The sequence below is a fragment of the Lolium perenne genome, chromosome 1 (assembly GCF_019359855.2).
Source record: "Lolium perenne isolate Kyuss_39 chromosome 1, Kyuss_2.0, whole genome shotgun sequence".
NCBI classification, from domain to species: Eukaryota; Viridiplantae; Streptophyta; class Magnoliopsida; order Poales; family Poaceae; genus Lolium; species Lolium perenne.
The window spans coordinates 26,369,683-26,441,771 of record NC_067244.2 but is presented as its reverse complement, the minus strand read 5'-3'; the positions used below and the strand labels follow the sequence as shown (position 1 = coordinate 26,441,771).

At 45.0% G+C, this 72,089-nt stretch overlaps 2 protein-coding genes across 5 annotated transcripts; one reads left to right on the top strand and one right to left on the bottom strand.

The window, feature by feature from the left end:
• The first annotated feature begins 39,680 nt into the window (after positions 1-39,680).
• LOC127325767 (uncharacterized) lies at positions 39,681-41,190 on the top strand. Its single transcript, XM_051352590.2, has one exon. It carries the CDS (start codon positions 39,775-39,777, stop codon positions 40,948-40,950), a length of 1,176 nt encoding a protein of 391 aa, XP_051208550.1. The 5' UTR covers positions 39,681-39,774; the 3' UTR covers positions 40,951-41,190.
• Positions 41,191-42,633: 1,443 nt separating this feature from the next.
• Positions 42,634-57,719, bottom strand: LOC127325765 (E3 SUMO-protein ligase SIZ1). Of its 4 annotated transcripts, none has more exons than XM_051352586.2 (17): positions 57,382-57,719; positions 55,737-55,817; positions 55,158-55,200; positions 54,751-54,829; positions 54,481-54,646; positions 54,187-54,320; positions 53,230-53,298; positions 52,548-52,635; positions 51,451-51,526; positions 51,176-51,249; positions 49,950-50,057; positions 48,654-48,815; positions 48,111-48,215; positions 47,807-47,887; positions 46,546-47,728; positions 43,804-44,142; positions 42,634-43,000 (listed from the first exon to the last, which is right to left on the bottom strand). In XM_051352586.2, exons 1-16 carry the CDS (start codon positions 57,406-57,408, stop codon positions 43,991-43,993), a joined length of 2,628 nt encoding a protein of 875 aa, XP_051208546.1. In that variant the 5' UTR covers positions 57,409-57,719; the 3' UTR covers positions 42,634-43,000; positions 43,804-43,990. The 4 variants fall into 4 exon arrangements, with proteins under 4 accessions (XP_051208546.1, XP_051208547.1, XP_051208548.1 ...); XM_051352587.2 differs by having other exon boundaries at positions 42,634-42,990; XM_051352588.2 differs by having other exon boundaries at positions 42,634-42,945.
• Positions 57,720-72,089: the final 14,370 nt, after the last annotated feature.

The following is a 72,089-nucleotide window of genomic DNA, read 5'->3' as shown; positions in this document are numbered from 1 at the left end:
ATGATTAAATAAGTAAAGTAAATGCAAGTAACTGATTTTTTTGTGTTTTTGATATGGCAAACAAGATAGCAAATAAAGTAAAACTAGCAACTAATTTTTTTGTGTTTTGATTTAGTGCAGCAAACAAAGTAGTAAATAAAAGTAAAGCAAGACAAAAACAAAGTAAAGAGATTGGAGGTGGAGACTCCCCTTGCAGCGTGTCTTGATCTACCCGGCAACGGCGCCAGAAAAAGAGCTTGATACGCGTACAGCACGGGTCCGTTGGGAACTCCAAGAGGAAGGTGTGATGCGTACAGCGGCAAGTTTTCCCTCAGTAAGAAACCAAGGTTTATCGAACCAGTAGGAGCCAAGAAGCACGTTGAAGGTTGATGGCGGCGGAGTGTAGTGCGGCGCAACACCAGGGATTCTGGCGCCAACGTGGAACATGCACAACGCAACCAAATTACTTTGCCCCAACGTGACAGTGAGGTTGTCAATCTCATCGGCTTGCTGTAACAAAGGATTAGATGTATAGTGTGGATGATGATTGTTTGCAGAAAACAGTAGAACAAGTATTGCAGTAGATTGTATTCGATTAAAAGAATGGACCGGGGTCCACAGTTCACTAGTGGTGTCTCTCCCATAAGAATAAGCATGTTGGGTGAACAAATTACAGTTGGGCAATTGACAAATAAAGAGGGCATGACAATGCACATACATGATATGATGAGTATTGTGAGATTTAATTGGGCATTACGACAAAGTACATAGACCGCTATCCAGCATGCATCTATGCCTAAAAAGTCCACCTTCAGGTTATCATCCGAACCCCTTCCGGTATTAAGTTGCAAACAACAGACAATTGCATTAAGTATGGTGCGTAATGTAATCAACAACTTGTTGCGGTCAGAAACCCACCGGTGAGTAGCGACGGGCAACACAGGAGAGCCGGGAGCAACTTAGGGCTGCGGCTGGCCCTGGTCCCTCCGAGCGACGGCCCGCAAAGACTCCGGCACGCACGTCCGATGCTGGTGCAAGGGCGTGCCACTTGACCTATACCTGGTCAGGAAGGTGATGGAGATGCCTCGCTTAGTTTCCTGCATGGCATACACGTAAACATTAAATACGAGCCTCGATCGGCTCTCAGGTTGTCCTGTGAATCGGCTCAAAGAGCCGATCCACCCATGATTCGCACGAGGTGTACGAATATATGGTGGTCCTGCTTGATCAAGATAAAGCTAAAACGATCTACGACGATTTAGGGTTTTCACCGCATAATCGGAACGTCCTACTCGTGATTGAGCCTCGCGGCCGCGCACGGTGATCGTAAGCCGATCCTAGACAAGGCCTAAAAACCAACACGAAGTTGATCCCCGGAACATCCTGTCTAGGGCTAGCAAACTACACCCTACGCGCCGCTGGATCCTTCAACCCTTTGTAAGGCCTAACTATGCAGATATTAAACTAATCCTTGAAGAACAAGGAGCAACCATAACGGATCGGATCTACTAAATAATGATCAAGCGGGGTGCCGCCCCTACGCCTAAGATAGGCGTAAGGGCGGCTAGATGTCTAAGGGTGCACGACGATAGCATATGATACGAAGAACAATGCTAACCCTAACACATCTAAGATAACTACGTTGCTCGCCATCAAAAAGGCTTCAGTACGAGCAACGCATGAACAGTGAATAAACTTGTGCTGCCTAGATCGCAAGATGCGATCTAGGCAGCATGATGCTTACCCGGAAGAAACCCTCGAGACAAGGGAGTTGGCGATGCGCCTAGATTGGTTTGTGGTGAACGTGATTGTTGTTTATTTCATAAACCCTAGATACATATTTATAGTCCGTAGACTTTCTAACGTGGGAATAATCCCAACCGTGCACGAGCCAAACTCTATCTAATCGATACGTATCCTACTATATTACAGATACACGGGCTAACTAGCCCAAACTTCGCATATAAGGCCGATTCACGTATATTCTTCCATGTATATTCTTCAAGCCCATCTTGATCGTGGCCCACCTCTGACTCGGTCGAATTCTGGTGATAACACATGCCCCCCTGGTTTTGGAATTGATAATTCCAAAATCACTCTGCTTCTCTTCGTCGGGTCATGTCGTGGCAGAGCAGAACCGTCGCAGCATCCTTTATCATGATGCCCTGCCTTCTCAACCTTTCCGCGTGATTTGACCGTTGTTTTTTTGGGCACCGCCTCCTCGGAAACTGCTGTGGCATTGAATCTCTACTATATCCCCTTTATTTAACCGCTCTGAGCAGTTTGCCACTTCATCCCCTCGCTCTGTTCTGGCCATCGGCACCCAAAAATCCCCAATCTCCCGTAGCCATGTCCTCTTCTTCATCCTCCTCCGCCTCATCAGTCTTCTCCGACTCTTCCTCATCTCGCGAGCCGACGCCGGAGTGGGGCTCGTTGGCGGTGCACGACATTCTCGCCCCAACGACGTGGGACAAGGAGGAACACGATTCCTCCATCTGGTCCGAGGATGACAAATCCTTGACCGACGGAGAGGGCGACCTTCGATTCCTCGTCGAAGGGGAAGAGGAGGCGGAGAGCGAGGATGACCGCTTCTCCTGGGACGATTTTACCTCCTCCGAGGAAGAGGCGGAGGAGGACGACGACGACTCCCTCGAAGGTTACCCGCCGGCGAAGCGCCTCCGCACCTGGTGGGACGACGACAGCGATGACGACGACGAGGAAGATGAGGTTCCCGTAGAAAGCTACGGGAGCTCCGATGAGGAGCCTATCAGCAGCTGCGCCGGCGGCAGCGACGACGACGACGAGGGCAGCAACGGCCCTTAGATTAGGGACTAGTAGTAGTAGTCGGCTTTTGTTCTCTCTTCTCTGAGCAATCGGCTCTTTCTTTGTAAGAAATCCCTCTATTAATGAAGAAAATACTCCTCAATTAATTTTGCTTCCTTATCAACTTTGCCGATCGTTGCACGAAGTCGCCGTACAGAGAGCCGATGGCAGGGCATCGGCTTGCATTATAAACGCGATTTGAGGCCAAGCCGTTGCCTAATCACGCGGTCCAACAGGTCTAACTCACGTCCAAACCATCCTCCAACCTTAAACGCGCAGATTGAACTCCTCAGCAACTCACTAGGAGATTCATCCCAAATATCATGACTTCCGGTCTGAAACCGATCTGTTAACTCGCTTAATCGAGCTTATTTCTCTAGAGTCGATAGCAATGTATCGGCTTTTATTATTCTGAAGTCGATGCCCGTGCATCGGCTGTACTCGCATACTGTTGTCTCCGCATGTTTTCTCAAGTCGATGTCTGCGCATCGGCTATGATTTTTTTTTAACTGGCCGATTAAAATCGGCCTCCATACCTTACTGATTGTCGTCCCACATGCTTGGGAAATACTTCTTGAGGTGTTGACCATTGATGGCTACTGGGAATTTAACGCCGTCCAACTGCTCCAGCATGTATGCATTACCCTTCAAGGCCTGGACGACTTTGTATGGACCGTGCCAATTAGGAGACCATTTGCCATATGCTTTGTCCTTAGTTCCTAATGGCAACACAGCTTCCCATACTAGATCACCAACTTGAAACTCTTTGGTCTAACCTTCTTATTGTATGCACGAGCTACCCTGGCTTTGTTCTCTTTAATCTTCTCCAACGACCAAAGTCTAAGTTCTGTTGCGTCCTCATTAGTGTCACTCATCAAAGCTGCATATTCTTCAGCTGTTAGATCATTCTGAAATGTGACACGTCTTGATCCAGCCGCAATTTCCCAAGGTAATACGGCTTCCTGTCCATAGACGAGCTGGTACGGCGAAGTTTTTATAGCTCCGTGGCATGACATACGGTAGGCCCACAAAGCTTCTGACAATGTTTCATGCCAATCCCTAGGGTTCTCGTCGATTTTTCTCTTGATCAGCTTGATCAGGCTCTGATTGGACGCTTCAGCTTGCCCATTGGCTTGAGCATAGTATGGAGATGATCGGATCAGCTTAACCCCCATGTCATCGCAGAACTTTCTGAATTCTTTAGAAATAAAGACCGAACCTCCATCGGTCGTGATAGTTTGGGGAATCCCGAACCTATGAATGACGTGTTCTTTCACAAACTTGATCACATCTTCTGATTTCACCTTCTTCATAGGGACAGCCTCCACCCACTTGGTGAAGTAATCTGTAATAACCAAAATCCATTCATGTTTTTTACTCGACGCCGGATGGATTTTGCCGATCATATCCATGCCCCACCCTCGAAACGGCCAAGGCTTGATGATAGGGTTCATTGCTGATGCGGGTACCATCTGAATCTTCCCGAACATCTGGCACGCTTGGCACCCCTTGTAGTACTTGAAGCAATCTTCAAGCATGGTGGGCCAGTAAAACCCTGATCGCCTAATTAGCCATTTCATCTTATGAGCCGATCGATGAGTTCCACGGGCGCCTTCATGCACCTCATGTAAGAGCCGATTAGACTCGGTTGGTCCTGCACTTGAGTAGTAACCCTTCCAACGTCCTGTAGAACATGTCGTCTCCTATGAGGACATACTTCATGGCCTTGTATCTTATCCGTTTAGGTGCCCCCCGAGCCGAATCTTTTAAGTAATTGAAGATTTCGGCTCTCCAATCATCCTGTTCCAGGAACTGCACCTGAACTTCTGACCCGTCTGATATGTCCTTATAGCCTGACGCCATTTGTGCGAGATCGTTGGCCTCGGTGTTTTGGGATCTTGGGACCCAATTAAAGTTGATGTACCGAAACTGTGTCATCAACTCACGGCATTCCATCCAATATGGGAAAAGCGATTCACTCTCGCACTTATATTCATCCGTGAGCTGGTTAATCACCAACTTTGAGTCTCCAAAAAGCTCTACTGCTTCTGCCCCGGCTTCCAGTAGCAACTCCATTCCCTTACGCACTGCCTCATATTCAGCGACATTGTTGGTGCAAGGGGTAGATAGTCTGATGGAGAAGGAGTACATTGCCCCCTGAGGCGACACGAGCAGAATGCCGATGCCACAACCATCGTCACAAGCCGATCCATCGAAGAACATAGCCCATGCACGTATAGATAATGTTGCTATGTTGGTATTAATCCGTTCAGCTATAAGATCAGCCAATGCTTGTCCCTTGACTGCTTTCGCAGGCTGATACCGAAGATCGAACTCTGATAGCGCAAACATCCACTTGCATAGTCGGCCTTTCAAAACAGGGGCCGACAGCATGTGCTTGACAACGTCTGACTTGCATATGACAATGATTTCTGCCGTCAAAAGGATGTGATGAAGCTTGGTGCAGGTGAAGAACAGGCAAAGGCAAAGCTTCTGTTGACGTCCGAAACCCACCGGCGGGCAGCGACGGGCAACACCGTAGAGCCGGGAACAACCTAGGGCTGCGGCTGGCCGAGGTCCCTCCGAGCGACGGCCCGCAAAGCCTTCTGGTCACACGTCCGATGCTGATTGCAAGGGCGTGCCACCTGACCTATACCTGGCCAGGAAGGTGATGAAGATGCCTCGCTTAATTTCCTGCATGGCATACACGTAAACATTAAATACGAGCCTCGATCGGCTCTCAGGTTATCCTGTGAATCGGCTCAAGGAGCCGATCCACCCATGATTCGTACGGGGTGCACGAATATATGGTGGTCCTGCTTGATCAAGATAAAGCTAATGAGATCTACGACGATTTAGGGTTTTCACCGCATAATCGGATCATCCTACTCAGGATTGGGCCTCGCGGCCACGCACGGTGATCGTAAGCCGATCCTAGACAAGGCCTAAAAACCAACACGAGGTTGATCCCCGGAACATCCTGTCTAGGACTAGCAAACGACACCCTACGTGCCGCTGGATCCTCCCGCCCTTTGTAAGGCCTAACTATTGCAGATATTAAACTAATCCTTGATGAACAAGGAGCAACCGTAACGGATCGGATCTACTAAATAATGATCAAGCGGGGTGCCGCCCCTACACCTAAGATAGGTGTAAGGGCGGCTAGACATGCAAGGGTTGCACTACGATAGCATGTTACACGAAGAACTATGCTAACCCTAACACATCTATGATAACTACGTTGCTCGCCATCAAAAAGGCTTCAGTACGAGCAACGCATGAACAACGTGGAGCTTGTGCTGCCTAGATCGCGAGATGCGATCTAGGCAGCATGTTGCTTACCGGTAGAAACCCTCGAGATGAAGGAGTTGGCGATGCGCCGAGATTGATTTGGTTGGTTGAACGTTGGTTGTTGTTTATTCCATAAACCCTAGATACATATTTATAGTCCAGGGGACTTTCTAATTTAGGCGTGCACCTAACCGTGCACGGGTGAAATTCTAACTAACCGACACGTATCCTAATATGTTACAGATACAAAGGCAAACTAGCCCCAAACTCAGCATAACAGGCCGATTCACGTAATCCTTACATGTATATTCTTCAAGTCCATCTTGATCGCGGCCCACCTCTGGCTCGGTCAAATTCTGGTGATAACACATGCCCCCCTGGTTTTGGAATTGGTAATTCCAAAATCACTCTGCTTTTCCTTCGTCGGGTCATGTCGTGGCAGAACCGTTGCAGTATCCGTCATCATGATGCCTTGCCTTCTCAACTTCTCCGCGTGACCTGGCAGTTTTTTTTTTCTTTTAGGCACCACTTCCTCGGAAACTACTGTGGCATTGAATTTCCACTATATCCCCTTTTATTTAACCGCTCCGCACAGTTTATTTCTGCATCTTCTTCGCATTAGCACTCCAAAAGCCCTCCTGCGCCACCATGTCTTCTTCCTCCTCTGCTTCATCGGATCTTTCCACCCAGTCCTCTTCCTCTCGCGAGCCGACGCCGGAGCCGAACCCGGCGGAGGTCCACGCAGCCAACACCCGCCGCGCCATCGAGGCCGGGGAGGAGTCTAGCCATGACTTCTCCATCTGGTCGGAGGACGACCAGTCCCTGACCGACGGGGAGAGCGACATCTGCTTCCTCGCCAACGGGGAGACAGAGGAGGAGAGCGACGACGATCGCTTCTCCTGTGACTTCTCCTCCCTCGAGGAGGAGGAGGAAGAGGAGGAGGAGGAGGAGGACGACACCTCCTCCGACGAGCCGCCGGCCAAGCGGTTCTGTCCCTGGCCGGGCAACCTCAGCGACTTCGACAGCGACGACGACGACGCTGACGAAGAGGACGAGGACAATGAGGGCCCAGTCGGCGGCCATTGGAGCGACGACGAGCCCGCCGGGAGCAGCGCCGACAGCGGCGACGATGGCGACGACGAGGGCAGCGACGGCCCGTAGATAGGACCTCTAGTATAGGGTCAGTAGCAGTAGATGGGGCAATGTATCCCCTAGTACTTCCCTTTGAGAGCAATCAGCTCTTTATGTAAGAAATCTCGCCTATCAATGAAGAACTTTTCCCAATTTGACTTTGCCGATTTCCTCTGAGCTTAATTTAGCCGATTTCCTCTTCTACTGACCTTGCCGATTTGTCCCCTTTGCCAATGCGTAATGAGCCGATAGCAATGCATCAGTCCTTTAAAAATTCACCCTTCCATTCTTCAACTGATGATCTTGAAATCTGGTGGATAATGTAGAATCTTCAGGGAAGCCTTTGAATTCTTCCAACCAAACCTAATGGTCTTCTTTAACACTCATCATCTGTGAAGAAGGTTGCGACGAAAGATCAGCCGATGGTACCCCAATCGGCTCATGAACAGAGCGTCTACCAGGCCTGCTGCCCCCCGAGCCTTACTCGAGGCGAGAACGTCAGAGAGGATGCGCCAAAGCCGATCACCTTTCTCCTTTAGAAAGCCGATATATCCCTTCTGTCAACACGGCTGAACTAGTATCAAAGGTTGGAAATCCTCGACAGCTGAACTGGACTTGGTGGCGATCCGGTAATTCTAAAGTCGATGCCCTTGCATCGGCTGTCTGTTATAAAAAAAAAATTTACTGGCCGATTTTTCTCTAATCGGCCCCTAATGTTTCATTGTACACATGTTTACTGCACATGTTCATCTGACTATATGCCCCCCGAGCCGAATCTGCCAGGTGACTGCAGATATCGGCTCTTATGGTTAGCCAGGGCACTGCACTTGCACGTCGGCTCCGCAAGGATTCGTGCTGACTTTCATCTGCCGACGTGGCCGCTGCCCAGTAGATCGATGCTGAACACAAGCAGAACATGTGGTGAAGATAATTTTGGCCGATTGCTGGAATCGGCCTCCATATCCATTGAAGTGCTGACTGAAGGTTCTGCAATGCTCCATCATAATTTTTTGGGGGCCGATCACAAGGATCAGCCTCGCCCCGTTTGCTCATCGGTTTGTTCTTGCTACTCGGTCAGGCTGGTGGATAAAACCAGCCCAACCTCTGACTTGATGCGCCTGCTGTCGTCCACCTTGAGTGCATCGTAGAATCGTGGAGCACTAAGCTCCGTCGGAAGGACGAGCACCATGTTTGTACCAGCCGATGTTTCATCGTCGGCTTTCCTTTGCTTGGGACGCCACTCCATTTTCCGTGGATGACCCTCTTCATCCAGGGTTCGCTGAACTTTCACAGCCAGATCAGGTCGTGCCTTCCTTAGCGTATGCAAGTATAACCTTTCGGCTTCCTCCAGGCCGCGCAATCGCTGAACCCTGCGCTTTTGTGAACGCTTAAGTCCATCAGGGCACCACCTTGGACGGTGGTACCTGTCTTCTTCTTCTTGTCCCTCGTCTTCTGAATCCTCGAGATCCGCCCACCGAGGGGACTCAGCGCGTTTGCTTTGTGGTGGGAGAGGCCCTAAGCGCCTGAACACAGATACGTTGGCTACCTCCTTCTTCTTCTGGTTGCATTCTGGGCAATTGCCGATTGTGGGCAATCGGCTCATTCCTGAATCCCAGCAGTGTCTGAAGAAGGGGCAGTCCCAGTGCCTGTCGTTGTCATCTTGCTCCCTTGATTCTCCTTTGGCACGGCGCTCGTGCTCCTCCTCATCGTGATCATACCGATGATATCTTCTGGCTTCTCTAGCCAGACGATCTCCTTCATCATCATAGCTGGACCGTCGGCGTTGGTCATACTGACTTACATACTTGTTGAGGAGGTGATCAGAGAGGGGTCACTGATATCTTATGTTCTTCACTTCTCCCTCTGTGACGTAGCGCTTGCCATCATGATGGAGCCGATCGCGTGGAGCGGCCTCCTCTGTGTCCTTGCTACGAGAGCAGCTGCCCTCGTCTCCATCTTTGCCAGAGTGGTGCCCAGGTCCTACCATGTTGATGCTGAACGAGGATCCTGGCTGGCAACCTTCAGGGTAAGTGCATTCTACCATGTTAACGGCGGGGAAGGGCTGGGTGTCGACCTTCATGGCGTACTGGTTGAAAATCAGACGCCCTTTTTCTATCGCCGCTTGGATGTGCTGACGCCATACCCTGCAGTCGTTGGTGGCATGGGAGAGCGAGTTATGCCATTTGCAGTATGGCTTTCCGTTCAGCTCTTGCACCGTGGGGAATTTGAGACCTTCAGGAATCGTCAACTGCTTCTCCTTGAGCAGGAGGTCGAAGATTTGCTCAGTTTTGGTCACGTCAAAATCAAACCCCCGGGGCGGGCCTGGTGGCTTTACCCATTTACAGGACACGGGGGTTCCTCCCCGAGTCCATTCAGCCACTGCTACCTCTTGATCTCCCGCAGAAACTTCGTCTTCCTCTGCATCGACCAGGACTACTGCACGCTTGAATTTATCCTGGTACAGGTCCGGGTGGCGCTGTTCATATGCCGACAGTTTCTGAACCATGTGCGCCAGTGAGGGGTAGTCTGCTTGGGAGGCCATGTCCTTGAGCGGTGTTACAAGGCCCGCTACTGCCAACTCGACTGCTTCCTTTTCTGTTATACGAACCGAATAACATCGGTTCCTAAGATTCCTGAAGCGCTGGATGTATTCTGTCACTGTTTCTCCACGCTTCTGACGTAATTGTGCTAGATCGGCAATGCCAGACTCGGAAGCCTCTGAATGGTACTGCATATGGAACTGCTCTTCCAACTGCTTCCAAGTCTGGATGGAGTCTGGTGGTAGCGAGGTGTACCATCCGAAAGCCGATCCCGTGAGGGACTGTGAGAAGAGCCTCACGCGTAGTTGATCCGACACTGAAGCCGGTCCTAGTTGTGCCAAATATCGGCCTACGTGCTCGATGGAGCTGGACCCATCTGATCCACTGAATTTGGAGAAATCAGGGAGCCGATACTTAGGTGGCAGCGGGATCATCTCGTAGTCGTCGGGGTACGGCTTGGAATAGCCGATTGCCCTCCTTTTCGGCACCATGCCGAACTGGTCTCTCAGTATGGTACTGATTTGATCCGCTGTGCTGGCTGCAGGAGTTGAACTCTGAAGATTCGCCGGGGTGGCGTACTTAGCCAGCCATGTTTGCTTTTCCAGCTCTGAGCCAACTGCAGGAGCTGAGCTCTGGAGGTTCGTCGGGGTGGCATATTTAGTCAGCCACGTCTGCTTCTCAAGCTCTGTTGTTGACGTCCCTCCTGTTTTCCCAGAAGTCCCTAATGCTGTGGCCTGGTTGGTGAGTGCCCAGTTACCACAATCTGGCACATACGTGCACGTGTACCCGTGAGGGATCTCCTTAGGTGCCTCAGGCAAGAACTGGTAGTCACTAGGGTCACCACCGATCTTGTAGACGACGAATGCCGGTGAAGCCGGCACTTCTGGTGCTGCCAACGCATATGGCAGCGGTGGACGGGACTGGAGTGGCAACTCTCCTTGATGTGTCCCGAGAGCTGGTCCTGACGGCGAGTACTGGTGCCTCATGATCTCCTGGATTACGCGAAGAGCGACACGCTCCAACGTGTTGACCAGGTTCTCAGAGTGGCGGTGTAGCGAGTGAGCCACCAAGTAGTTGATCTCCTGCCGCAGGGACCTGGTGCGTTCTTCCGACGGGGCAGAGAGGTCTATCCCAGCTAGTGCACCATTAGGCGAGAACCCCTTCCACCTGATGCCATGTGAACGGGTTCTGTGGAAAGAGCCGATGAGGTCGGCTTCGAGGATGACTTTGATCTCGTCATATTTCTTCTTGAGCTCGTCGGTCAGATCCTCGTACGTGACTGGCGTGCCGTCCGCCATCTCAGATGTAGATGGCGAGGTGGTTGATGTAGAAGCTTGTCCCACCGGGCGTGCCAGAATGTGTTGACGTCCGAAACCCACCGGCGGGCAGCGACGGGCAACACCGTAGAGCCGGGAACAACCTAGGGCTGCGGCTGGCCGAGGTCCCTCCGAGCGACGGCCCGCAAAGCCTTCTGGTCACACGGCCGATGCTGATTGCAAGGGCGTGCCACCTGACCTATACCTGGCCAGGAAGGTGATGGAGATGCCTCGCTTAATTTCTTGCATGGCATACACGTAAACATTAAATACGAGCCTCGATCGGCTCTCAGGTTATCCTGTGAATCGGCTCAAGGAGCCGATCCACCCATGATTCGTACGGGGTGCACGAATATATGGTGGTCCTGCTTGATCAAGATAAAGCTAATGAGATCTACGACGATTTAGGGTTTTCACCGCATAATCGGATCATCCTACTCAGGATTGGGCCTCGCGGCCACGCACGGTGATCGTAAGCCGATCCTAGACAAGGCCTAAAAACCAACACGAGGTTGATCCCCGGAACATCCTGTCTAGGACTAGCAAACGACACCCTACGTGCCGCTGGATCCTCCCGCCCTTTGTAAGGCCTAACTATTGCAGATATTAAACTAATCCTTGATGAACAAGGAGCAACCGTAACGGATCGGATCTACTAAATAATGATCAAGCGGGGTGCCGCCCCTACACCTAAGATAGGTGTAAGGGCGGCTAGACATGCAAGGGTTGCACTACGATAGCATGTTACACGAAGAACTATGCTAACCCTAACACATCTATGATAACTACGTTGCTCGCCATCAAAAAGGCTTCAGTACGAGCAACGCATGAACAACGTGGAGCTTGTGCTGCCTAGATCGCAAGATGCGATCTAGGCAGCATGTTGCTTACCGGTAGAAACCCTCGAGACGAAGGAGTTGGCGATGCGCCGAGATTGATTTGGTTGGTTGAACGTTGGTTGTTGTTTATTCCATAAACCCTAGATACATATTTATAGTCCAGGGGACTTTCTAATTTAGGCGTGCACCTAACCGTGCACGGGTGAAATTCTAACTAACCGACACGTATCCTAATATGTTACAGATACAAAGGCAAACTAGCCCCAAACTCAGCATAACAGGCCGATTCACGTAATCCTTACATGTATATTCTTCAAGTCCATCTTGATCGCGGCCCACCTCTGGCTCGGTCAAATTCTGGTGATAACAGCTTCTCGATCTCAGGATACCTTGTCTCCGCGTCCAACATCCTTCTGCTGAGGTAGAAAACGACCTTTTCAACACCCTCATAGAGTTGCACCACCACCGAAGCAATGGACGTGTCAGCTACTGATAAGTAGATATAGAACGGCCTGTCTTGTTGGGGCGGAACTAACACGGGCGGCGTCGTCAGATACCGCTTAATCTCATCAAACGCCTGCTGCTGTTCTGCCCCCAGTGAAACTCGTCGTCAGATTTAATCTTCACCAGTGCTATGAACGGCTCGATTCGTCCTGACAGGTTAGAGATGAACCGTCGGACAAAATTGATCTTGCCGATGAGACGTTGGAGCTCCTTCTTCGTGGTGGGCGGCTGCATGGTACGCACTGCCTCTTGACTTTTCAGGCCGATCTCAATTCCCCGTTCATGAACTAGAAAACCTAGGAACTGACCAGCCGTCACACCAAAAGCACACTTCTTTGGATTCATTCTCAGTCCGAACTTCCGAGTTCGGTCTAGGACGCGTCGCAAATCATCCAAGTGTCCCTCCATGGAGACAGATTTGACTACCACGTCGTCGATGTAGATTTCCACCAACTTGCCGATCAGATCGTGAAATATATAATTCATGGCTCTTTGGTATGTCGCACCAGCATTCTTCAACCCAAAGGTCATGACTACATATTCAAACAAGCCTACTGCCCCTGGTACTCTGAATGCGGTCTTGTGTATATCTTCTGGAGCCATGAAGATTTGGTTATAGTCGGCGTTGCCGTCCATGAAGCTCAACACCTTGTGGCCAGCAGCTGCATTAATCAACATTTCTGCCACAGGCATCGGGTATTCATCCTTTGGAGTGGCTCTGTTGAGATCTCGGAAATCGATGGCCACGCGCCATCGGCCATCCTTCTTTTCTACAGGAACGATACTGGAGATCCATTCAGCATACCTGCATGGCCTGATGAACCCGGCGGCCAACATCTTCTCAATCTCTTTCTTAACCTCTTCCAGAATTTCGGCCTTCATCTGACGTGCTCGTTGTTGGAACGGCCGAAATCCCTTCTTAAGGGGGAGCCGATGCTCAATGATGCTCCTGTCTAGCCCAGGCATTTCTGTGTAATCCCATGCAAAGCAATCTGGGTATTCTTTTAACAGAGCTATCATCTGACCCCTAAGATGTGGATCTAGCTTCTTGCTGATAAAAGTTGGTCGCGGCTTATCTCCAGGTCCGATGTCGACTTCTTCCAGCTCATCAGCCGATGTGAACCCATACCCTAGCTTTCCGTCACCCGTTAGATCGACACTAAATTCGGGAAGAACGTGTGGTAAGGATAATATGGGCCGATTGCTGGAATCGGCCTTCATCTCGATTGTAACCGGGATTTTTTGGAATTGCCGGAGCCGATCGGGTGGAACGGCTTCATTCTTATCCTCGCTATAAGAGCAGCTGCCCTCGTCTCCTTCCTTATCAGGGTGGCGCCCAAGCTCCACCATGTTGATGTTGAACGAGAATCTTGGCTGGTACCTCCCGGGGTATGTGCATTCCACCATGTCGATGGTGTATGCCGGCGAATTCGGCACTTTTGGTGTTGTCCACGTGAATGGCAGCAGTGGACAAGATTGGAGTGGCATCTCTCCTTGGTAAGTCCCGAGAGCTGGTCCTGACGGAGAGTACTGATGCCTCATGATTTCCTGGATCATCCGAAGAGCGACACGCTCCAAAGTGTTCACCAGGCTCTCAGAATGGCGGTGTAGCGAATGAGCCACCATGAAGCTAATCTCCTGACGCAGGGACCTGGTGCGTTCTTCGGACGGGGCGGACAGGTCCACTCCATCGGGCGCGCCTTCAGGTGAGAACCCTTTCCACCTGATGCCATGTGAGCAGGTTCTGTGAAAGGAGCCGATGAGGTCGGCTTCGAGGATCGCTTTGACCTCGTCATACTTCTTCTTGAGCTCCTCGGTCAGATCCTCGTACGTGACTGGGGTGTCGTCCTCCATCTCAGATGTAGATGGCGATGCGGTTGATGTCGGAGATCGTCCCACCGGGCGTGCCAGAATGTGTTGCGGTCAGAAACCCACCGGCGAGTAGCGACGGGCAACACAGGAGAGCCGGGAGCAACTTAGGGCTGCGGCTGGCCCTGGTCCCTCCGAGCGACAGCCCACAAAGACTCCGGCACGCACGTCCGATGCTGGTGCAAGGGCGTGCCACCTGACCTATACCTGGTCAGGAAGGTGATGGAGATGCCTCGCTTAGTTTCCTGCATGGCATACACGTAAACATTAAATACGAGCCTCGATCGGCTCTCAGGTTGTCCTGTGAATCGGCTCAAAGAGCCGATCCACCCATGATTTGCACGAGGTGTATGAATATATGGTGGTCCTGCTTGATCAAGATAAAGCTAAAACGATCTACGACGATTTAGGGTTTTCACCGCATAATCGGAACGTCCTACTCGTGATTGAGCCTCGCGGCCGCGCACGGTGATCATAAGCCGATCCTAGACAAGGCCTAAAAACCAACACGAAGTTGATCCCCGGAACATCCTGTCTAGGGCTAGCAAACTACACCCTACGCGCCGCTGGATCCTTCAACCCTTTGTAAGGCCTAACTATGCAGATATTAAACTAATCCTTGAAGAACAAGGAGCAACCATAACGGATCGGATCTACTAAATAATGATCAAGCGGGGTGCCGCCCCTACGCCTAAGATAGGCGTAAGGGCGGCTAGATGTCTAAGGGTTGCACGACGATAGCATATGATACGAAGAACAATGCTAACCCTAACACATCTAAGATAACTACGTTGCTCGCCATCAAAAAGGCTTCAGTCCGAGCAACGCATGAACAATGAATAAACTTGTGCTGCCTAGATCGCAAGATGCGATCTAGGCAGCATGATGCTTACCCGGAAGAAACCCTCGAGACAAGGGAGTTGGCGATGCGCCTAGATTGGTTTGTGGTGAACGTGATTGTTGTTTATTTCATAAACCCTAGATACATATTTATAGTCCGTAGACTTTCTAACGTGGGAATAATCCCAACCGTGCACGAGCCAAACTCTATCTAATCGCTACGTATCCTACTATATTACAGATACACGGGCTAACTAGCCCAAACTTCGCATATAAGGCCGATTCACGTATATTCTTCCATGTATATTCTTCAAGCCCATCTTGATCGTGGCCCACCTCTGACTCGGTCGAATTCTGGTGATAACACAACTACATCCTTAGACATAGCATTGATGTTTTATCCCTAGTGGCAACAGCACATCCACAACCTTAGAGGTTTCTGTCACTCCCCCAGATTTAATGGAGACATGAACCCACTATCGAGCATAAATACTCCCTCTTGGAGTTACAAGTATCAACTTGGCCTGAGCCTCTACTAGCAACGGAGAGCATGCAAGATCATAAACAACACATAGATGATATTGATAATCAACATAACATAGTATTCTCTATTCATCGGATCCCAACAAACACAACATGTAGCATTACAGATAGATGATCTTGATCATGTTAGGAAGCTCACAAGATCCAACAATGAAGCACAATTAGGAGAAGACAACCATCTAGCTACTGCTATGGACCCATAGTCCAGGGGTGAACTACTCACTCATCACTCCGGAGGCGACCATGGCGGTGAAGATTCCTCCGAGAGATGATTCCCCTCTCCGGCAGGTGCCGGAGGCGATCTCCTAAATCCCCCGAGATGAGATTGGTGGCGGCGGCATCTCTGGAAGGTTTTCCATATCGTGGCTCTCGGTACTGGAGTTATTATCGACGAAGGCTTCTTATAGTCGGAGAGGTAGGTCAAGGGGCGACGCGAGGGGCCCACACACTAGGCCGTCGCGGCCAGGGCCTGGGCCGCGCCGCCCTAGCGTCTGGCCGCCTCGTCGCCCCACTTCGTTTCTCCCCCGGTGTTCTGGAAGCTTCATGGAAAAATAAGATCCTGGGCGTTGATTTCGTCCAATTCCGAGAATATTTCCTTACTAAGATTTCTGAAACCAAAAACAGCAGAAAACAGCAACTGGCTCTTCGGCATCTTGTTAATAGGTTAGTGCCGGAAAATGCATAAATATGACATAAAGTATGCATAAAACATGTAGGTATCATCAATAAAGTGGCATGGAACATTAGAAATTATCGATACATTGGAGACGTATCAACGTGTTCTTCATCGCACCAACGTTCGCCGAGAGACGCAAACAAGGTTTATGATGATGTGGTTCTGAATTACTGCAATGCTTTTAAAGAGACAAAACTTAAGTTATCGTTAATAAAGTAGGCAAGAAACTAAGGGGCGAAAAGGAGCCTTGTTGAAAAGAGAAAACTAAATACTATCCATCCTCTTAAACAAGAGGAGGGTTCTTCTTATCTTCTAGCTTGTCTGTCGCGTCAGCGATTTTGGAAGCGTCGTTGATTTCGCCAGTGGTCCCGGAGGTGATTGCCAGTGTCTTGTTTTCTTCTATGACCGATGTACCATCAGCTGCCGAAACTTTTAGTGTCAAAGCTTCTGGGGCAAGATCGGCTGGCTTCTTCTTCGTCTGCCTAACGCGTTCGTATTCCTTACTATCGTGTGCCGACGACTTTGAAGGAAGATCGACAACTTCCTGCTTTACCCCAAATTTCGTAGCAATCCTCTGAAAGTCGTGATCGCAATTGTCCGAGCATGAGAAACTTCCATAGACTGTGATGTTTGTCCCATTGCTCCCAGGCATTTTCAGCTTGAGGTATGCGTAATGCGGCACAACCATGAACTTGGCATAAGCTGGTCTTCTGAGTATAGCGTGGTACTGCGATTCCCAGTTTACGACTTCGAACTCGACCTTTTCCTTCCTGAAGTTGCCGGGTTTGCCAAAGACGACATTCAGGTGAACTTTGCCAAGAGAGTACGCCAGTGAAGTGGGGAGGATCCCATGGAAACAGGTGTCTGTCTATTCTAGCATCCTCATGGTAATCCCCATACTTTTGATCGTGTCGACGAATATCAGGTTTAACCCGCTTCCGCCATCCATGAAGACTTTGCTCATCTTGAACCCTCCGACTGTGCCTCAACTACTAAGGCAGCGTGCCCTGGTTTTGGGATTGTCATCGGGTGATCCGCTCTGCTGAACATAATGCTCTGAGATGACCACTCGATATATTCGGGAATGTTGGCCATAATGCTTTCTACCAGATTGATTTCTCGGGTGAGTTTCTTCATTTCCCTTCTCGAAACACCTGTCATGTGGATCATGCTCATCTGCCCACGTGGTGGTGGGAATGACTCGTTGGGGTTATGAGGCTGAGCTTGCTGGACCTGGTGCTGAGGTGGAGGTGGCGGTGGTGGTGGCTGTTGCTGCTGCTGGATGAGCTTCTGCATTTCGATGAACTGTCGACAATCTCTGAGTAAGTGGCTTGACTTCTTCTTGTCGTCTTTAGAGTCGATGTACGAGTGCAGGTAGCAAGGAGCGTTTATCTGTTCAGCAAAGGGTAGCTCAGGGGTCCTCTGTGGTCGTGGTTTGTAGTTGCCACGATTTCCAGAGTTGCTCCGGTTGCCGTCCTGCCGATCGCCTCGCCTGTCGTCGTACCGATCGTCTTGCCGATCAGAATACCCCGTAGCTACAAGGTTACTGTCGTCGTAACTGCGGTCTTTTCTTTTCTTACGGCGATCCCTTCATCCACCCGAGTCGTGCTTCGGCTAATCGTCGTCTTCGTCGTCACTGCATTGTCGTGGTCTTCGTACGTTGTCTTTGCCATCAGCCCAGCTGTTGGCGATTTCCATTAACTTGGTTATAGTTTTTGGCTTCTTGCGCCCAAGTTCCTCTATGTAAGTTTCACGTCGGATGCCATCACTGAAGGCATCGATTGCTCTATCGACGGAAACGTCTTCGGCAATGTTCAGGAGTTTGGTGAATCTTCCGATGTATGCGCGCATCGACTCCTTCTGCTTCTGTTGGCAATGTCGTAACTCCTCGATTCCAACATGCCTCTTGTATGTCGCTTGGAAATTCGCGACGAAAGCGTCGACTAAGTCATCCCATGATTTGATGGAACCTTTCGGCAGGCCTCACAACCAAGCTCGTGCCGAATCCTTCGGGTAAAGCTACAAGCACTGCATTGCTGCTATCTGATTTCCCTTGTGTAGGATCACAGTCTGTAGGTAATCGTCTATCCATGACCTCGGCTCCTGCTGCCCATCGTACTTAGCAGTGTCAGTGGGGGTAGGTTTAAACTTTTTGGGCGGCATCGTCTCACGAATCTTGTAGCTTAAGCATTCGGCCCCCTCTTAGCTCGTCGTCGTACTTTTGGCTTTCATCTGAGGCGTCACTGTCGTACTCCTCCCTAGCAGCGCGCCGTCGCCTGGCTTTATCGATTCTACTCTGGGTGATTTCATCCCGAGCGTCCCTCGAGCGATGTTTTGAACCACTGGCTTGTAACGTGGTCTTTTCCTTCCGTGGGACCAAGTTGTCTCCTAATATTGTGTGGATTTCTAATGCGCCCCGGTGAGCTTGAGCCATAGAACCTTCGGGTCGTTGATTGATGAGGTACGCCGCGAGATTTGTAGTTGCTCCCTCGACGGTCTTCGGCCGTAGCATACCCGCGGTGTCGGTAGTCATGAAGGACTTGGACAGGTTTGATGTGATTTATCTAGGATCGTCTTCCGAAAGCCGGGATAACCTCGAGTGGTGCTTCCCTACGCCTTGACTGCTTCGGGAAGCGCTTCCTCGTGAACCCCTTCGTCGTTCGCTAGATTGTTCTGCGGCGAATAGACGTTTCTCGAGGGTGGCCTGCTCTTTTGATAGACGCTCCCGGTTTTTCTCCAATATAGAGCGATAGGAATTGAGGGTTCCAACCGACGTTCCAGCAGGAAGTGTTGTGTTATTAAGTACGGCTGCTCTGGCTGCCGCCCACTCTTCCTCCGCGATAGTGTAATCGATGTTGTTGTTACTAGCGCTATTTTCAAAATTTAGCCGCCTGCTAGAGCGAGGGGTGTGATCTCCGTCTCCCCTATTCCTTGCGTTTCCCGTGTTATTGGCGGCATAAACTTGGTGGTGCGCCGCTTTCCAGGTGACCCCCTTAATGATGCTGTCGACACTGTCCTCTCCCGATGAATACTGGGCACTGCAGATGAACGGTGTGTCGCTCGATCCCAATACGTGCCTGGTATCGCAGTTCAAACAGTAGTACGAGGTCATCTCTGAAGACACGAGATTATCGGATCCAACTGACATTGAAGACGTCGACCGAGGGGTTGATGGCGAGGATGAGTTCGTCGAGTTGGTCTGGCCAGCCGAAAGGTCGACTAATGATGACAGGCTTGGCCCTGCGGCCGGTGGTGGTGATTTCCTTGCTGACCTGGGGGTGTATGGTTCTAGCAGTCGAAGGACTCCTTCCGCGTTGACGTTGTAGTGGACGCTGCCGAACGTCATCTCCATGTTTCCTTGTAGATCTGAGAAAGTCGAGCGCGAGGAGTCGCTGTGCGGGGTGAATTCGTAGGAGCCAAATCGAATCGGGCTTCCTAGGCTTGGCGATGATGACGATGATGGTGTCGACGAAGCTGCCGACGACATGACTGGATGTGCCGATGTCGGATCTTGTGCCGACGGGTTTCCCACGGACGGCGCCAATTGTCGAGGGTACTCCTCGGCAATGCCCTCCGATTGGGGCTTAGGGTTGATGGAATCATGTAGGCTGATACGAGACATCGGTAAACAGACAAGCGGGGAGAGCGATTTACCCAGGTGCGGGGCCCTCGATGAGGTAAAACCCTTACGTCCTGCCTGTCTGATCTTGATTATGAGAATATTGGGTTACAATGGGGTGCCGAAGGTTTCGGCTGTAATCTCGTCGGGAGGCTAAGTGCTACGGCGACCTAGCTCTAGACTTCTGGTGGCTAAAGTTGCTACAATTGATTCTGTGTCCCTCGGCAGCCCCTCTCCTGGCCTTTATATAGGAGGCCAGGTCTCAAGAGATCTATCCGGGTACGACTAGGTTTACAAAAGACCTAGCTCTAAACTTTGCTTGTTCGTCTCCTCTCTTGCCTTGTTCTTCAAGGAATCTTCTCCTGCACCATCCTAGTGGCTCGCCTCGCCATCGATTATCTTCATGGGCCTAGAGTTGGGCCGCATAGGATAGGGCAATGTCGGTTACCCGAAGGGTAATGCCCACGTCAGAGGCGTACGACGTGGAGGAGACGACCACATACGCCCGCCAGGCTGAGCGAGGTGGAGTTTTCGGCGGACAGGGCGGAGATGGGGGAAGCGCAGGGATGCGCGTTCATCCAGACGCTATAGCGCTAGCAGCTAGCGGCAACCATGGTTGACGTCCAGGCGGAGCTCGCAGTGTCCAGGGCGGAGCTCGCATTGTCCAGTGCGGAGCTCGCGGTGGCCAGGGTAGAGATGGCTCGCGCCAGGGCTAACCTGCAAGAGGGCCACCGCTACCGAAGGCCTCGCTGGTGGGTGTCGTCATCCATGACGTCGACGAGGAGGAGGATGACAACATCGACTTCCTCCCTACCGCGGCGAGGAGGTCGAGGGGATGTCGGCCGAGCAGCGGATTCTGGTCGCGTCATTTGAGACCGTCCACGAGGATGACATTCGCCATCAGGCTCTGGCGGCGGAGGCGCAAGCTCGCACCGATGCGGTCGCCATGAAGCGGGCTTACGTGCACTTCAACCTGGCGGTCGTTGCCTGGAGGGGACGGGACCACCCCAGATCGAGCGGGGAACCGTGAGCTGGAGGAGGCGGTCGCTGCGAGGGACAAGGTACTGGAGGCAGCGGCGAGGGATAGGGCCCGCCATCACGCCGACCTGGCGGCGGTCATCGAGGCAGAGGTGGCTCACATGGCGGAGGATGAGGCGACTGCGCTCCTGGCCGCGGAGGCGGCGGCACGGAGAGCCCACTAGGACTCCGCTCTACCCGAGGCATAGGAGCGGCTTGGTTTCGAAAATTGATTTTGACATCTCTTTTTGTCTGACACGCTCCAAACCACTATTCGAGGGACGCGCCTGACATGCTCTATTCTGATGGCTGGAGCAAGTCGGATGGGATCGCACTTTACATAGGATATATGAGATCAATCTGTTTGAATAAATCAAACATGTTCAAATATTCTAGAAAAAATTGACAACAAACATCTGTCCTATATATGCAACCTCTAAAAATCTCAGCTTCAAATTCAACCTACACTTAGAGAACCAAAAAAGATAAATCTTAGGTGTGAAAAGCTAACACTATTCACAGTGGGTTTTTTTCTGCTTGTAGAGGAACTTTTGAGCTGATTTTTTTTTTTTGAGTTGTAGATGCAACCGGTAGGTATGTTGTATATAAGTTTCAGATTTTTTTGCAATTTCTATGCATGAATTTTATGAGTTGATCCTACGATCTCACCTAATGGAGTGATCCTATACAATTCTCCCCCGCGATATGAGATCTCGAGGACCAGAGCAACGTAAGAGGTTGATCATTTACACGGCCAGAGCACTCGAAAAATTAGGTTCTGCAATCCGCTAAAGTCTAAATCGACCAGCGGAAATGGTTCACACTTCAGACTTCACAGCAACCATCCTGGCATCTTGCCATTCAAGCCGCATGTGCATGCATTGCATTGACTTTGAAGATTGAAATATTTGTGAGAACATGCGGCTTAATAGTTAATATATACGAATACAGTGCCGCAGGGGCTTTGGCGGCGAACTTCATCGGGTCCTAGTGAGTTGACTGAAGTTGTCAGTATAAACACAATATACGAATTTCATGTTAGCCATAGCAGTAAAACTCTGGTAAAATGAATTTTCAGGTTATTTTTCAACTTTCAGAAGTATTCGGTGGTGTTGTCAGATAGGCTCTATTTGGATAATGCATGTTGGCGTATCGCTCGCATGGTCTTGTCCAACACAACAAAGCCCCACACATTCATCTTGACCTGTCCCGCCACCCTCTGCAGTCCGACAAATCAGTGATTGTACTGTTGCAGCTTGTACATGTGCGTGGTTTACTTTGTATATACTTACATGTATCTCACCGGCCTTGTTGATCTAGTAGTAGACTGTTTGAGCAATTATTCAGCTATGCTACTGATGCCACGACTTCATGCTACCTATGCAAAAGAAATCTAGAACTTAGTTTTTTTATTAACCATTTTTTTTACATGTTAACTCACTTCCACATTTTATTTTAATGGCAGCCTCCATCTTCTGCCTTCGTTTCGGTTGAGCCTCCACATTTGGGAGCAGCGTTCTTTAGCTCATAGGCTTGTAAGTGTAGAAGACAAGCGAGGATTGTGAAGTGCTCATCTTCATTGGTGGCGGCAATGGCTTCCTTCTCCATGAACTGATACATCATCATCTTGGTGCCTCCATCCATATTCATATAAATCAGAAAGCGGAGCAAATCAATCAACTGAATGGCGGCGAGAGAGGCAAAATCGATCAAGGGCACACGAAGTCGTCGCACCTTCTGCCATAGAGTAGACAAACGGCAGAGCGGATGAGAGGCGATAGGAGAGGCACGGTTGGTCCACAGAAAACGCCGAAATAGGCGGCGGTGGTGGCCATTTGATTTAGCACGGTAGGAGCGGCCTCGAGTAAGAGGAGAGGCTATGTGGCGGGAGGAGTAGGTTGGGTCACTGATATGTGGTACCCGGTTGCCGAAGCTCATGTATGACGCGCCCACAATGCCCTGTTTGGTTCGGGGCGAACACGGTATTAGGTTTGCTGGAAATAAAAAAAATGGTTTGGTGTGTGCAGCTGGGCGTAAATGTCTGTCCGCCGCGCACAATAACCCTGTAGGGCGTTGTTTGAGGGACGCGGCTAGCTGGGATGCTCTTAATTTTTTTAATTACCTTTTTTTACATGTTAGTTCCACATTTTCTTTTGGCAAGGCCTTTCACGAAAGTTGATGATGACATAAATATCTATGAGACCCGGCGAGAATTCAGTCGCTGCCTTGCCGAGTAAAGATATGGTGGGATTGGTTCCCCGCAAAAAAAAGAGTAAAGATATGGTGAAAAAATATTGATGTCATAAATGTCAGAATTGATCATGAATATGGATTTAAAAAGCTTGCTAAAATTCAAATTTGAATAATAAAGTTTGTCTGAATGTTTGGCCACAAATCGAACCTAAAGCGGAAAGGTATAGCCCATATGTCAAACACTAAAAGAAACTGTGTATTCCTGTACATTGCAAAGGAACACCAAAGTGAGGTGGCCCCACTACTCCTAGCTAGGGTTTTTGCGAACATGCTCTGCGAGAGGTCCTCTCATGGGAGGAAAGATGAGATGGCCAAATGGGTGACAAAACATTATCACGACCGATCTCCCTAGCTAGCATATATACGTACCAAAGATCCAAACCGATGCAACACACGGAAAAGGTTGCAGAAATAAAGGTAGCTAGGTATGGTGGGTGCCGTATACATGTCAGAGACGGCTCGTGACACTGCCTGCTTGCTAGTAGCACAACAGCACGTACTGGCCCTTGGCCCATGCACGTACAGAATCCATAAATTTTCGAAGCGTGCATGCATGCATTTGCATTCAATTGTCCGATAACATTTCGGTTGTAGCACTGGTTACCGACCAGTACGATAATGTTCCTGGACCATTTACAATTAGTGGCTCATATGGTGGTCTTCTGAAATTGGCACTACCTTTTGCTCACGCGATATGATCCATCCGTCCTAAATCAGGTGTTTTACATTCACATGTATCTATGCACTAAAACGTGTTTTCATATACAAGCATCTAAATAAATTTGTGACAATTAGTTTGAGATAGAGTGAGTATTGTGTACGTTATTTTAAAACGGGCATCATATACGGAGTAGCATCATGTGTTCCTACATGTATATATGCATTAAACTGCGACAATAAGTTTAGAAGTGGTTTTCTTGGTATATATGTATCTTGATAAATCTATGACAAGAATTTGAAACACGGTGGGTAGCATCTTTTTTTTAAAAAAAACGGACCCCAAATAGCATCATGTATGCTTACATGTGTGTATGCATCATGTACTACATTACTGATATATGAAGCATTAAAATGAAAAGCGGCCATATGTGGATTAGATTTCAGCAAGCACCATGTGTTCCTACTTCCTACACGACAGATCAAATCAAACAAAATACAAAGTATAGCACCAACTTGCAGAGTGTCTAACCTGACATTTTTAGCAAATACATTGATTGATATGGGTAATTTACTCTAACAAAATGCCATCATATCTTCCAAAAAACTAATGGCACTCTTATCATAAGTATCCTAGCACATCCTCCATCTTGTGCAACATTCCAAATCCCCAAATTCAAACCCCAGATTCCCCAAATTCTCTATGGTATGACTTGCCTAGGAAGGTATGGACTGGGCAGCTTGTGCACTAGCAATATTCAACGCAAGAGAAAGTCTGAGATCGGGATCCGCATGTGCGTGCGCATGGTCATATCCCCATTCCCCAGAGGTGGAGGAGGAGGGACTCCACATGGCAACAGCTCAGAGCTCACGCACGGCGCAGGCTGACAGCGCATCATTAAACAATCATCAGTGGCATCGTCTCTGATCTCGGCAGACACGCACGCTCAGACACGTTCGGTTCTGCATAACCAAAAGGTTAGCAGAGACCTGCTGCAATTAACAACGATACGTGGGAGAGAGGTGGATGGATGTTAAAGCTGCCATGGCTGCTTCACCACTCGTGCAATGCCTCCCTTTATTCTACACCTCCATCTCCATGCCTGCGTCAAATCGATGAAAGTCTATTCGCTATGTGAACCCCCAAGAAGAACCATGAGTTGGGTGTTCCGAAACACAAATTCCTCCGGATATGTTAGATTGTCTATATTCCAAACGTTATGCATAAAACTCCATCCTTCAAAAACAAATTTTGATACCATCATGATTTTTGAGTCGCCGAGTCAAGTCAAGTCGCCGAGGTTGAGACTCGTGACTTGGTGACTTGACTCAGCGACTAGGGCTTGTATAGTCGCCCTAAGTCGCCATGGCAGTAGAAATGGCACTACACCACGTATTTCTCTCATTTGCACAGCCCACTGATAGCATATGAGCAAACTTGGCCTGTTATCTATCCCAGCCAGGCCAGCCAGGCCCAACTAACCACTCAGACCCTCACTCTCGCTTGCTAAACCTAGCAGCCACCACGTGAAGTCATGAATCCTCCTAGCGCCGCTAGCCAGCAGCCACCACGCAGCCACCACGCAGCCTCGCTCGAGCCTCTCCCCTCGTACCCTCTCCTTCCTCTGCGCCGCCGGCGAGTAGCGGCGGCGACCGGCGGCGGACGGAGGCAGGCTGAAAGTGCATGGAGCCCCCATGTGTGGTTTTGGTAATTAATGACAATCCCTATGGACTAATGTTTGCATTGAGTTATATTTGTAGGAGTTGTCCATAGGCAATTCTTGAACCATATGTTGGCTTCAAGGTTGCAATAAGAAGAAATTGATGAAGTATATCAAGTGTCAAGTATGTCTTGAAGATGAAGATGAAGTGTGCCCTCAAGTTACTTCAAGACATCAACATGATGAAGAATGAAGAATTGAAGTGCAAGTTCAAGATGAGCCAACTCGAAGAGATCATAAGCTTGAAGCTTGCCATGGAGAAATGAAGTGCTAGTTCAAGATGAGCCATCTCGAAGAGATCCTTTGATTGACTCTTGTCATCCATATGGTGATCATGGATATGTGAAGTTGCGCCGAAGAAGAAGCTCTCCCATGGTGGTTTATGGGGGAGCAATCTACAAGACTTCGTCTAGCAAACACAAGCAAGAAAGGCGTTCCATCTTATTGCGGTCAAGATCGTCATCATCGAGCTCAAGTGGAATGCGCAAGTTTAAGGTTTGCTCTTGATAGGGTTTCTTTCTCACCGGTCTCATAGTGTAGTTGGAGACCGGTTTATAGTTTAGTTGCCGTACTATCAAGAGGGCTCTCGAGTGAGTAACTCGATCGTATCATTCGGAGAGAGCTCAAACCTTTGCATCCTTGCATCATCTTTCTTGGTTGTTATTTGGATCTTATCCATGTGATGTTTTAGAGCTTGTGCTTATTCTCATGACAAGCTCTAGTTCATCGAAAACGGATTTCGCATAGATCACTTGTTGCGTTTTCGAGTTTGGTTCATCATCATCTTTCTTGGTTGTTATTTGGATCTTATCCATATGGTGATGTAGAGCTTGTGGTTACTTCCATAGCAAGCTCTAGTTCATCGAAAACGGATTCCGCATGAATCACTTGTTGCGTTTTCGATATTGGAGTTTTTCTCGGTTTCTCGTATTGAGAGGTTTCACTCTAAAATACATAGAAAAACCTACCCCACTTGTTCTTAAGCTTTTCACTCTTTGTTGGGTAGCTCTTGTCATACCCTTTACAACAAAATTGGTTTCACCTAAATCCGAGTTTCCTAACTCAACTTGTTGCATTTTCGAGGTTTTGGAGGTTTTACCGGTATGTCTTTTTTAGACAGGTCAAACCTTTCGTCTTTTATTTCTATCCTACCTTACTGGACTATGATGGTTCCCTGCATGATCTTGTAGAGCTTGTTACTAGCTTCGAAACGAGCCCAAGATCATCAAAATCGGAGTCCGGATGCAAAAGTTCTTAAAGTTTTCGTATCGGGTGTTTGGGCAAAAACTGGGGGGCCGGAACTGCCGCCGGAACTGCCGCCGGGAGCACCCCGGCACTGCCGGTGGCGCAAGGCCTGCACTGCCGGCCACCCCGGCACTGCCGGTGGAAAATGGCCAGCACTGCCGGCCACCCCGGCACTGCCGGTGGCACAAGGCCGGCACTGCCGGCCTGTCGCGATTTTTGCCCCAACGGGCAGAAATCTGAGGCCCCTATTTAAGGCCTTCTTCCTCCTCTTCCTCCTCACTTCTTCTTCCTCCTTTGGCTCTCCACCATTGCTGACCTTGAGAGCTTTCCACATCCCTCTACTCCTCCAATGATTCTTGAATCCATTTGAGGGAAAAGGAAGAGGAGATCTAGATCTACATTTCTACCAATCAAATCCATCTCTTTGTGAGTGGAACTCTCTAGATCTTGATCTTGGTGTTCTTTGTGAATTCCTTTGTTCTTCCTCTCTTATTCCCCCAATAGCTTTTGTAGCTTTGTTGGAATTTGAGAGAGAAGGACTTGAGCATCTTTGTGGTGTTCTTGTCATTGCATTTGGTGCATCGGTTTGAGTTCTCCACGGTGATTCGTGGTGGTGAAAGCAAGTAGGTTGTTACTCTTGGGTTCTTGGAACCCTAGACGGATTCTAGGCCTTTGTGGCGATTTGTTGGGAGCCTCCAATTAAGTTGTGGATGTGTGCCCCAATCTTTGTGTAAGGCCCGGTTTCCGCCTCGAAGGAAATCCCTTAGTGGAACCGTGACCTAGGCCTTTGTGGCGAGGGTCACCGGAGATTTAGGTGAGGCGCCTTCGTGGCGTTCAGTGTGTGGTGTGAGTACCGCATCTTGGGGTGAGGCCTTTGTGGCGTTGGTGTGCATCGAGCAACCACACCTCAAGGTGAGCCTCTTGTGGCGTTCGGGAGCACTAAGCAACCGCACCTCTCCACCGGAGATTAGCACTCGCAAGAGTGTGAACTCCGGATAAATCATCGTCTCCCGCGTGCCTCGGTTATCTCTATACCCGAGCTCTTTACTTATGCACTTTACCTTGTGATAGCCATCGTGCTTGAAGTTATATATATCTTGCTATCACATACTTGCTTGCATTGCTTAGAATAAGTTGTTGGTGCACATAGGTGAACAATAGTATATAGGCTTTGGGCTTGACAAAGTAAACGCTAGTTTTATTCCGCATTTGTTAAGCCCATCTCGTAAAAGTTTTAAATCGCCTATTCACCCCCCCCTCTAGGCGACATCCGTGTCCTTTCAATTGGTATCAGAGCAAGGTCTCTCATTCTTAGGCTTCACCGCCTTGAGAGTAAAGATGTCGGCTAGAGGATTAGTGCACGATAACACTCTTATATTAGATGGCACAAATTATGATGTTTGGAAAATTTGCATGCTTAGTCATTTTCGGGACATTGACCCTCATATGGAGAAAATTGTAGATATAGGTTTTTCTCCTCCTATGGATTCACAAAATCTATCTTTAGAGGATGAGAAAAATTTATATCTCAATTCTCAAGCTTCTTATGTTCTTATGAATGCTTTGCGAGATGTAGGTCTTTTTCCATACTTGCCTTTTTGGAGCGCTCATGAGTTATGGACAAAAATTCAAGATAAATATGATGTGTCCAATATTATGAAGGATGATTGCATTACTTCCACTTCCGGCCGTGATGAGTTCTCATCTTCATCCACTTCACCAAAGTGTGTCAAGACACAAGGTAATGATATGGTGAGTGGTGATGAAAATTGCAATGTTGATATTGAGCTTTCTATTGATGATTCTTCATCTCTATCTCATTACAATGCTTCATCTATGGACTTAAACACATCTAGCACTAGAAATGATTTACATGCTTGTGTTGATAGTCCTTGCATATCATGTGTAAGTTGCTTGAATAAATCTAATGATGATATGCTTGCTTTGTCTTGTGGCCATGATAAAAATGATTCTATTTCCTCTAGTTGTTGTGTGTCTAACAATGTAGAGGAAACCAAAGATTCTATTGTTCAAGACAAGATCTTGAAAGGAGCCTCAAGTAACTCCTCATCTTTATCTCACGGTCCTCATATATGCCTTATGGCCAAGGGTTCCACGGTACCTCCTACCATGGAACCTAATATGTCTCGTGGTGATAAGGATGAGGATGAATATGAAGAAGAGGATTGGGTTGTCTCTCTACGCGATAAGGGTAAGAGCGTATTCAAGGTTATTTGCAAAGATAAAATTGCTAGCACTCACTTCTTTGAAATCTTGACTACCGCTATTGAGAGCCAAAAACTTATTTGGATGCATGAGAACACCATTGATAAAAAGGGTGCTCTTGAACGAGAGTATGCCAATGATGTAGCATCCCTAAAGAATGATCTTGAAGAAGAACAAGAGACCGTAGCCTCTCTTGAAGAGCAACTTGAAACCCTTGAAGTGTCTCAAAATGAAATAGTTTCTAAACTCACTAAGGAAAGAGACCATGCTAAAGCTCAAGTAAAAATGCTTAAAAAGGAAAATTCCAAAGTTGGTGTTGGTCATGATAAACTTGTTAAGGATCTAGATGATCTAGACAAGGCCCACAAGGTCTTGGAGAGCGAACACTCTATCCTCACCAAGTCCCATGAGCAACTTCAAGCTTCCTATTTAAAAGAGCATGCCAACTTGCCTTCTCCCATTGCTATTAATAATGATGCTTGTGCTACTAACTCTACTTCTTGTGAAGCATCTATCTTGAAGGAGAATGTTGAGCTAAGGGCTCAACTTGAATTGCTAACTAGCAATTATGGGAAATTGGAAGAAAATCATGGAAAGCTTTCTAGCTCCTATGAGGATCTTCTAGCTTCTCATGATAGGCTAAAGTTAGCTCATGAGGCTATCATATCAAAGGCAACACCTTGTGAGCCTCATGTGAATACTAGCACTACTACTCAAAATGCTATATTGCCATGTGCTAGTCCTAGTAATTCATCCACTCATAGTATTGCTAAATCTTGTGATGAATTATCTTCCTTGCCTTGTTGTTCTAACAATGTAGGTTCTACTTCCTCTAGTACTTGTGTTGTTACTAACCATGTAGAGGAAATCAAAGAGCTCAAGGCCCAAGTCTCTTCTTTGAAGAACGACTTGGTAAAGAGTCATGAAGGGAAATGCAAACTTGACAAGATGTTGAGTGTGCAACAATCCCCAATGACAAGAGTGGACTTGGATTCAACTCCAACAACAAGAACAAGTCCAAGAACAACAATATTAAGAAGGGCCAATTACAAGTCAAAGACCCGGCCAAGATTGTTTGCTTCAAGTGCAAAATTGAAGGGCATCATGTTAGATCTTGCCCTTTGAAGAAGAAGCAAAAAGGGAAGCGGCCTCAAGCTCAAACTCATATTCAACCTCAAGTTGAAGAAATGCCACTTCCCAAGAAGAATCAAGCCAATGCTCCCATTGTGGAGAAATCTAGTGAGAAGAAGGAGAAGAAAAGAACTTGCTACATATGCCGTGAGAAGGGTCACATCTCCTCCTTTTGCACTATTGGTACCTCATCCAACTCTATCACCATTGATGATGTTTATTCTCTTCGTAAGGATGAGGGTGGCAATGTGTTTGCCAAATTTGTTGGTGCTCAAAGTGGTGTCAAGAAAAGAACCATTTGGGTTGCCAAGCCTATTGTGACTAACCTCTTAGGACCCAACTTAGTTGGGGACCAACGATCCAAAACTTGATCAATAGGTGCTTGTTGGAGGGCATTGGAGACTTGGCTACATCATGAAGAATTAAGGGATCTTCATCATTTATATTATATCAAGCCAAGTCTTGGTTATCTTGCTTCTATCATATATTCAATGTTCCTCCTTGCGGTAACATGTGCTCAACTCATTTATATTGAAAGTTACTCGCCCCTTTGCATGTGTTAGTTTTGTTCCTAACATGTGTTTGTATATGTTGTGCTTCCTACTTGCTTTTTCTTGAGAAATCAAGTCTATGCATGTTGGGTTGCACACCATGTATTTGTGTTTGTGTTGGAGCCTCTTTGCATCTTGTTGTATCTTATATGGCTCTTATGAGAGATTAATGGACTATAACATTTTGGGGGAGTGATATTCCTTTAGGAATTTCACAATCCTAACAATGTGTGTACATGAGGAATATCACATAGAATTGATATTGCAAGATTATCTAGTCTCTATGTGGTATGTCATCTTCATGAGAAATTCAAATTCTAATGTTCATTAATATCTCTAGTTGGATCTTATTTGCCTCTTGTGAAAATAAATTCCTTATCACATTATGGGGGAGTAATAAGCTTTGTGCATATTACAAGCCTAGAAAATGTGAACATTTGAGGTTGTGTCACATAGAATTGATACCGTAAATTATCTCTCTCCTATGTGGCATGTTTGCTCAAACAAGCTCCAATTTGCTTAAATGGCTTCATTGCTAATATCTTTGTGGATCTTATTTGTGAAAGTTTTTCTTGGCTTGGTTTTTCCCAACGTGTCCCTCAATACATTTTTGGAAAACCATGTGCTTCAAGTATAATATTAATTGCTTTGCATGTTGGTATGAATACTATTAATTGCCTTGCATGTTGGTATGACTAAATGAAGCTATCAAGAAACTATCTTTGCATGATGGTTAACTCTTATCTTTTACCATATGCTTTGTTCGTTGTAAATATGATCTTATGTATACTTACAAACTACCACCGGGAAATATTTCCTAATACCTCTTGTCCTAGGACAATTGGTAATCAATTATGAGGTAGATATTTATTGATCATATCTACATTGGCTCTTGTATTTATATTGTCTTATTTATTGCCATGAATTTGTTGTGCTTTGACTCCCATGTGTCTTCCTTGCATCTTATGGATCTAAGTTGTCTATTCAAACTTTCTTAGCATTGTTAGAAGATATAGGTAGCGTGATGATCCTAGTTTTGTGCATTTTGTATTCATATAAAAAATCCTAGATAATGCACCAAACTTGGGGGAGCTCTTCTATATTATTAGAATGCTTAACATCTCTTGATCTTTATCAAAAATTTGGTTTTGGGAGACATAAAATTTTCTTTTTGGTACTTTGTGCCATCATAAAAAGTGTCGAGGGTTTGGTTTATTTGTTGGAACCTTGCTCTCTTGGGAGTTGGTTATCTCATTCCTTTGTGATTAGGTTTAATTAGCTTCTTATAATGAGATAAGTCTTTGGTCAATCTTGTGTTGATTTGATTCTTTGATATAATTTGGACAACCATTGTCTCTTGGTTTATTTGGTGTTTTGTCCAAATTGTATCTTCCTTTGGCTCTTGAAAGTATTGTGCATGCATATTTAATATATGTATATCTTATGTCATGTGTCACTTTCTTTGATCCAATATATAGGGTAAACTCCATCAAATCCTAATTTGGCTAAGATGTGCATGAAATTCAATTTCATATCTATATGCACATAGAATTGTGGAGTTTGTCCTATATGTTGTAGTGTGTCTAACTACTTCGGACCCAATTAGTTTGGGGACCTTTTTGTACTTTCCCTTTGTGTTAGGTACAATGGATATGCATTGGATGCTTGTCTCACTCTTGGGAATAAGTGGTGACTCAATGGTAACTTGAGGCAAGCTAGGATGGTCAACGAACACATATCTACTACATCCACACCAATGCTATCTTGGTAACAAGTATCTTCTCATGCATACTTTTCTTGTATCCAACCTTATGGTTGCATCTTGGCATGAATTTCTTGATTTGCAAATATTGTGCTTTTTGGCAAAAGTCTTAATGAATCCTCTTTATTGTGAATGTGAGTAATTTGAGATGAGTGCATTTGTTGGGAAGTATACTAAATCATGCTCATGATTCATCCATCCCAACTATGCCTATCTAGCAATTTTATTGCATATCAATTCCTCAAGTCTCACACATGTGCAATATCGATGAAAGTGCAAATTGAGTTATTTGTTGTGGTATCCTTTCTTGTGATACTTGTTGCTCCTCTCAAAGTATCTCAACTATCTTCTTTCCCTTGTTGATATTTGTGATATCTTTGATGTGTTTGTGGTTGAAGTTCATGAATGTACAATAAGATAAAATTGAGCCTTTGGCCATGCTATTAAGCAAAAATTCTTATTGGTATATTGCATGACTTCGTCTTGGATATCATGCTATATTTCTTGCGTATCTATTTTGTGGGTGCATGTTTCTTTGTGGATAAATATCTTTGTGATATTGCCCACTTAGTGAAACTTATACACATAAGAGATGATACATCTCCTTTTGATATTTTATTTATTTATTGCGTGTTGATTGGTCATGCTAAGCAATATAATTCATTGAAGACTATGATGTTGCTTTTTGCTCATCCTTGTAATAGTCTTATAATATGCTTTATCATGCCTTTCACATATCCTCTTGGTTGAGCCTTTTTATTATCGTGCCTCTTACTTGTTGCTCAACTATTTGTTTGTTGCAAGTGTTAAGCTTATTTTTCTATCTATGATCTATTACAAATGTTTGTGTTTCAAATGAGGGAGTGAGGATTCCATGTTATGCATATTGTATTCAAATACAACATTTTAATTTATGCATGTACCTTGGGGAGCTTCCTCATTTGATTTAGAGCACTATCTTGTGGTGATCATTAGAGTTTGATTCACTTGGTATCTTTTGTTTTTGAATGATATTATGGGAGTGATGATTCCATGTTTGTGCACTTTATACTCCAATGCAAATTGTCTAGTTTTGTGCACAAACCTTGGGGAGCTTCCTCATATTATTTAGAGCAATCTTCTTGATCTTATCATAATATCTATCTTTCTTTTGGTATCCTCTTTGTGGTTCATTTGGTTGCTTGCTTCATTTGTTGAAGCTTCTTGACTTTGTTATCTTTTTGCAATCTTTGATCCTATCTATAGTGTGATTCCTTCCGAATATTCGTCATTGGATATGTGCATTTGATTCCACTCAAATTATGAGAAATGCACACGCTATGGAGGAACTCTCACTATATTGGCCTTCTAAATTTTTCACCCATTTCGGCAATTGGTGCCAATGGGGGAGAAGTTTGGAGGGTTTAAGGGAATTTGGTTATGTCTTTGATTTGTGCTTAAGCATGTGCCTTTATTGAATTGCATCTTGTTGCTTTGCATAGTTGAATATTTAGAGGAAACTCCACTAGGCTTTGAATGCCAATATATGCAATGAAAGTCAAGATCATTCACACATGCATATATTATGGGGGAGTTTGCTCTATATATTCAACTTATTTGTTACTTAAATTCCTTATATAAACCCTCTCAAAGAGATTGTCATCAATTACCAAAATGGGGGAGATTGAAAGTGCATGGAGCCCCCATGTGTGGTTTTGGTAATTAATGACAATCCCTATGGACTAATGTTTGCATTGAGTTATATTTGTAGGAGTTGTCCATAGGCAATTCTTGAACCATATGTTGGCTTCAAGGTTGCAATAAGAAGAAATTGATGAAGTATATCAAGTGTCAAGTATGTCTTGAAGATGAAGATGAAGTGTGCCCTCAAGTTACTTCAAGACATCAACATGATGAAGAATGAAGAATTGAAGTGCAAGTTCAAGATGAGCCAACTCGAAGAGATCATAAGCTTGAAGCTTGCCATGGAGAAATGAAGTGCTAGTTCAAGATGAGCCATCTCGAAGAGATCCTTTGATTGACTCTTGTCATCCATATGGTGATCATGGATATGTGAAGTTGCGCCGAAGAAGAAGCTCTCCCATGGTGGTTTATGGGGGAGCAATCTACAAGACTTCGTCTAGCAAACACAAGCAAGAAAGGCGTTCCATCTTGTTGCGGTCAAGATCATCATCATCGAGCTCAAGTGGAATGCGCAAGTTTAAGGTTTGCTCTTGATAGGGTTTCTTTCTCACCGGTCTCATAGTGTAGTTGGAGACCGGTTTATAGTTTAGTTGCCGTACTATCAAGAGGGCTCTCGAGTGAGTAACTCGATCGTATCATTCGGAGAGAGCTCAAACCTTTGCATCCTTGCATCATCTTTCTTGGTTGTTATTTGGATCTTATCCATGTGATGTTTTAGAGCTTGTGCTTATTCTCATGACAAGCTCTAGTTCATCGAAAACGGATTTCGCATAGATCACTTGTTGCGTTTTCGAGTTTGGTTCATCATCATCTTTCTTGGTTGTTATTTGGATCTTATCCATATGGTGATGTAGAGCTTGTGGTTACTTCCATAGCAAGCTCTAGTTCATCGAAAACGGATTCCGCATGAATCACTTGTTGCGTTTTCGATATTGGAGTTTTTCTCGGTTTCTCGTATTGAGAGGTTTCACTCTAAAATACATAGAAAAACCTACCCCACTTGTTCTTAAGCTTTTCACTCTTTGTTGGGTAGCTCTTGTCATACCCTTTACAACAAAATTGGTTTCACCTAAATCCGAGTTTCCTAACTCAACTTGTTGCATTTTCGAGGTTGGAGGTTTTACCGGTATGTCTTTTTTAGACAGGTCAAACCTTTCGTCTTTTATTTCTATCCTACCTTACTGGACTATGATGGTTCCCTGCATGATCTTGTAGAGCTTGTTACTAGCTTCGAAACGAGCCCAAGATCATCAAAATCGGAGTCCGGATGCAAAAGTTCTTAAAGTTTTCGTATCGGGTGTTTGGGCAAAAACTGGGGGGCCGGAACTGCCGCCGGAACTGCCGCCGGGAGCACCCCGGCACTGCCGGTGGCGCAAGGCCTGCACTGCCGGCCACCCCGGCACTGCCGGTGGAAAATGGCCAGCACTGCCGGCCACCCCGGCACTGCCGGTGGCACAAGGCCGGCATCGCTGCCTGTCGCGATTTTTGCCCCAACGGGCAGAAATCTGAGGCCCCTATTTAAGGCCTTCTTCCTCCTCTTCCTCCTCACTTCTTCTTCCTCCTTTGGCTCTCCACCATTGCTGACCTTGAGAGCTTTCCACATCCCTCTACTCCTCCAATGATTCTTGAATCCATTTGAGGGAAAAGGAAGAGGAGATCTAGATCTACATTTCTACCAATCAAATCCATCTCTTTGTGAGTGGAACTCTCTAGATCTTGATCTTGGTGTTCTTTGTGAATTCCTTTGTTCTTCCTCTCTTATTCCCCCAATAGCTTTTGTAGCTTTGTTGGAATTTGAGAGAGAAGGACTTGAGCATCTTTGTGGTGTTCTTGCCATTGCATTTGGTGCATCGGTTTGAGTTCTCCACGGTGATTCGTGGTGGTGAAAGCAAGTAGGTTGTTACTCTTGGGTTCTTGGAACCCTAGACGGATTCTAGGCCTTTGTGGCGATTTGTTGGGAGCCTCCAATTAAGTTGTGGATGTGTGCCCCAATCTTTGTGTAAGGCCCGGTTTCCGCCTCGAAGGAAATCCCTTAGTGGAACCGTGACCTAGGCCTTTGTGGCGAGGGTCACCGGAGATTTAGGTGAGGCGCCTTCGTGGCGTTCGGTGTGTGGTGTGAGTACCGCATCTTGGGGTGAGGCCTTTGTGGCGTTGGTGTGCATCGAGCAACCACACCTCAAGGTGAGCCTCTTGTGGCGTTCGGGAGCACTAAGCAACCGCACCTCTCCACCGGAGATTAGCACTCGCAAGAGTGTGAACTCCGGGATAAATCATCGTCTCCCGCGTGCCTCGGTTATCTCTATACCCGAGCTCTTTACTTATGCACTTTACCTTGTGATAGCCATCGTGCTTGAAGTTATATATATCTTGCTATCACATACTTGCTTGCATTGCTTAGAATAAGTTGTTGGTGCACATAGGTGAACAATAGTATATAGGCTTTGGGCTTGACAAAGTAAACGCTAGTTTTATTCCGCATTTGTTAAGCCCATCTCGTAAAAGTTTTAAATCGCCTATTCACCCTCCCCTCTAGGCGACATCCGTGTCCTTTCACAGGCAGCCTCGCCGCGCGACCCTCTCCTTCCTCCTACCGCCGCCGGCCTTGCAACCTCCTGAGCTCTGCACTTTCTCCCCCTTTCTCTCTAAAATCCGGTGGCGGCTCGAGCCTCTCCTCCTGAGCCGCTGTATAGTCGTAGGAAGTCGCCGTTGAGCCAGTGATGTGGCGCGACTTGCTCCGTGAGTCAAGTCGCCTGCGCGACCCAGCCACGCCACGACGACTCGGCGAATAGTCGGCGATTAGTCGCCGATTAGTCGGCGACTCAAAAACCATGGATACCATAAACGAGAAGATGCAAAGTTGCAAGCCATATACTTCCTTCAAATCTATAGGGTTGGCAACACATTTTGAAAGAAAAAAAAGGATTGGCAAAACACCAAAAATATATCTTAGATGAAGCAAAACATTTCGTCTGTATTTCTTTACTACTCCAAAAGTATAGGAGAAGCAATCAAATGGTAGTCATGCATTTAGATTTTAGACAAATAATGTATCTCTCGTTGGGGTCTTGTCAATGAAAGTTTTCCCCAACAAAGCCATTTTTCTTGAATGTTGCTATACGCACGGCATTTTTTTGGTACAATATATATATGACACTGCAGATCAACCAGTCATTTTTAAGACATTGCTGCGATTCCAGGTCTTACAGAAATCAAACACCAAAGATTGTATGTGAAGTAGTTCCGTTTGTTCTTTCTTTAAATGGTATATATCGTCCTCATGCATCATATAGTGCCTGTATAATTGGAGGTAGACGAGGATCCTCTTCTATCCAAAGTCTAGGCATCTTTCCCTCCAAATCATGTACCTCTCCATATATACACCCCCACGAGGGTCGTTGCAATAAACACGAAACAATCATAGGGATTCATCAACCTTGACATTGTTATGCATGATTCCATCATTCAAAGAAATGATATATTGATATGTGGTTTTCAGAATCTTAGACAAGAAAATGCATAGTTGCAAGCCATGCTACCTTCAAACTAAGAAAGCATTTTTAAAAAAATAGGGTTGGTAAAAACACAACATAACATGGTGAATTCCCTAGCCCATCGGAATTTTGATAGTGCATGAAAATATCTATGGAGTTGAATGCAAAGTGGCTAATGGAAACTATTTCTAATGCGATAACTAGAGCAATCTGTACAAAAAAAATCCTAAAGATCAAAAATTTGTATAAAATCTTGAAATTCATTTGAATTAGAACGACTCAGAAGATATCTGGAATCGAATAGCGGTGCAAGGGATTTCCTCCGAATTTTATGTGGATTGAAGTCTGATCCAAATGTTATGCATAACACCATCATTCAGAAAATGATATTGATATGTCGTTTTCATAACCTAAACACGAAAATGCAAAGTTGTAACTCATGCTGCCTTCGAACTGACGAAACGTATTTTAAAAATAGGGTTTGTAAATCGGAATTTTTCAAAGGTTTGACAGTGGATGAATCAAACATGCACTCACAAAGATGTCTAGGTTCCAAATACTCACATCTCGCCTGAAGGTCAGGTGTAGCGGTGCATATAACATTTGATTTTCAAGCTGAGCCACCAGCAGCCGCAGTGGCAGCAAGCCCGAGAGAGCAGAGGTGAATGAACTCGATGGATGGATGTGAAATGAAAGGAGCTTTGTTGTCAGGCTGGGATGAAACCGAGAAAAGAAAAGGACGGCAGGCAGGCAAAGGAGAGGGCAAAAGAATCAGTGCTCAAATCACATCCAACCGTCCCTTTCCCTCACTTGTCACCACCTCCTGTCACGTTCACCACTACACCACTCTTCCTCCCTCCCCACGAAGGAGGGGTCAGAGCTGAAAAATCGAAGGTGGGTCTCACAAGGGGGACAAGCCCACGAAACTGTAATAAATGCCCACATCTCAGATATAGGACGTGTAGTGGTTTCAAAATAAGATGAAATCATGTGAAAAATCTCAAGTAAATACTGTAGTAGTACTAGTTTTAGTACCAAAATAAATTCTAATTATGGCAAATTTAGACTTGGCTCGGTCCATTTTGGCACCACGTGAAAATCAAACACGTTGTCATATTTTTTTGAAAAACACAGTACAAACGCAGGCGCCCACATACACACGCAGATCTCATCCCTATGAGCGCACACACGCACACCCCTTATCATATTTGATCTAGATACGGATATGTTTAGACATATTTTATGTTGCAAGTTTACTCATTTTAGAAACTATGCACTTAGTTTGAAGCGGAAGAAGTAGTACTCCCTCCAATTCAAAAGAATTGGTCAAATATAGATGGAAAAAAATCTATTTTCAACCTTTAGAGGTTCAACGAAATGAATCATGATAGAGAGAAGCGCGACGAGGACGATAGAGAGAACCAGAGAAATAAGGCCGGACCGGTCAGGCTTATCCCCTCCTCATGGCTGCAGCATCGCACGAATCCGAGCGAATTGCGACATTTTTTGAAGAGCATAGGTAGTAGATAGATATGACATGTGCCAACACACTCAGTGAGTGTAGCAACTTAGGATTTAATTTTTTTTTGTCTAGAAAACACCTCCAGGGTTCAACTTAGACTGGGATTCGTAAGTGCAGGGTACAAACGACATGGATTTGAATTTTAGGGTTGTTTCGCAGAACTAGATCTTTTCCAATATTAATGTGTAGATATATCTATTTATTGGCAGAGGAAGCAGTAAAATCTAACCAAAGTTGTTACACTTAATTTGAAATGGAGGAATTTGTATAAAAAAATGGCATAGTAGAATATATTGCATGACTGAATCTTGTCACACAAGGCAAACACGTCCTATCACATCAGAGAATCCTAAGCCAGACACGCCTCACTGAGCAAGCAGGATTAATCAGTCACTAATCAACCGCAAGTGGCCGCATCTTGACTAAATCACCCGCGCCACCGCTCGCCTAGACGCATCCATCTATAACCTCCACCGCTTCGTGGGCGGCACCGCGAGAGGGACACACACACTCTCGCTGGCCATTCTCCACTAGCTCGCGGCGGGATGAAGCAGCCGGCGGCGAGCCCGGGGCGGGCGGAGAAGCAGCAGCAGCAGCTGCCGGCGCCGCCGGGGCTGGCGCGGCTGCTGCTCAGCAAGAGCCGGCGCGGGGGGCGGTCCCGGCGCGCGCCGGCCACGTCGCCCATGTTCGTGTCCCGGAGGAGCCGCGCGGCGGCGGGGGCGGACGGGGAGCCGTCGTCGCCCAAGGTGACGTGCATTGGGCAGGTGCGGATGCGCAAGGGGAAGAAGGGCGGCAAGAAGGGGCCGTCGGCGCCGGCGCCGGCCAGGGCGTCCACGCCGGAGAAGGCCAGGGGGTACTGCCGGTGCCTCAAGAAGGCGTTCCTCTGCGGCGGGCTGTTCGGGTTCGACCGTGGCGGGCGGAAGCACAAGGCGCCGTCGCCGGTGTCGGAGCGGAGCCGCCGGTCGCCGTGGGTGTTCAGCAGCAGGGACGTGGCCGTCGCCGCCGCGCCCAAGCAGCCGGATCCGAGGAGCGACCGTGCCGAGGAGGAGGACGATGAAGAGATGGGTGTGGGAGTCGGTGTGTTCTGCTCGGTGGAGACAGACGAGGGGGAGGAGCCGGGGATCAACAGCCACACGGCCGAGGAAGTCGAAGAGGCAGGGGAGGTGGCGGAGCTTGCGTCGTCGGCCACCACGACGCCGCCCAAGAACGCGCTCCTCCTCATGCGCTGCCGGTCGGCGCCGCAGAACCGCACGTCCCCGCTCACCGCCCGTTTCGCCGCCGCCAACGCCCCTTCGCCGGTCCAGGAAACGGTGGAGATCACCCCAACGGCGTCAGCTCGGGCGTCTCCCTCTCCGCGCAAGCCGGAGATGGTGCCGGTGGAAAGGGACGACGACGATAAGTGGCAAGAGATGCTCGCGAGCGCCGCGCAGGAGCAACAAGAACAACAAGAGGCGCGCGCAGCACAAGAGGACGAAAGCGACGACTACGACGAGGAAGAAGAGGCCGAGGAGCTGAGGTGCTCGTCGGCGCGGCCGCTGGTGCTGCCGAGATGCAAGTCGGAGCCGGCGACAACCGCAGCGGCGAAGATGGCGGCCGGGATCGGCTCCGAAGCGGCGCCCTCTGGGTGCTTCTGGGCCCACGGCGGGGGCAGCGGCCGCCGGAGGCACGCGCCGCCGCTGTCGCCGGTGTCCGCCGCTCCGGTGGCCTTGACCGGTCACTGAGTAGGTGGGGACCCAGGCTATTCCCCGTATACTAGTAAGGTTTTCCTTTTGTGTTGCTGTCGCTGTCGATTAATTAATGAGGTTTAGAACTGTAGTAAGATGTAATTTCCTGTGGGTAGATGCAATCTCCTTGCCCTGCCTCCGGGCAAAGATGCTTGTAGAAAAAGGTTTCAATCACGCTGTAAATCCTTCTCCTGGCGCCATTACTAGTACTGTATGAACTATTTTATCTTAATTCAACCATCTGTAGCACCAGTACAGTACAGTTTATACCAGTAATTTGGTACAGTACATGTACTACTACATAAGTACTTTGCAAGATTTGAAAGTGCCATGAATGAGATTGTCCTAGGTAACAAAAAAACGAACTTGCACACCCTGCCTGCTTCATTGCACTCATGCGTGTCACTCTCCAGCACAGCTGAAATTAACTCGTGTACTGCAACAGTACCGCCGTGAGAAATTAGTAGTAACCGTGTCAATGTTTGAGCAGCAAAAAGACGTTGTTTGTGCCAAGGAGATTCCGAGCAGCAATCACTTTCATGCCCCTGTTTGCAGCAGCCAGCCATCTCGTATTCGTGATAGCTGCAGCTCCTAGATAAGGTAAAACATGGTGACCGTGACGCTTCTGCTCCAGCTAGATTACATGATCTCCCAAAAAAAAAAACTCTTGTACATTGCACAAGAAATATATGCTCTGGACTAACCAATGTAAGAACAGAATCACAGAGATAAATAGGAGGTTTGACTTGCAAGCACGATGGAAGAATCTACTTAACACTCAGCAGACCGACCATGCGTCGTGGACACGTGGATGGAGGGTGCACAAGTTGACCTGCAGGCCAGTGAGTGCAAGGAGGCAGCATAGCTTACAAGATTGATCCCTTTTTAGACAGTTGATTAGTAGAGTAATCAGTATCGTACGTCCTAGTGTATCAGCATAAGAGGTAAGTCATTGCTGTCATCTCGAGATCTACAAGTGTTGGTCATGCTCAAACATGTATAGACATATTTTTTTTCAGATTTGGGGGAGATGATTCACGAAGTATCACTGCATACCATCACGGCAGCACCAATCCACATAGAACAATGGAGTGATACATATCAACTTTCTCAAAAAGGGACTGATGATTTTTTGACGGTAATTCCGTCTTCACACTAAACGGAAATGGTGATTTTGTGTTTCTGATGTAGTGGTAGATGAATTAATTTGCTCCTTCCGATACATAATAAGTGTCATTGATTTAGTACAAAGTATAGTACTTTTGGATGACTAAATCAGCTACACCAATTATGGATTAGAGGGAGTGTACTTATTGAAGTAGTAAGTACTAACCCTCACCCCTCGTTTGATCATCACCACATTACTGGATAGAAAATGCACATATGTATCTGTCTCCATACATCACATGACAAGGATGACAGCCAAAACTTGGCAATACATGTGTTGACCATGGTCGGCTGCCAGGAGCATATGCACTCGATTATACAATTGAACCACAATCTACTACAGACCATGGAGCAAAACTCTTTTGCTGATCACAAAGCAGGTCTACATCTTTTATAAACGCAAACTTGAAAAAGAATGTATATGCCTACTTCAGAGAACCATCAGGACGCCAGTACTGGAATGACAAAACTGAAGAGTACGTCATGCTTACCAGTAGAGGCGAGGCTGAAACATCATGACATGAGAATGTTTAACCACTGAAGTCTGCTTACCAGAACCCTTGGTCGGGGACTCGGTAAAATACAACACCCATCACTTGCCATGCTTTGCAGAACACAGATGAATCCACAGCTGCAAGTAAACTGAAGGGCTCGGATTATTGACCGCCACTCCAGAAATAATTTATTCTCCATTAAATACAAAAATTAGTGCCTCGAGCCCTAAATACAATGATGGTACACACAAACATCCACATGTACAGTCTTGCATCCAGGGACGGCCTCCCTATTCCATCTCTCCAGTAAAGAAAGTCAAAAATGTACATGCTGCTCCAGTAGCCACATTAACATGATTCCCAGTTAGAAAAAATTCTATACCAACCTAGCAGACATAGAAATACGTAAGTCAACACTAATAAAATGTAGAAATACGCAAGTCACCACTAAAAATAAATAGATAAACTCATCCAAATAATTAACAAATAGATAAACTCACTGAAATAATTTAATAGAAAATTTACATGCATCTATGTGCTATTTTGCCCTGTGGCTTCGACAATACAGTAGCAAAACAAACAAGGGAGGTTACTGTTGCATGCAATGTTCAAATCATAACTCTCAGATGACAAATACTACCTTCGTCTAAAAATATGTGTATTAACTTTGTGTAGATACGGATGTATCTATAACTAAAATACGTTTACATACATCCAAATCTAGACAAAAGTGAGACCTATTTTTAGACGGAGAGAGTATCACAGTTACTGCATATATGAAAGCTGAACTACTTCCATAATAAAATCAAACAGCTTATATGGCAATTGAGCAGCTTTTAGGCGACCAATCAGACAATAGCATTGTCAAACCAATCCAAGATTAGAAAACATTGACAGTGTCTTCTTCGTGTGCGCTAACCAAGCTACCAGCTAAACTTCAGATATCAAGAAAAATAACATAACAGAGACTAGTTTATCAAAGTTCAGAAGCAAACCCAAGCATAAAATATCATTGGGAGATAATATTCATCCACTTCATGTTGCACTATTTAATAGAAGTGGCGACAGACTTTTCTTCTATTTATTGAGCTTTATTTTGAATTATTGTATGACATAAAAGAAACTGCATGGACTGCTTGTCAAAGAAGTTGAACACTACAGAAAGAGATGATTGATTGGATAAGCTCACCGTCAGAGTCCTCTATGCAGATCCCCTGTGAAACACTTGGAAGTTTGTAGACCAGGTGAGGCAACAAAGCATCTATGCGTGTGTTTCTCTTTACATCAACCAGAATAACCTGATGACCCTCGGTAAAAATCAGGATTTCTGGAAGGCTTGCCAATGCAAACTCAACTATCACATTTAGATGTCCAAGCTACTCCGAGTCAGTATCTATTGATAAACAAAGTCTAGGCCTGACAGACCGAGACCGAGGCTGGCGAGGATGAGAAAATATTTTCTCAATCCTTCTTGGATTTAAACTAGCTCCATTATGTCTGTCATTGTTTGTGCTCCGGAGCGCAGAAGCTGCATAATTAGAAGGAAATAATTATGACAATACCACGAACCAACTAAAACAGTTGTGATTATGGTATGTCGAGGAATGCATGATGAAGATCACAAGTCTCAAAATCCGGTTCAGTTCATACTGCAAAAAGGTTTAAACAGAGTAATAACATATTGAATATTTCTTTACAACTCTGATAACCATCGAACTGATACTCCTATCAGAGGAACATAAATCGCAGATTTCCGTAAAAGAATCCATCTTTTTCTATGGAATAATATATTAGTCGTTACTGTAAAATTAAGAGAAATTTTGGAGATATTGCTATTGCTATTTTCAGTCTAACAGTTAAGCACAGTTAGACTAGCAGAAATGTAAACCGTCTCTTAAGAAGGTAGGATTAATTTATTTTGCTAAAGTGACATATATGGGAAAAAAAACTTTTGGCCCTATCTCCAAATAGAAATCAAATGACAAGCTGAAAAGTTGGACAAAAAGACAAAGTTGTTCCTAAGGTGTGCTACGTGTAAGATCAGCTTTAAAGTAACCACTTCGTTTTATTATTGGGAAAATCTATATGGAAGCGCCACACAACTCGCAATTCGGAAAAAAAATCCTATCTACCAACCGCTATAGCCTTATCCACTAGATCCCGCATGTGCCAAATCTTTCCGTGAGCTGCTCTCGTCCACTCAATCTCCGCCAGGAGGTTCGAAGAGCGTTGTGCCGGAGAGAAACGGGAGGAGGAGGCCACTGCCGAGTACGCGAGGAGCATGCGCCCGCAGCTAGCGCGGGACGCCGACGAGGTCAAGTGGGCATCAGGGGAGGCCCACGCAACCGAGTACACGAGGAGCATGCGCCCGCAGCTACCGCGGGGACACCAACAAGGCCAAGCTTGCGACGGGGGAGGCCACGACCGACGTGTGCATGTTGGGGAGGCAGCAGACAACGGGGGCAGCCGCTGACAACGAGCGCATGTTGCGGTAGGCACCGGACAATGACCGCGAGGAACAAAGTTCCATCCCAACGGCGGGGACGCTGCCGTCACCGAGCACGCGCCGAGGAGGCGGTCATCGTCAGCTTGCACAGGGAGGCCGCCACCATCACGCTGCGACGAGTACGCCATCGAGCACCTAGCAGAGATGCCGTCGTCAACAACCGCAAGGAGGCAGTCATCGTAGGCTTGCACAGGGAGACCGCCACCGAGCACGCTGCGACGAGTGCATCGTCGAGCACCAGACGGAGATGCCGTCGTCGATAAGCGCGAGGAGCAGGCCGCCGTTGACGAGCAGCTGGTGGTAGCTGGTGGTAGCTGGTGTGCGAGCGATGACGAGTCCGGCGGTTTGCTTTCCTACTTTTTCCTCTCCCTACACCTCCATCTGTCAGAATTTTTATCTCTTTGATTTTGGATTTTCTGCATGTGAACCATTCTCTGAGTGATTCGGTGATTGGATTCATCGCATTGTTACAACAGAACTGTCAACATCAATTTGTTGAAGGCAAGTGGCAATGGGAATTTTGGAGACCGAAATGGATTCTACAAACAGAAATCCAAGTCCGACAAATTTGGCAACTGTGCAAAAATTAACATCAATCATGTACTGCAATTTTGGCAACTAGGAATAATTAACCTGGCAATTTAGCACTACTTTAGATGTTCAAGCAAACATAATTAACTTTTGTAATCATGTAACTTTGTAATCATACTCTGCAAATTACACAACTAGGTAAAATTAACCTGGCAATTTAGGCTGGCATTAACTTAGTAGTCGTCCACTGCAAATTTACGCACTAGTTTGGCTAGCAGCCAAAAGTAATTAACTTGGTAATCATGCAGTGCAAATTTGGCTCCTAATTAAAACTAACCTGGCAATTACGCACTAGTTTGGCTGGCAGCCAAATACAATTAACTTGGTAATCATGCACTCCAAATTTAGCAAAGTTAGGCACTAATAACGAATGATCATTTGTTAAAATTTGACGAGCGAGTGTATTTCACTTTGAAAATGATTACGCGTAAAATATCACGTAAAATAAGGTGTCATAAACATGCCAAAAGTCAAAAGTACGTGAAGCCCTGGATATAGAGTACTAGTCACTTCACATTTTTTATTCAGCAATGGACAACCCTATGCGTGATTGTGTGCTTGTCACAGCCGAGAGGGGCATGTCCTAGCTTGACGTACGCGCTTGCAACCGGTCGGTGGAAACGTTATTTTACTGGGCAGCCACGAGTTTTGTGGCTTTTGCACATGCTTTGCTCGGGCAGGATACGCGTTAGCAGCCACCGCACTGTCTCGCAAATATGTAGCATAGTCCTTTATTATTCGCAGCTTTTCAAGAGCTCTATGCTCTGCACTTTGCAGCTTCTGAAATGGTGCACAGACAGAAGGAAATTTAAAATGCGTAGAAGGGAGACAAACCAGCATCAATTGATGGTTCTACTTCTTCCTCGTTTGACTGAATTTGTTGCTGCAAATTTAAACCATTAGCAGGTGCAGACTCTTCATTACCACCTCCACCAGCCGCAAGTGTAAGAGAGATCCAATCATCAGACTGAAGCCCACTTGACGCATTCACACGCTCACTCGGTTCTTCATGAAGGGGAACAGAAGAAGGTTGACTTGGAAGAAAAAGTTGCAAAGAAGGGTCATCACCAACGAAAGCCAATGGGTTATCAACCAAGCTGCCATGCATTTCATTACTATTGTGGCAAACTGGAAGATCATGAGCTACAGAAGCCTCCTCTGAGCCAACATTACAACCAAGGGAATAGTCGTTTGGTGGAATGCTAAAGGAACTGTGCAAACCAACAGAAGTATTGGCAGTATCGCTGTCATTCCCAAAAAACTGAAAACCTTGCTCCGGTTGGGGATAAGAATGCATTGGCCAATTATTCATCTCAAAATCATCGGCATTGTTGCTCAATAAACCAAGTCCACTAGTACCAACGCCAGCATCTTCCTGGTATCTTCCAGTAAATCCAGCACCATTGGTGGCAAAAGGGAAACCAGTATCATGTGCAGGAGTATTGTCATAGACAGTTGGTGGGCAAACGACGTTATCGTCCTCTTCATCAGAATCACTAAGAACAATGACATCTCCAACATTATGCTGTTGCTGTGATGTATCCTCTGCATTATAGGTATGGCCAAAATTGAGAGGAAAACTGTCAAACTCATGACCATTGTTCAATGATAAATCAATATGCATACTGCCCTCTTGGTTCACGCTTGTATCATCCCCATCTCTGTAACTCCCAGTTGGACTATTGCTCACAGGAAAAGTGTTGGGAGTTCGGAAAGTAATAACATTCTGAGTGTGGTTGCCAACCACAGAAGGCTTCTTGTCATCTACTTTGTTGCTCACTTCCCAAATTCCATTTTTTCTCTTGATTCCAATCTTTAAGCCCTTATTATGTCCATCAGAAGTACCTTCTAATTTGAGTTCATTGAAGTTCTCAACACCAGGTTTCACATCCTCAAGAAGGGTGCCATCAGGCATATGCCACTGAGATAACTCTCTAGTTGATGCATCACCCTTTACACGCCATGATCCATCAGGCTTAATATCAATCTCATTGATGTCTTCACTGCATTCACGCAACTGCGTCACAAAGAAAATATCAGACGAAATCAATAAAATCCAACACAAAACAGATGTAAAGGTACAACGAAGACCTACCAGGGAAGTAATCCGATTAAAGTAAGGATCAACCATCAAGCTCTCAAGAGAGTAGTTCTTTAAACATATTGGGCACTGCCACTGCATGGTAATAAGAACAGATGAATCAGAGACTACAAGACATACCAAACCATTTTGATGTCAAAACATGGGATTCCACCTTGCGGAAAATCACTATACACGAAAGAATAGTGTTCTACATACTTATAACAACAACAACAACAAAAAATTTAAATAAACACTTCACATTCCTAGATGCACATACATATTGTGTTGATGTACACCAATAAGCGCAAAATCTAACCTTGCGTGACCGCTGATTCAATTCCACGAAAGTGTCAAGATCAAAACAACCCATGTGAATGCAAGGTTTGAACCTTCCAGCAGTCTTCATTCTGGATCCACTATTCTGAAAATACATAAGATTCGTTTCAAATCTTGCATACAAAAGAAAAAAAATGGTTGAAAAGCCACTAAATGTGGGCAAAGGGTCATGGCCACATAAGTCATGCTAAGAAAATTGTAATAATCCAAACAAGGGCAGACTTTTGGCACGTGGCTAAACAGCTGGTAGGGTGATCTGAGTACAAATCAATCTTCTACTTATTGCAGTGGCCACAACACATATTGACAAAGAGAACATATTAAGGTCCATTATTATTTGCATCTGAAAGACGCACCATTAGTACCTAACATACATTTCCTGACACTATTCAGCTAACTGAGCACAGAATATTAGCAAACAGACAGAATTTAATTACTAACCACGATCCAAGCATACAATACTGACAGTATATGTTGAGTCGGCAAACAAATCATAATAACAATTACAAGCAAGAACACTCACAGGGCAACGAAGGTTGACTGTAACGGATTCAGTAACCACTTCTAAATCACTGTCACTATCAGCATTATCTGCAGTATCTCCACCTCCGAGACAGCGTCGAACACGAGTAAGAGCATCATTAAAAGACTCACCATCAGCTTCCCTTGGGACTAAATTCAAGACCTGGAACCAACAATAGTGTTAACAGAAACAACAAAACCAATGCTGGCTTATAACTGCTGGCTGTACAGGCATGAAACAACCCAAACGACATACAGAAAGCATTTAGCTATTCCATTTCCTACAACATATACTGAAATGTTTCCCGTGCAACCAAGAAATGATGTAATATGTCGATACATTTCCAATGCATATCAACCGGTCTCAAATGGGAAGTTAATGCAACAACTCATACTGAGCAGTACAAAATGCTAAAACAAGGCCAAAAGAGAAGTTCAAGAAACACTAGAAAAACATGTAGTTGGGGAGTTGTTTTCACTGAATAAAGTCAGTCTGCAAAAGATATGCTGCATATGTGGGACCATATTCCCTTGCCACTGTTACAGCCAAGAAAAAAATTACAACCTGAGATTTTTTTTCTATTGCTAGACATTCACAGTTTTATATCACACTGTATATTAATAGAGTAACTGTTGGTTAAATCCTTGTCTTAACGAAATTACGAAACTAAATAGCAAACACAACTTATAATTTGAAATGGAGGTAGTGTATCTGTTTTAAAACCCAAAAAGTAATGGTTGCAGTTGTTTACAAGAAGTAATGGTCAAAGCATAATCCAGAGGAATTTGAAAAGTAAAAAGAGTCGAGCATAAAAATAAAAAATGAGGGAGTGATTCGGACTTGTGGTGAACTACAGAACATATTTCAAATTGCGTGTATCATTCTCGGTCAAAGCATAATCCAGAAGAATTTGAAAAGTAAAAGGAGTCAAGCAACAAGCATAAAAACAAAAATGAGGGAGTGATTCGGACTTGTGGTGAACTACAGAACATATTTCAAATTACGTGTATCATTCTCAGTCATCAATGGACAGTCCAACCATACATATATATAGGGAGGAAATGTACACAACCATCAGCCGATGCACATACCTCCCTCTTCAGGATATAACAATATATACATTAAAAAGGAGCATGAATTGTTCTGAAACTTAGTACTGGGATAAGTTTCTCTTTACAAGGAGACTATTGTCCAGTCAAATCAACAGAGGCAACTGAGAGATAAGTGAACATGAAAACACCACCTCCTACCAAGCATTTGAACTGAACAATATTGACTGAAAATGACAAGTCAAACCTGAGGAACGGTCCTCCTCTTAGCAACTCGCACTCCAAAGCAAAATGTTCGAGTATCAACCCTTCTTAAGCAGATTTTATTAGTGCCTTCTCTACTGCATGTAGTTATCTGCAAATGAGCAAAATTATTAGGATGGGTAGTTTAAACCATTCAAAGAATGAATTGAAGTAAAAAATGTGGAAACGGTAATAATATCTAAAGAGTGAATGTAGAATGTTTAGGCACATCAACATTGTATATTTGAATGGTCCCAACATGAAACGGGGCGTGCTTTACAGCCAGTTTTGTACCTAGACTATCCAACTCCATTTTTATTCATGAAATCTGACAGTGACTATTGCAACATAGGTCAGTGTGACACCAATGCAACCAAGCTAATAAAGTATTTTGTGCAATTCATGCCTTAACAGTGTTGTCAGACTGAATGTACTTAAATTCTTGTGTGGGACATAACATTATTAGTTCTTGTATAGCTCATTATGTATTGACAGTTGTTCATTTTCAAGTGACATTTTGCTAGTATGTAAATTCAATTTTAGTACTTCCTATGATGCTGGGTCAACTATTCACTTCCTGAAAAAGCTAGTATGGATGTTCAAGGAACGTTGAAAGTGTGCAAGCCTACTCATAGTGAATATGAAGGAACGTAACATAAAACTAATCTTGGTCCATGGATAATATGGCCCTCCACCCAGCTTCTCGCAAAACAGCACCTGGCCCTACTAGTGTCAGCCCATGTGGTAGAACAGCACAAGTGAAGCTGTATTGCGGAATGGAGTCAACTGTGCTAACATTTTATGATTGCAGGATCCGAACATAGAACCTGCAGGGCTCCAGGTTTACCCCTTCTTATTCAGAGTTGAGTACTAAAGTGTAACCACGGCACAGAGGTTACTCCAGAGGGTGTGTGTGTGTGTGTGGGGGGGGGGGGGGGGGGGGGAGAGATGAATCATGCAGCCTGACTAGTGTTTGAACAAATGGAGATGTGATGGCGGGTTTAGTCCCATGTTGGTCCAACCGTAGCACCATCAGGTTAAACCTTTTACACGAAACAAGGATAAAAGTATAAGTGGGGAGCCATACAAGGGATGTCACATCCATCGATGGGCTGGGCATTAAGCAAACTTTAGAAAACATTCCCAAAATTATATAACAAGGAGCAAAAAAACAATTTCTTTTTTACAGCATCTAGGTTCTATACCAATGACAGAATAAGAATGACTCACCAGTGGCCCATCATCCCGTCCATTTATTCCTAATAGCTGAGAACCAGGTCTGGTCACTACTCGTACAGGAATACCTGAACAGAGAAAAGACACTAACTTTCACACCGATAATCCCTTAACTCCGAAACTATCAGTAAATACAACCTACAAGGCTACAGCAGCTCAGATGTAGCACAGATGTTAGAGGTGTACAGAGTATAAGAAAATATCGAAGCTGGTATGAAATTCAGATATTCAACTTAAACCTAGTAATAAACAAAAATTGCCAGCAGTACCATTCACTTCCAGTTCTGCATACTGGGGCCACTGCATCCTGAACTGAACTTTGTCATTCATAAGAATGCACCAAACCTGTCCAAAACACATCTCTGGTTAATAAGGCAGCACAACAGTTTAACATGCATACTTCAGTCTCAGAGTACATCTGCAAACTAACAACTGAAAGCACTACTCCACACGTACAAGACAAATGTTTATATATATGGTAAAATGAAAATCTCAATAAATGCAAAAATGAACAGTTGGAGTGGACATAATAAATATGGATATCCCCTTTTACATACGTTTTCTTTCAGCATCCAATACAAGGGATAGTGCATATACTAAGTGTAAATTCAATTATACTGATACATTTCAGGTGCCTTCAAATCTTAGAAATAAATTCATATTCATTCCATAGTACTCATGGGATTGAAACAAAGCATTATCTTCAAACCAGGAAGACTTCATTCAGAATTCAGGTGCGTAAAGGCATAGCAGCACCATGGCATGATAAATTCAGACACAGTACTGTAGCTTCAAGTGTACTGTTCATGGGCATATTTGCTTGCTAGAAATTAGATTCATTTGGTTGGTTTGTGTTGGACTGAATTTTTGTACGAGGTAGTTTAACACAAGTGGCCATGTATGCTTACGTATATATCTATACATAGCAAAGGAAGAAGGTGAATCCAGTGTGAATGCTTATCATCAGTGAGTATGTTTCTTAGCACAAACTATCATCTCTATCCTTAATTATAAGCCATTTTGGTAGGCTAAAATAGCCTACCAAAACGTCTTATAATTAGGGACAGAGGTAGTATTTATTAGGGCTCAATCCAAGTCCTATATTCAGAAACTAGCAGTTTACATTCTTTAATCAAGAGAAGCATGAATTAAACAAAGAAGTTTTAAGTCCCGCTGTGGTATTTCTCATGACTGGCTATTCTAGATCTATTCCTCCCCAATATGTACCCACATTAGGTTGGAGACATCAAACATCACGTCATTTGGGAGTACAAGTGTTTACCTGGTTGTAAATTAACACTCACAATGCTGAGGACGAGTTCACTAAGAACCAGACATGGAAAATTTAGATTTCATGAGAGCATACCTGTAGATCATAGTCTGATCTCTGAACTGTTTCCCTATCTGCTCGAGAAAGTTGGAAGCTTTTCTCCACGGTTTGAAGTACACTTGTTCTACAGATAAGTGACTATGTGAGGATTCAATACAAACAAGTTTACAAATAAGTAGTAACAAAAAATTATGAAACCAGACAACGCAAAGCGTCTTTCAATTAAATGTGCTAAGCACGTCGCTATACAGCAATAGATCACTTTATAATAAAGGTACACCTATATAATATTACACTTGTCAATATACAATGAATTAACTCATGCCATGGAACTTTACTGATGAGACTTTGAATAAATGAGTTGTCATTTCAAACTTGCAAATGAGAGCAAGCTTGAGTTTAATAACAGACTTCAAGAGGAATGACTAAGAAATAGTCAGCAACTGGAGTAACCCACTTGACGAAATTATTGTGTTAGATGAAACAACAGCTACCAATTGAAGGAAATAATTCTCGTCTATACTAAAGAGCAGAACATAGACATTCATGAGCAGAAAAACAAAGCAATGCAACCTACTGTGCATTTCCCTCCTAAAAGTAGAATCAAGTATAGTACCCAATGTACTCTTCCCATGTGTTATTCCAAAAAGAGGAGCAGGAAATACATAATGATTATCAGTTGAAACATTACCGGTACCAAGTTTTCATCTTAACTCACCCATCATTTGCAACACCAGATGACATGAATTTCAGAGGGGGTAATGGATTCCCTGTAGTGACCCAAAACCTGCAAATTTAGAAGGCTGCAACTTCAGCAGATGAAAACCAAAACTAAAGTTCCCAGTATGCACAGGGAAGCAGGGGAGTGAATCAACCTAACAAACAACATATATCTGTTAAGGAACTTCCGGTTAAATGATGCTTTCTACATAACCAGTGCATGATAAGCAGATAAACCTCTACAGTGCTATTTTAGAGTTTCAGATTTGAGAGGACCTAATTACATTTACAAAGTTCGCTACTCCTTAAGGGACAATTAACTCGAGATTCTGAAAGTTTTAGTAAAATCACAAATATGTACTCGCATAAAACTACAGAGTGGGAAAACAAAGTAACTCCAATTGTGACAATACCTAGTTTGGCATTACTTCATGTTTGTGTGTGCCAACATGAAATAAACCTGACAGTACCTTCAGGTCCAGCAACAATAAGTTGGGTGTTTAGTAAAGCACAATGAAACTCAGTCAATCGACACAACACTAACTTGATCAATTACAGAATATGCATAGCGGTTTTGACAATAAATGAGTACATGTAGAAGTTTCGACACATGATCAACTACATTCACAAAATACTCAATTCTCCACGAAAATGAAATGGCAAGCTAACAGCATTAATCTCACAACACTAACCTATAATTACTGGTTGACCAGACACAAAAGAAATTGATCAGGTTGATTTACCATAACAAGCAATTGAATTTATTAAAAATTGTATAGAAAGGTACACTCTGGAGCATGCTAATCACTTTCAAAATTACAACTAGAATTAGATTGCTTGTTAAGTTCTAGTGACAGACATATCAATTATGAAAATAAATGCACTGCACAATAATAAGCATACAGATAAAAACTAAGCTCAAAACCAACAAAGAGCAAGCAGGAGCAAAACATACGGGTCTGCCCGACTCAGTCGGCACAATTCACAGTAGAAATTGGGTGGAACTTCAGGGCTAACACCATCAGTGGGCTTATCTGGGACGAGCACACAGCTCATATGTTGCCACACATGACACCGGTCCTCCTCGCACTGCAGAAAAAACACCACACTGGATAAAATTCTCAAAAAGGAATGGCAGCATAACAAACTGACCAGAGTACATAAACTTATATAACTTCGCTTCACGTTGCAGTGGTCCTTTCAATGTAAAAGAGAGTGAAAAGAGGGAGGGGCGTAACGACTATAATACCTTGATCATATTGTCATTTAGCAATGTACTACTACAAACGCAGCGGACCTTAGTCGCTGGCTGCAAGGAGTCGTTGATTTCCTCTTTAGGCCTGAAAGAGTTGAAATCTGATCCACTGTGGCACCTAGTGGCTAGATCAGGAGCAGATTGGATTTGCATTTTCCTGCTAATGAAAGCACACAAACCTCAAAAAGAAGGGACTAGAAAATTATCCCAAGTATCTGCCCTATTATCCTACATAGATAATTTTATAAAACAATGAAATTTAACCTGTATATATCATCGACAATTTTTGCAACTGCCTCCTTTGTAAAAGAAGTTTTCCTTCCCCATCCCTGATGCCTTTGACCTGCAACAGGATAATAGAACAAAAAGATAAGAGGCAATTTAGGGAAGTACAAAATCATTGCAAGATGAAGTACAAAAACATATACCATCAAGGCAAAAAAAAGAAAGAAATCAAATTGCTAAGTAGCCAATCTACTGATAGAAAATATAATTGCTTAATCAAATAACAAATTGGGAACGACAAAAGCATCAATCCAGGGTTATGATGGGAAAGCAGTGCATGAAACAAAATCTTTGGTTTAAGCACAATATAAAATTTAAGGCTATCCCGTGAAAGTGTAAAATGCAATCAATCAAGATATTGACAAGTTAAACATAACCAACAATACCTTGCTCATCTGATAACAGTGCCAATACCCTATCGATAAGATCCTGTGACCAGATTAGCAAACTGAATTAGTTAACGAAAACGCAAGACTGGCATTGTTAAAAGGACATTCTGCAGAGTATGGGTTCTCTGCTCGTGATAGGTTTAAAAAGTTTGAATCAACTACCATTTTTAGTTGGAATTCCAAGGCCCTTATGAATCTGATGCATGTTTGTATGATACACAAAATATAATAGATTAAGGGTGATATAGCAACTATATGTGCATCAAAATAGTATTTTCTTCATGAACACAAATGGACATATATTTTACACAAAAGTATGGGCACAGAACATTTCAGCACATGCATCTGTGTGTTCTTGATATATTTTTTGAATGTGTGATATTATTGGTTTACCCACAAGGACATCCTTGCGAGTGCCCTTAGGAATCACCAAAATATGTACATTAAGCTATGAACCCGGTGTTACTGCCAACGTAAGTTACATACCATGTGGCCACCGTACTGTTCAAAATGTACTACACAGAGAAGGTGGAATGAAGTGCAGGTAAGAAAAGGAGAACAGCGATATTTGCCAACCTGCTTCTTTCCTTGCTTTGGTAGGCTGAGCTGATGTAAAATATCTTTGAGTTCCTTTATTCGGAAGTATGCCAGTTTATCCTGTGAAGAAGAATGGAAAAGATCAACCCTGAAGTGGCAGAAGCAGTTCATTTGGCACAACGTACATATGGACTGAGCACTAAAACCGAACTACCAATCCTGGGACATTTCCAGAACTTCATTGATGGATACTTGTGTGTGGAGTTAAGCACAGTACAAGTAGTCCTACTTCAGTAATTTTGTAGTTAAATACAGGGATGCAGACTAAGGAATGTAGATATTTGTGTCTAGAATGAATTTTCTCATCAGTCCACAATGTAGAGCAACTAACTTTATGACTCCTTAAGGCTCCAATATGATTCCCCACAGTGGACCAAACCATGATTGAAGCAAATGAGAACATTTACAGAAACAATCGAAAGTGAAGGGGAATTCCATAGTCCCGAATCAACCACTGGAAGCTTCATTCTAGACACCTGGGCAAGACTATGTGGAGAGCCGCCTATCGAAATATTGAGGATGTAGACAGCTGTAAATATGTCATGGCTAGCATCTGCACCAATCTTCAACTGTAACCCCCGTCGTCGATACTACCCGGATAGCCCGGATGGCCATGCACCACTATAATGCTACTCGCACCAATTAATACACAACATCCTAAACAACAATAAGTAGACTCAGAATTACCATATGCATACGAAGACCAATTAATCTGTAATAACCTCCTAAACAACAATAACTAGACTCAGAATTATCATATGCATTCGCACACCAATTAATCTGCAACCTCCTAAATGACAAGTAACTAGACTCGGAATTACGACTCAGAATAACTACTCTGTGACCTCCTAAATGACAATAACTACGACTCAGAATTACGATCCCATACACACTAGGCACCAAAACTAAACTACTAGGAAGTGTGGGAACATTTCAGTATTTAACAGAGAGATACTTGTGTGTGGAATTAAGCGGAGTACAGTTAATCCTAATACCTGGATCCGAACTAGCAAGCCATTTTCTCATCAGTCCACAATGCGTAGGAACTAACATGAAGACTAACACCCTTCAAAACGCCGCTAAGAAACTCCAATATGGTTCCCCACACCGGACCAAACCATGAGTGGAGCAAAGCAGAACATGTACAAACACGGGCCGGCTAAGGAATATTGCACACTCTGCATGATCCACCACTATATGCTTTTCCTCTTAGGACTCCCGGGGGCCTCTACAACAACATTCCCAATCAAGAGCATGTGGGAACATGTAGACAACCGAGTTATTACAGTAGAGGAAACATGAGAAGCAGTTGCTCTGCTGTGGCGAGCAGCAGCACTGATCTCCAGCTTCGACCTACGTCGTTGACAATACCGAACGTTCATCCACCGGTAGAAGCTAGTCAGACCAACCAATCCCCAACCTCGTAGACGCGAAAACAAGGATAGAGTTCCACATCAATCGAGAGCAGTCGCAGCTACAGCAACGGTGGTCCTAGGAGGTAACGAAAGCGATAGAGGACGGCGACACGAGCCGAAATTCACCAAGGCGCGTGGAATTCGTCGCGAAATCGGGGGAGATCGGGCGGAATTGGCGGGACGGGACGGGGCGGTTGCGCGGCGCGTACCTTGCAGGAGGAAGCCAGGTCCGCCATGGCCGCCGGGTCGGTCTACACGCACGCCCCCGTGGGCGGGCGCCCTCCGCTCTCCTGCTCACGCGCTCCGAGGCCCGCACGCCGCCGCGAGGACCATGGGCGGGGGGACACGGGGGGCGCCGATCGGGGGTCGGGTAGAGCTGAGCGCGGACGGGGAGGCGGCGGCGGCGAGATCCGGTGGGGCGGGGAATGGCGCGGCGGGGCGGGCGGGGGAGAGCACACTTTCCTCGTCTCTTCTCCCTCTTCTTCTTCGTCGCCCACCCTCTCTCTCCTGCCTCGTTTTGTATCGACGTGGTGGCTGGCGCTGGTTTTTCTTTTTCTCTGCTGTGCACATCGGGCTGCCTGCGCCGCGTGCGTGCGTGGGGGTTTTCTCTCTCCTATTCAGCCGCCGCGGCGGACGTATCGGCCGCTATCAAATCCGGTTCACCCCGCGCGCCGTACGAATCCGCGGGGTTGGTCGTCGGCCTCGCCCCCCCACCGCGATTATTGCTACGCTCACGCGGGCGGGCGGCACCATCAGCTTGACTTGCCAGACGGAAACAGTCCTCGCTCTCGCTGGGGATCAGCCGTGGTGCGCGTTTACACACCCCGTCTGTCACAAAGTCAGTCTTCGGTTGTGAACTGCTACAGTTGGATCGATCCTAGTATTTTCCTTTTCCAGGCCTGAATGGCTTTATGCTCCCTTCGTCCTTCTATGTCTTGTCTTGAGTCACCCATTTTAAAATTTAAGCAACTTTATACTACGTGCAATTGTACATCATCCGCTCACAATTACATCTTGTCCTGGGTTTAATCAAGTTTTATAAAGCTTTCCCTCAACAAAAAAAAGTTTTATACAGATGACCAACAATAGAAGAAAAGAAAAATTATCAATATTCATAATATCGAATGCATATAATTTTAAAATATACTTTATGAAAAATTTAATACAATAGATCTTATGTGTAGATATTGAGATTTTCCTCTAACTTTTTGATCAAACTTTACAAAGTTTAATCTTCAATGAACCCATAACACGGGGTAATTGTGAACGGAGGGGTTATATCATGAATCTACATTTTAAAACAAATGTTGATACTACTATAGTATCGTAAATGCAGCTACATTTTCATGTAAAGTTGGTCAAATTTTAACAGCCTTGACTTGAGCTAGATGACACTCATTCTCAGGTGAAGGAGTGTTTAGCAGGAGCTATGCTGATACAAAAGTAGTAACATAAGGTTAACGATTTAGGTGTTACTTTATTATATTTAGCAGGAGCTATGTTAATCAAAAAAAATACCCTAACAAGTAAAACTAGGCGAAAATGGGGCCAAGACCAGGACACGGCAAGCAAACTCGATTGTAGACTGGACTTTTCCGCGACAAGCAAAGGCAAATTCCACAAACCTCACGCAGCAGCGCTAGCCACAAGGACAGCATCATCACCCCTTGAACAGATGACTCTGCCTTCGATGCAGTAAGACATCAATACAGTGGAGGTCTAGTTACTCCATTTTTTGGTTGTATCATGTATTTTCTTATCTATTGTAAGATAAACTCAATTTTAATGATTATTTTGAATTATGCATGGTTTCATATGAATTCAAGCATTATAACATAGCTTTAATCCACCAAATTGGACGCAAAGTGGAAACCACACGCAAACTCGACACTCCATGACAAGCAAACACAAATTGGACACACCGCGACAAGCAAACGCAAACTCGATACACCACGACAAGCCTCACGTGGCCGCGCTAGTCAAAGTGACATCATCACCAACGGGCCGATGACTCTAACTTCAATGCAGTAAGCCATCAATGTAATGGAGGTCTAGTTACTCCATTATTGGTTGTATACCTAATATAAGATACACTCGATTTTGACGAATATTTTAAATTATGCTCGTTTTATATGGACTCGGGCAATATAACATAGCTTTGAATCCACGAGATTGACTTTACTTGTCCATAGAAATCTATGGATCAGTCATATTTCAACCTCAACAATATGTAGAAATAATGGCACAGGTAATAACATTAAGTTCAAGAACTTATAGTATGCTTTGTCAACATGAGCTCTATATTTCTGTTTATGGAAGAAAAAAATCACTGATAAGTAAAATTCGGCAAAACCGCCACAAGACCTCAACAGAACAAGCAAACACAAACTAGACCAACCACGCAAGGCACACACAATGATTAGAAGAGAGGCGAATACTAAAAGATTTTGCAAAACAAATGTGTATCAGCTCATCTGGTCGAGGTTGTGTCGTAGTTAGGGGTGAGCATTTGGTTTTATTGATCAAATCGGTTCGGCCTTTCATTCGGTTTTAGAGTAATACATGTTTAAGTTGACAACCAAGATTGTCATTGTTCATGTACTAAGCGAACAAAAATAAACACAACAAGACCATAGAAACAAGGCAAGTTGTCAATGCAGGGGAGAATGGTAGGAGCTAGAAGAGAATGAAGTAGGGTTGCAATGGATATCAAACATGATGGAGGGGTTGGAGACGGACGAGGAATCAAGTAGTTGTGGAGGAGAATAGGATTTTGGGGCATTTCGATGTGAATTAGACTTGAGCCCTTTTTGAAAATCGTGACGTAGGCAAGTAGAAAGGATAATCATAGAAAACCATGAGAATTATTCGTTTTAACGAGGAAAATTGAGTGTAAAATCCACTTTATATTGATTTTTGGGAATTTACCAATGATACCCTTTATTTTGGTTATAACCCAGTGATGTCTACGCACGCTTCTATTCCTGTAGACAGTGTTGGGCCTCCAAGAGCGGAGGTTTGTAGAACAGCAGCAAGTTTCCCTTAAGTGAATCACCCAAGGTTTATCGAACTCAGGGAGGTAGAGGTCAAAGATATCCCTCTCAAGCAACCCTGCAATTAAGATACAATAAGTCTCTTGTGTCCCCAACACACCTAATACACTTGTCAGATGTATAGGTGCACTAGTTCGGCGAAGAGATAGTGAAATACAAGTATTATGGATGATTGTAAGTAGTAATTGCAATCTGAAATAAAAATGGCAGCAAGCGAACATGTAGCAGAACTTGTTGGAAACGGTGTTTCAATGCTTAGAAACAAGGCCTAGAGATCATACTTTCACTAGTGGACACACTCAACAATGATCACATAATTGGACAATTAGATAACTTCTCTTCACTTGTGCTACTCTGAATTACTCTCCTATTGGAATCATTAATCATCACGTAGTGGCTACAAAAGCTCCACTCAAAGTTCATCAAGTACTTGACACGTCCTCATCAAATCATAATCCAAGATAATATCGTTGCAATTTAGACCGAGTACTAACATAGCATACACACTGTCAACAATAGCTATGAAAGGGGAATAGATCACATCAATACTATCATAGTAATAGTTAACTTCATAATCCACAAGAGATTACAATCATAGCCTACGCCAAGTACTACATGATGCACACGCTATCCTCTTTACATCATGGAGGAGGAATAGACTACTTTAATAACATCACTAGAGTAGCACATAGATTAATAGCCTACGCCAAGTACTACATTATGCACACTCTTGTTCCCCCACTATTTCTTATATCTTTTTGGGGAAAAGGAGAGATGGGATCTAGATCTAGTGCTCCACCAATTGAATCCCTCTCCAAGTGAGGGGATCTTGCTAGATCTAGATCTTGGAGTAATTTGGTGTTCCTCCTCATATTTGTTCTTCCTCCCTTATTCCTCCAATAGCTTTTGTAGCTTTGTTGCAATTTGGGAGAGAAGAACTTGGGCATCTTAGTGGTGTTCTTATCCATTGCATTAGGTGCATCGGTTTGGGTTCTCTCCGGGGTTTCGGTCTCGTGTGAGTTCGCTTGTTGACCTTAGTGGTGTTGTTGCCTTCGTGGCCTTGTTGCCTTTGTGGTGTTGTAGTCTTTGTGGCCTTGTAGCCTTTGTGGCCTTGTCGTCTTTGTGGCGTAGTAGCCTTTGTAGCGTTGTTGCCTTTGTGGAGTGTGGTAGCCTTTGTGGTTTTGGAGCCGGTTGTGGCGCGTTGGAGTCTTTGTGGCCTTGTTGCCGGTGTGGCGTGTTGTAGCCTTTGTGGCCTTGTACTTGAGAGCCTCCGGCGTTGTGGAGTTGCCTCAAGCTTGTACGGGTTCGGTGGCCACCCTCAAGGGTCCCTTAGTGGATCGAGGCTTTCCCTTTGGTGGAAAGGCTCGAGGAGAATACGGTGGTCGTAGCGGCTCATTGGAGTGCCTCGTGCCTCCACATCGCTCCAACGGAGACGTAGCACCCTTGGGTGTGAACTTCGGGATATATCATCGTCTCCTCGTGCACCAGTTACTTCTCAACCCGAGCTCCTTTACCTATGCAGTTTATGAAGGAGATATGCCCTAGAGGCAATAATAAAGTGGTTATTATATATCTTTATGTTTATGATAAATGTTTATATACCATGCTATAATTGTATTAACCGAAACATTGATACATATGTGATATGTAAACAACAAAGAGTCCCTAGTATGCCTCTTAACTAGCTTGTTGATTAATGGATGATTAGTTTCATAATCATGAACATTGGATGTTATTAATAACAAGGTTATGTCATTATATGAATGATGTAATGGACACACCCAATTAAGCGTAGCATAAGATCACGTCATTAAGTTATTTGCTATAAGCTTTCGATACATAGTTACCTAGTCCTTATGACCATGAGATCATGTAAATCACTTATACCGGAAAGGTACTTTGATTACACCAAACGCCACTGCGTAAATGGGTGGTTATAAAGGTGGGATTAAGTATCCGGAAAGTATGAGTTGAGGCATATGGATCAACAGTGGGATTTGTCCATCCCGATGACGGATAGATATACTCTGGGCCCTCTCGGTGGAATGCCGTCTAATGTCTTGCAAGCATATGAATAAGTTCATAAGAGACCACATACCACGGTACGAGTAAAGAGTACTTGTCAGGAGACGAGGTTGAACAAGGTATAGAGTGATACCGATGATCAAACCTCGGACAAGTAAAATATCGCGTGACAAAGGGATTTGGTATCGTATGTGAATGGTTCATTCGATCACTAAAGTCATCGTTGAATATGTGGGAGCCATTATGGATCTCCAGATCCCGCTATTGGTTATTGGTCGGAGTGAGTACTCAACCATGTCCGCATAGTTCGCGAACCGTAGGGTGACACACTTAAAGTTGGATGTTGAAATGGTAGAACTTGAATATGGAATGGAGTTCGAATATTTGTTCGGAGTCCCGGATGAGATCCCGGACATCACGAGGAGTTCCGGAATGGTCCGGAGAATAAGATTCATATATAGGAAGTCATTTTATGAGATTTAAAATGATCCGGAAGGTTCTATGGAAGGTTCTAGAAGGTTCTAGAAAAGTCCGAAAGAAACCACTATGGAAGGCGGAGTCCAAAAGGGACTCCACCTCCATGGCCGGCCAACCCTAGAGGGGGAGGAGTCCCAAGTGGACTCCCCCTATGGGGGCCGGCCACCCCCCCCACATGGAAGGGGGGAATCCCACCCCAAGTGGGATTCCCACCTTGGGTAGGTTTCCCTATCACATGGAAGGTTTTGGGTTCGGGTCTTATTCGGAGACTTGTAGTCCAACACTTGGGGCTTCCACCTATATAATGAGGGACAAGGGGAGGGGGCCGGCCACCCCAAGAACCACCAAGGTGGCCGCACCCCTTAGTGGCCGGCGCCCCCCTCTCCCCAAACCCTAGCCGCCCCGCTCCTCCACTTCCCGCACGCTTAGCGAAGCTCCACCGGATTTCTCCACCACCACCGACACCACGCCGTCGTGCTGTCGGATTCAAGAGGAGCTACTACTTCCGCTGCCCGCTGGAACGGGGAGGTGGACGTCGTCTTCATCAACAACCGAACGTGTGACCGAGTACGGAGGTGCTGCCCGTTCGTGGCGCCGTGATCAAGATCTTCTACGCGCTTTTGCAAGCGGCAAGTGAACGTCTGTAATATCCCAGGTTTAGAGGCAATAAAATGAGAGAACACCAAAGTGTGCATTGCATTCATGCATAGAAAATCCGGGGAATTTTCGCGCTTCAAGTAAAACTTACCACAGTAACTGAAGTTTCACTTGACTTGCTGGAATTGAAGTAGATCATCAAGTCAAGCGCTATAAACTTCACTGTGATCTTTGTTAAAACCTTGTTTTGGGTAGAGATGATTTGATCTATGGATTAGATCAAATGGAATTATATTTACAACAACACATTCTTTATGAATCAAACCCTAACTTATTAACACTTAAAAGTTAGCAACTACCTTTGTGTGTAAATTAATTCACTTCTAAACTTATTACCAAACAAGGTAAACCACAGGGTCTAAAGTGCATAAAAGCCACACATTCTTATTTAAATCATAACTTATTAAGTATATGAAATATCATAAAACTAAATCCATTTACATTACGATTTATAGTTCAAACTATTTGAATCAAACTGACTATGAGTATTTTGAAACACTTATGATCATGCCTTGGTGAAATCAAACACCAGCTATCCAAATTTGGGGAATAACCTTCAACCTTGATCTTTTGATCAATATTATAATATAAATCCAATCCAATATGATATAGTGACTCATCCACAATAATAAAACCATCCACAAGATATTTAGTAACAAATGCCACTTGGCTAACCAAAAATAAATCATATGAGAGGATAATGATCTTGCCACATAGGATGAAAATATCTACATGACTTGCATCCCAAGCTTTGCCACCTCATGCTCAAAGGATTGCTATGGATGAGGGCATGACACCCAAGCACCTTACTCATCAAACCAACACAAGAGTCACCACCTATGTGTCATGATACTAGAGCTTGCCCAAGCCTATAAATAGAGCCACACCCTTCATCCATTTGCTCATCAAGTACCATGATACATGGGAACAAACACATAGAGCCACTCCATATGAATTAGCTAGGATCAAGATGAAGAAGCTAGGAGGTGGAGGCATACCACAAGAAGAAGGTTTATCAGATTTCCTGAAGAACAAGCTGAGAATATTGCAAGGTAGAATCCCTAGGCAAACCATATATTTAGAGGATCATATCATCATCTCTTGAGTAGGATCTTAGGAAACCAATTCCATAATCATCACAATTTGGTATTAATTAGAAACCTAAGAATCTAAGTAAGTGTGATGAGAGGAATGATAAAGAGTGATTAGTGAGGAATAAGTGGATATTGTCTAATGCATGATTATACCTTGTAGATATAAATGATCAGTTAAACCCATGTTATTAATAGATCTCATCTATCACATAAAATAATAAGTATATCACTAGTAGTTAATCCCAAACCAATCCTCATGCCTTGTGTAGAGGAGTAATCCTAGTCAATTAAACATAACCCAACTATTGCTCACATCCTGAACCTAGTGGTGTATCACATTGGGGATCACTACTAAAACCCTAGACTAAGTCTGAAATCCAACCCATGGATTACTTTGGATTATAAGTAGAACCCCTGCCATGCCTCATGCCTATTTCCTACTTCAAATAGTGAAGTATTCCCAAAACCATAAACCTTGTCATATGGAACCAATCTACATGAAATATTATATCCTAACTTGTGTATCATGGATCACAAGTATAAACCAAGTTATAGATACTTAGTATTCAATACCATTTGGTGAGTAGGATGAAACCAAGATCCTATTCTACTTTGCAATCCAAATACTTTGCCTAAGTGAACCAAATGAATGGTATTTATAAAGTAGCATCACCTTAACAAGTGAATTAACCATGATGAGCTTAGGATCTATTTCAAGTAAGCCAAGCCAGAATTGCTAAGCAAGATTATTAAAGATATAGTTTGTCCAACCATTTTCTTAAACTCTTAAAAATAAATTCCTCACATAAAATGATGAACCCAATTCCATCCTCATTTTCACTACTAATTTAAACTCTAGCCATAATGGAAATTATATGTGAACAATCCATATTGTTAAGTACTAGCTCAACCCAATCATGTGTTCATTATGCACAGGTTATAAATTTTCAAACCACTTGAATAGATCTAGTTTCTAAATTAAAAATGGAATTTAAAATAAGTAACTAACCATTTCTATTTTACTTAAGCCTCACAAGATATTAATTAAATCCTAACCAAATTATTTGTTCAAAATAACAAAACCATGCAGTAGGCATGATTATCAAATTATCTTGATACTCAAGTATTTTAGAACCTGTAAAATAAAACAGAATTCAAATGTGAATTCAAATACCAAATAGGAACCAGGAAATAAAAACAGAAAATAGAAATTTGAAATAAGAAAGAGAGGGAAAGCTCACCTGGCTTACCTGGCCGTGCAGCCCATCACCACCACGTCGACCAGGCCCAGCACCAGCCCAGCCCACCAAAGAAAACGACCCAACCCACCTTACCGATTCGTCGAGGAAGAAAAGGAGCATCGTCGTCTTCTCCAACGACGATTGCACACAGGAGCACCCCGGCCACCTCACCGTGATGGATAGGGACGCCCCGGACGTCGTCAGACCTCTCAGAACCGCGCCCAACTCCTCTCGCGTCCGAGCCTATCCAAAAGCATCTCGATTCGTGCTCGTTTACAGTACCATTATCACCGCCACATCTCGGCCGTCGCCGGCGGTGAACTTCCTAAATTGACCTCCTCTGGCACTATAAATACCACCAAGAGGATCACCGTGCTCCTCTTGTTCAACTCACCACCCCATTCCCTCTCTGTCCCTCTCTATCTCTCGTTTCCATCCGCGCCAGTTCGCCGGAGTCAAGGAAGAACACGGTGGTACAGGCCACCCCAGCCTCAGGCGCGTGGTCGAGGAGAAGCGCCTGGCGCCGTAGATCATCTGGGAGGAAGGAATCGACCTGGATCTTCCTCAAGCCGACGAATTTCGCCGATCCCTTTTGCAGTATCTCGCCGGTAATGGCGAAATCGAGCTCGTTTCCTGTAATGTCCCAGGTTTAGAGACGATCGAGGGGTAGATTTTAGAAAGGGATGTGCATTGCATAGTAAATTCTGGGGAAATTTCGCGCTTTTAAACAAAAACTGCATCGAAGGGGGACAAGTTTCTCTCTCGACACCTTACAGGGTTAGGGTTTCGAGAGTGCGACAAACTTGCATCTCACTTCACTACTTTAGGGTTTTGAGAAGAGAGGGGAGAGTTTGCATGATTGAATTCTAAATGAAGTGACAGGGTTGAATTCAAACCAATGATGAATTTGAATTTCAAATTCAAACATTAAATAATTACCCTAAATAATTCAATTGTGAGGAAATTCATTAAGTAAATAATCAATAATAAACAATATGAACAATCATAATAAAATAAAGCTCATTAGGGAAAACTTTGAGCTTTATTAATTAACACACAAGATACATTGTCTTTACAATATTCATAATGGAAATAAATGAATATTACAACACATTACAAGAATTGGTGAAATTGAAAAATACAAGAAAATGAAAAGAAAAGTACAAGTAATGACCCTAGTCTAAATACTACAAGATCATCTTCACTTGATCTTGGATTTGATGAACTCCAAGTCCATTTTGATCAATTCTTGATCCCTGCACAAAAATCACAACAAAGAGAAGTTATGCCAAGTGGCATAGCCACTTGGCAGGTTAGAAATCAAATGGAAATGTGAAATGAGCAGATAGGACCAAAGTGGCCGAGCTGATCCATGCCATAGACAGATTCCAGGTCCAGGTGCACAGCACATGCTTACACACACACACAGCCTGCTCACAGGGCTGTGTGCATGCAACACACACACACACAGTGAGTCACCAATGTGACAAGCAAGAGCTGTCGACCAAGGAGAGCAAGTGAGCACCATATATAACCTTTTCAGAACCAAACCCTAGCCATTTGCTTCATCCATCGACAGGCTTCACTGGTAAGAACACAAGAACACAAGAACACAAGAACACAAGAACAGCCACTGCTGTTCAATCTGTTCAACCTCACCACTGAACCAAAACAAGATCATCAGGAGGAGCAGGGCAAGTAAACCAACCACAAGTTCATCACAGAAGCAAAACCTCTACATCAACAAATCATCTAGGAGCTGGAGTGAGGTATAAACAAGATCAACCTGAGCAAAACTCTGTTTTGCTCATAAATAAGCATACACTTGCATCACAGAAGCAAAGTGGGTATGAAACCCTGTTTGCATCATCATCTGGCTACTAAGCCTTTTGGTGCAAGCAAACTAGAGAACAGACAGTGGGAGATTTCCAAGGGGAACATTGGTATGTCAACAAGATGACATCCCAGAGAAATCCAACCTGGATTAATCCCTAACTAGCCATTCCAAAATCATCTAGCACCTAAAGCCAAGCAAGCCATCAGATACTAGACAGATCCTGTCTATTTCTGTTGTCAACAGTAAAGGTACTGGAAAACCAACATGGTTTCTTCCAGTGAGATATTCACCAAATCACAGCCAGTCAACAAAGGTGGGAGCTACCCTAACAGCAAAGCTTTGCTGTCAGGGCCACCTCAACCACATCACCAAATCCCACAGAGAAGGCATGCACAAATATCATCACCCAGAGGGGTTCAAAAAGGAGCTAGGGTTCCCAATAGATGTTGGCATCCCTCTAGCTCAATCTTATTAATATTAAGATGATCATTACTGATAAACAGCTCACATCATTTATCTATTTAGCCAAGAAAGAATTACAGATAAATGAAACAGACCAGTAACCAAGCACCAATTCCTTGTCAGTGAACCAAAGGCTAACTGCAAGCATCATATAATGCTTGAGCAAGCACCAGCACTGATCTGTGCCACACACATACACATAAATAGGTAACAGTAATGCACAGGCACAGGTAAGTAAACCAACTATCAGCTGTTGATGATCACATGATCATCAGAGCTTGCCATAGCATGCTAGAGCATCACTAAGCAACAGAGCATGGACCAAGTATTTAATTGGCCACAGATAATCAACAAGTGTTACACAGACAACCAAATAGATAATTAAATGATTGTATCCAGAAGCACATCCAAGGCAAGATGAACTCTAGATCAAGATAAATAAGCACAGCACTTGGTGCTCATCACTGAAACATGCAGTTAACCAGCAGTAATGCTCAACCAAGCTTACACATGAAATTGAGCACAAGGGTCAGCATATCAGTGCCCTGGAACTTGCAAATTGCAAGGATTACACATGGTAATCAAGCCAGGGCAGCCAAATTGAATACACATAAATGTCTGGCAGGAATAGTAAATAGATCAGAGGCACAGGGAAGGTTCTAAGCCAGATATGCAAGATTCAACAAGCATGTGGCTCTGGAACATGCACAGAACTGTGCACAATCAGGATAGCAAGAATTAAGCTAGCTAATAAGCAGAATAGGGCAGCACCGTAGCTAGGATTCATAGCAGTAGTTCTAGCAGCAGCAGCACATGCCACACAGCAAGCCAGGCGCAACAGAGCAGCAGCAACAGCACGGCAGGCCCTCCATTGGGAGGAAAGCATTGGCTAGAGCTACTGAGAGAGGAAGAAGAACAGGCACACAGAGGAGAAGAAGAGGTGGAGGACGTACCAGGGTCGAGCAGGCCAACCACCATGGCGGCCACGGCGGCGCCAGGCCAAGCCAGGCCATGGCGGCGCCACGGCACCACCCATCGTGGCGGCCACAGCACCATCTCGCCCGGAGCTTGGGGAACCACGGGATCAAGCGGATCCCGAACCCTAGGCATGGCGGCGAGGGTCGATGGCGAGCGAGGGACGGCGTCAGCTCCAAATCGACGCGGAGAGAACGAATCGCCGTCGTCTGGCGGTTCGATTGCGCCCCATGGCGTAGGCCATGGCGGCCGGAGACCGCCGGAATCGACCGGTGACGTGCAGGCCGGCGACGGCACGGTCGCCAGTGAGAGCGGAGGGGATTAGGGTTAGGACGAGCGGCGCGAGGTGCGGGAGTGAGCGGCCGACCGCTCGGGTCGGTTGGACCCGAGCTGGTTTAGCCCAACCCACTGGGCCACCCTGACAGGTGGGCCCAGGGGCAAAAAGGATTTTTCATAAATCAATAAAAACATGAAACTTTGAAATTCAATAGAAAATTATTAAAAACTCTGAAAAATAACTTAAAAATATGAAAAAGAATCAGCATAAAATTCTCTATTTAAATAAAATATCAAAGAGAATTTTTGAAGACAATTAAGAATAAGTCCTATTTTGATGATTTAAATAATCATTTAAATCACATACCTAATTTTCTATAATGAAAATAAGTCCATTAATGTATTTGGATTTAAAAACACCTTGACAACATTTCAAGGTTGTATTTTACTTTAAATCAAGTATCCTCAAATTATTCTTAGTATTAACCTCTTACATGAAATAATGACAACATCGGAAGTGGGGAACAAACCCTAAAAACTGGAATCATGCATAACTGCTTCTTTAACCATTGCCCTTATCGGACAATGATGCTATTTATCAGAGACAGAGGACAAGGGTCAGTCCACACCTTCCAACTGCAAAACTTTGCAGTGTTCAGGCAAGTTCATCACTTGCTCATGTCATTTGAGTATTTTTATCAAATTACTTGCAAAGTATTATGGTTATCACTATTGCACAAAAATCAAAACTACTACTTTCATAACTATGAATATGACTATGTGGTGGGCAATGGAACCATGGATTGTGTTGATATGGTGGAGGTTCCATTGCACGGGTTTATATCCATCTAGGATTAAACAACAAATGTTGCCAGTGATTCTTGTGCCGTAATACCCGTGTTAACCATAAGATCCGGAGTGGGACGGAGTAGTCAAAAGTGTTTCCACCTCTCGTTCATCAACGGATGCGCTTACCGTAGCAGTTGTGTCTGGCGGAACAACCGGAGGGTGGGGATCCCATTCTAATTCCCCACGGTAAAGCATTGCTTGCCGTAGCAGTTGTGTCTTGCGGAACAACCGGAGGGTGGGGATCCCATTCTAATTCCCCACGGTAATGCGGTCTATGATGGGTTGCAGCTACCGGCGTAGGAGTGTATGGTAGAGCCCAGCACTGTCGTCGTGGTCGGGGTCCACCCTGAAATTACGGGAATAATGGGACCGGCGTGGACCCAGGGTCGGGGCATGCAACAAAGGGTGGGTGTTCGAGGTAGCGGAGGAACATGATTGGCTAGACCTTATACCGGGCCTCACACCTAAGGAAGTGTGGACGGGAAAGCTGCCCGGTTGGCACCAAGGTTAAGATCTCTTATGGGTAAAGCAACACACCTCTGCAGAGTGTAAAGAACTGTGACCTGTCACTCCCTGTTCCGGGATTGAGGAACTGCGAACGCGGCCGGAAAGGAGCTCCATGAAGTTCTAGTAAACCGGTGAAGGCTGACGGACATAGCTCTTTGAAATAAAAGCAATCTCTTGAAGAAACGTTTAACAAAACTTGCATTGGTATTAGACTTTCTGGTCTAATATCGTAGCTAGTGCATTAAACACCTCTTATCTATAATGAACTTGTTGAGTACGCTCGTACTCATACCACTCTTAAATCCCATGCTTAGATTGTCTGAATCGTCTGGAGGAGGACTACGACAACAATGATGGAGCCGAGATCATCGGTTACGAGGAACCAGACCTCTCAGGAGGAGTTGAAGGCGTAGACTACCTCATCGTCTACGGATCCGGGGAGGCTTCCGGAGGAGATCAAGCCTAGAGATATCCGAGAGTAGTAGTAGCCGAGCAGCACGAACTCTTAGTATTTAGCTGCTCGATAAAATAAATGTTTAGTTTAATGAGACTCTGGTATTGTAAGTTAAGTTGGGTTCGCCTCGAACCCAGGGGTATTCCTCTTAGGACCCAAGAGGAGCTCCGAGACGACATGTGTATGTTAATTGTAATAATATGTGAATGAGTTATGGACCTGCTATGTTCTGTTGTACTACTCTGAGGGATGTAACATTTGCGGAATGGTACTTCGTGAATGTTATATCAACGACTGGCATACTACAACATGCAGTGGTATGCAGGGTCACCACAGTTGGTATCAGAGCAAAAGCTTTGACCTTAGGTTGGAACCTAGTAAATGGGACCAAACGTTAGGAGTCAAATAGGACTAATAAAGAATTCTCTAAAAATATGGTGTATATTCAATTGAGAATACAACAATCATATCTTTTAGTGCGATAATTCTTTATTATCTCTATTATGATGCATTATTACTAATCTTATAATCTTTTTATTTCTACAGCCAACATGGCAAGTTCACGACCGGGAAGAAACGTGAAAGTTATGGATTCCACATTGAGCGAATACCAAGGAGGACTTGCTGATATCCTACGAGCCATGTTACTAGAATTTGGGTGCGATCCCCAGATTCCAGTAAAGAAGTACATGTTCTATGATGGTCCTGTACTGGCCAAGTGCAGGGTAGGACTGCGACTTCCCGAATCTTTGGGAATGAGCGTAGTCATGCCAGCTGGGGAAGCTAGGACAACCAATATAGCTTACCATATAGCTGTTATGAGAGCCATAACCGACATACGGGAACATAAGACGAAGGAGCTTATGGATTCCGAGTTCTCCCATATTCCTCATAACCAGGAGGAAGAAGATCCCATGCTCAACCACTACAAATATGCTAAACGCAAACCCATAGCAGCGGCAAAATATATGGATAATAGCCGCAACTTCATATCATTACTTTTTCAGTTG

Excerpts from the sequence above, each read along its gene's own strand:
- LOC127325765 (XM_051352586.2), bottom strand. The coding sequence starts at position 57,408 with ATGGCGGACCTGGCTTCCTCCTGCAAG. Across the intron at positions 52,636-53,229 it reads TCTGGTGTTGCAAATGATGG|AACAAGTGTACTTCAAACCG; the intron begins GTGAGTTAAGAT and ends ACTTATCTGTAG. Across the intron at positions 47,888-48,110 it reads TGAATCAGCGGTCACGCAAG|TGGCAGTGCCCAATATGTTT; the intron begins GTTAGATTTTGC and ends ATTACCATGCAG.
- LOC127325767 (XM_051352590.2), top strand. The coding sequence starts at position 39,775 with ATGAAGCAGCCGGCGGCGAGCCCGGGGCGGGCGGAGAAGCAGCAGCAG.